The following is a 72,089-nucleotide window of genomic DNA, read 5'->3' on the forward strand; positions in this document are numbered from 1 at the left end:
AACCATGGGGTTTCACGTTATTGTGTGAGAGGTGACCACACGCAATTTCGGGCAATGGCAAGCTATTTCCGGGCAATGGGAAGTCAGTTCGAAAGCAATTCGAATTCACGTAAATTCGCTGAACTAGCAAATTCACATAAATGTGTTTTGGCCCCACTTTCTTTTCATTTGAAATTAAGAGAAATTCCTCCCATGTGATAAACTCCCTAGAGATTCCTAGAGAGAACACTCTGCTAGGCATTTGTAGCTCCTCCAGTGCAACTCTATGGTCAGCTTTGACTAAAAGTCTCACCGAAAGACCTAGAAATTCTTAGAGAGGATACTCCGCTAGGTGTTTTAGTTTAACTTTTAGTTAAAGTTGACCACAGAGTTGCACTGGAGGACCTAGAGATTCCTAGAGAGAACATATTAATCAAATCCGCAAATATCAAAGCCGCAAATATTTATTTACTTATTATATTTATTTTATTTTATTATATTTATCTGTATCCCGCTCTTTTCCCAGGACTGGTACTCAGAGTGGTGGCTTCACAGCATTAAAAACAGTACAATTAAAAACATAAAAATAAAATAAAATAAATAATAATAATAATAAGTACATTAAAAGGAATTAAACTATTACAATATTAAAACAGATGGTTATTAAAAGAATAAAACATTTTTTAAAAAGATAAAACTATAAATAAGAGGTGGGGGGAAACTGTAACAAATTTTACAGCGTATGTGCTTTTTGTGAGGTAAAGCATGGACTGAAACACACTACAGGAATAACCCAGTTCGAGACCGCTTTAAGGGTAGTTAAGACGGATCTCTGCAAAGACACCATTCACTCTTCTATTCAGGATCAGAATATTATATCTTGTAATTGTTTGACCGTACTGTTATTTTAACTGTTTTAATGCTTGAAAATTATATATATTATAACCGTCCAATTAAAAATAATAATTGTAAGCCGCTCTGATGGCTTTTAGAGCTGAAAGCCAGGGCATAAATACCATAAACAAACAAACAAACAAATAAAATATGTTTTATTCTCCTGTCTTATTGTTATCGTTGGGTTGTCATCCCACCTCGAACCACAGAGGTGGGAAAATATCAATACATTTTATTATGATGATTATTATGATGATTATGAACTGCCCTGCCTCAGTGCTAGTGAATCCTGGGAATTGTAGTCCGTGGTGGCCCCAGACAGAGGAGGCTCAGAGACTCACAAAACTATAGTTCCCAGAATCCCCTGGCATTGAGGGGGCTATTTCTGCACTGTGCTTTGGAGCTGATACAGCTGACAGGGGAGGCCTAGTCTGAGGGCACTTAGGGCAGCTAGGCCTGCGGAGCCAAGGAGACGTTCCTCGCCGCCAGGGGGCGCTGTGGGTTGGCGGGAGGCGGACTCTCCTTCGCCGGAAGCGGGCTCCAGGGCGGCTGGGCTCGGAGGGAGGGTGGTCCCTGGCCGGCTTCGTCCCCTGCCGGCAAACATGAGCGAGCCGCGGGTCTCGAAGGCCCTGGAGAGCCCCGGCGAAGGGAGCAATGGTGGGTTGTGGTGGAGGGAAGGGCTGGGCGGCGGAGGCTGCATCCACACTGGGGAAATAACCCGGTATGGCACCGCTTTAACTCTTTTTCTGGCTGAAGGCTATGGAATTCTGGGAGTTGGGCCCCACAGCAAACTCCAACTCCCAGAATTCCATAGCCTTCAGCCAGGGCAGTGAAAACAGTGTCAAAACGGGTTATTTCCCCGATGTGAATGCAGCTTGAGTTTAGTGGGAGGGTTGCCACAATTGTCCAAGGTGGGGAGTCATTGGCACTGGAAGATATGGCTTAGATTCCAGCTCCCGAGAGAGTGGGGGGTAATGGGAGCTGTAGTTCATCTGGTGAGTGCACAAGTCCCTTGCCTCTTCTGTAGTAGTGAGTCTCTTCCGTAGCACTTCGAATCCTATGGCTGTGGAATTCAAAGACATAGCCACATTAGCCTGTGGGTTCAGTACGTAGAGAGAGATCTTGTAGCGCCTTTGAAAAGGTGCTACAAGATCTCTCTGCGTGTCAGTTTTCCACAGTTCCTTCATTTATGAAAAAGGGTGGGGGTTGAGTGACCTTTCCGGTTATCACCTTGTCTTTACTAAACTTTCTTCACTGAGTTCAGGAACTGGGACATCACAGGCTGCAGCCGTAAGATGGTCGATGTGTCTTCAAGTTCTACAAACCCCACAAATTGCATGCAGTTTTCTTTGGCAAGGATTACTAAGGGAAGATTTGCCAATGTGCCTTTCTCTAAAATTCTCCCCACAGCAGCTATTCTCAAGCCTGCCACATGTTTTAGGCTTCAGCTCCCAGAATCCCTGAACATGGAGCAGGCTAGTTTGGGCTCCTAGGAGCTGAAATCAAAAACATCCAGGGGCCAAAGTTTGAGAACCATTGATTGGCATACAGAGAATCATAAAATCATAGAGTTGAAAGAGATCACAACTCTCAGTCAAAGCATACCTGACAGATGGCCATCCAGCCTCTGCTTAAAGACCGCAAAAGAAGGAGTCCCCACCACTGTCTGAGGAAGGAGTGTGTTCCACTGTCAAATAACTTTCATTGTCAGAAAGTTCTTTCTGATATTGAGGTGGAATCTTTCCCCTCTATCTTGCATCCATTGTTCTTGGGCCTATTCTCTGGAATAGCAGAAAACAAGCTTTCTCCATCCTCAATATCACATCCCTTCAAATATTTAAACAAGGTTATCATATCACCTTTTAACCATCTCTTCTCAAGGCTAAACATGCCCAGCTCCCAAAATCTCTCCTCGTAAGGCATGGTTTCTAGACCCTTCACCATTTTAGTCGCCCTCCTTTGGACACATTCCAGCTTCCCAACATCCTTTTTGAATCACGGTGCCCAGAACTGGACACAGTATTCTAGCTGACCAAGGCAGAATAGAGGGGCACTATTACTTCCTGTAATCTAGACACTATACTTCTGTTGATGCAGCCTAGAATAACTGGCCTTTTTGGCTAACACATCACACTGTTGACTCATGTTCAGCTTGTGGTCAGCATTTACGTAACGAGTGCCCAGTGGCGCACGTGTTACACTGCCCTTGCGGCATAAACAGAACCCGCTTATCGCAAGTTCTTTTTCTGCTGGAGGGAAGCCACACAGTATGGCAGCTGCGGCTTCCCTTCAGTGGAAAATCAGGCTGGAAGGCCGCTGTTTTTTGGCGCCTATGATTCATTCTGCTCTCAAGAGGTTCTTCCATGGAGCGACCTTACAAGTCCCTCCAATAGTTCATAAGTTCCCTTGGTGGGATCCAGGTTTGGTGCTCTGTAGATTGACAAATTCCCCATTCAAAACTTTAAAGGAACCTTTATTAAGATGTGATTAAGCTTCTGTTTCTGGTGGCCTTCACATTGGCTCAAAGAGTTTTGGAGTTAACAGCTCTGTCAGTCAAGCAAAATTATTATTGGTTTGAAGCAGACCTTGCTTTGATTATTGATCCAACCTTTGTTCCAAAGTCCATTTCAAAACTTACCCATGTTTTGTCCGAATCCATTATATCTTCTTGAGCAAAGGTGGCACATATTAGATGTAAGAAAGGCAGTAAAGTATATTTTTAAAAGACAGGGATGTTCAGAGACTCTGTTTGTCTCAACCAATCCATGCACTTATGGCACAAAGCCTCAAAAGAAATGTTACTGAGATGGTTAACAGTCTGCATATTTCTTTGTTACAGTTTGGCTAAAGTACCAAGGCCAAGGTTTGTTAGCTCATTCTATGAGAACTACAAGTAGCAGCTTCAATAGATGATGTATGCAGAGCAGTAGGCGGGAAGAGATACGTTTATCTCTTTACAAAATAGATAAATATATGTCTGGTCAAGCGGCATAGGAAGTAAGAGGGACAGTGCTGCAAGCAGTTATTCAAGAATTTGATCTTGGTGGCTTGGGTATATCCCAGTAGATTGCTCTTTCAGCCTATCTGAGAATGAGAGGTTGATACTTATGACAATATTCATTCTGGGGGAGCTCAGGGAGCAATCCACTCTCATCCAGTGGGGTAAAACACATTTTCTGTCTGTCCTGTCATTGTTTGATTGTCAAGGCTGTGTAATTGAGCTGAGGGGAGTTGGTTGAGGGCAACATTTACAGTGGGTTAGAATTCTTAAATCCTGGCTTGAGCAGTTGACATATATATAGAACCCATATAGTTAACTGCTCCTTCAGTCTCCCCAGAATGAATATTCTCAGTAAATATCAACCTCCAACTCTAATCCAACTAAATGTCCCTGAGAAGCCCATAAGACTTGAAATTCCTGAGCTCATCTATTTACTCTCTTTTTCCTTCTCCCTCCCCCACTCTTTTTTTGTAGAGGTTTTTCTTCTTGATTCACAGACTGTATCACCAACAGTTGCTTTTCTGCAAGAGTTACCCAGTTTCCAGTCTATGCTGAGGAGGAAGGCATCAACTGGAGGATCACAAAACTACTACAGTTTAGCACCATCAGCTTCTGGAGAGACTAGAAATCTGTTGGAAGGAGTTGCATCAAGCTCTGCTCAACCACTACGAGAATATGCACTAACTATTACTGAGAAAAGACGCTTAAGGTTTGACCCATAATTTTTCTATAAATTGTAGTAGTACTGGGATCCATTTGTGATTTAAAATGACACTTAGGAATAGATTTTTTTTCTGTTATCTAAATCTGCATCTAAGTTGTTTGTGCATATATTTATCCCCAGCTTATTTATTGCTTTATTTTAAAGAAACTAGGGGGCAAAACAGACCAGCAATAAGAGCAGTCCTGAGGGGGGTGGCATGGGTGCCACACGCTGCCTGCCCTGACTCTGCCTCCAAGCTAGAGTCATGCCACACACCCAACCAGGCGGCAGGCAATGTGGTGTCGCCCCTTTAGGGCCATCTGTTTTTGGCCTAGATTTAGAATTACCATAGGGTATATTGCAGGGTTGTGATGCATTTCCTACCTATCATGCTTAAGGCATCAAATAGTAGTAATCATTTCTTTTAAGCCTGGGAACCTACTAAAAAGGAATGTGGAAAATAGAAGCTCAGATTTGCCTAGATCTCTGCTAAATTCTATACTTCACCTGAAATCAGAAACAGAACAAAATATTATTTCAATGTGAGATGGTGTGGAACAAGCACACCCATGTTCGTAGGCTACTGAAGAAGGTCTTATTGAACCTTCTAAAGATAACTGACCTTTCAGGGACTCTAAAACCTGATGTCCCTCTTATATTTTATTTTCTCTTATCAGAGATATCCAAGAAGCCAACATAAAATATCTTTCAGTTTGGAATCAATGGAGGCAGTCAAGCAGAAAGTCACTGAGAAAATTTGTAAAAGATACCAAAGAAATGTCCTCCTGGTTGGAACTTTGGAGACATGATATCCGCAGCATTGAGGGTATGATCATGCATGTTGTTTTGTACTGCCTTTGGCAGCAGTGGCAACTACAGCTGTTTCTCCTGAGCTCCCTAGCTATTTCTCTCTCCTGCAGGATGGAGCTGTGTGTGCTGCACAACCTGTCCCACACCCTTTAAGCTAGCCTTGCATGTGGTTAGAGTATGCTGGTCTATCAACAGTGCTGAAGGAAAACTCAACTTCTCATTCAGTTAGCTTCTGCATGTGAAAGAGGAGGGAATATCATCTGTTTCTTTATCTCAAAATGTCCTGTGTTATCCCTGCTTATTTGGAATGCTTGTTCATATTTTGCCCATTCTGTATACATATGCACAGAACAGGAGAATATTTTTGGCATCCTAGAAGGTATATGTAGGAGCACTTTGTCATGATTCCACTTATGGACTGAATCAGGAGCAGAAGAAAGAGCAGGAACAATGGACTATATGAAAACTGCAGACTGGCATGGCTCTTGGTGTGGCTTATAGCAGTGGGCCTCTGTCCAGTTGCACAGCAGTTGTGCCCTGGTGTGTCAAGACCTGCTCTTTCCCTTCACAGTTCATTGAATTTGTCTTCTGTGTTTCATACAGTAAAACATTATGGAATAGCAGGGGTTAAACGGTTGGTAACGCCAGTGATTCTGTTGAAGCCTTGGTTGATACCTGGAATAATGATCTCAACAAGGCTATTGACACAATCACTCCCAAGCATCCTTTCCACACCGCTCCTAATCGGATCTCCTGGTACACCAAAGAACTCAGGAATATGAAGCGGGTTGGACAATGACTAGAACGCTACTGGTGGAAAACTCGACTCTTATGTGACAAGACATAAGAAATTTCTTTGTTCCTATAGAGTGGCAATACGTGCAGTGAAGAAATCCCTTTGCTCTGCACGTATTGTGTCTGCAAATTCTTGCCCAGAAGAACTGTTTAGGGTAGTAAGGGATCTGACACAGATTCTAGCTGCACAGAACCCATTACTTGACCTGACAACAGCTTACTGTGACGCATTTAACAACTATTTTGCAGATAAAATCTCTCACATAAGAGCCGACTTGGACATTGGTGTTTTAGCAGAACCAACTGATGAGGTGTCCAGCAACTCTGTGGATGAGATTATACTGGATCAGTTCGAGTCTGTGAGTACCGATGACGTAGACAAGCTCCTTGGTAGTATGAAGAAGACAACATGTCCTCTTGATCCTTGCCCTTCATGGCTGGCCGTCCAGGGTGGAGATGCCTTGAGGATGTTTCTGAGAGATATTGTCATTGCATCCCTTAGGGAAGATCAATTTCCATATTGTTTGAAGGAAGTGGCTGTTAGGCCGCTTCTGGAAAAACCTTCCCTAGACTCTATGGATATGAATAGCTATAGGCCAGTATCCCATCTGCCATTTCTTAGCAAAGTGATCAAGAAGGCTGTTGCCCTTCAGCCCCAGGTTATCTTGGATGAAACCGATTATCTAGATCTATTTCAAACCAGCTTTAGGACAGGATCTGAAGTTGAGACTGCCATGGTTGCTTTACCTGATGACCTTTGTCTAGGCATCAACAGGGGAAGTGTGACCCTGTTGGTGCTATTAGACCTCTCAGTGGCTTTTTTTTTAATAATAATATTTTATTAAGTTTAAAAAATACATCAAGAAAAAAAGGGGGGGAAAACCACTACGAACATACATACAATCACATATAACATGTAACAATCTAACTTTACTATAAACTATATAATAAAACATATGTCATAACCTCCTATAGTATCTCTCCTCCCCAAATATCTAAACCAGATTCTATATCTATCCCTCCTCTTCCCACCTTAGACTCTTTCTATTAAGTTCCATCTTTCCTGTTCTTCCTTATATTTCTTACTTACCTCATCTTCCACTCTCTCTACTTTCTTTCTCTCTCTACTTTCTTTCTCTCTAACCTACCTACTCTTACCTTCGTCACTTACTAAATCCCACCTCTCCTACATACTCCTTCTAACCAACTCAAAAACAAAACAAAACAAAAAAGACTCTCTTTCTGCCTTACCTAACATAGTCAGGAATTCTCACATATCTTCTCACTCATCCCCACACTAAAACCCTTAACTTCCACCACCATTGATTAATAAGATCGTATACTCTCTTACCACATAGTTATCTTCCTTCAAACTAAGTCAGTTCACAAGCTTTTAACTTTGGATGATAACATTTTTTCTTTCTCATATTCAAAGTATGATTAAGAAAAAAGAAAAGAAAATACCACTATTTCATTAAAAATGAAAAAGGTCAGTAAATATGCCTATTATAATTCTAAATCAAGAACGCACCGATTCACTTGTACGTCTAATCCAAGCCTATCTCTTCTAACATTATTATAGTTACAATCCATTCCATAATATATTAATCATAGCTCCCAGATAAAGACAAAGTATATTTATAAAATTATATCACCCCCATTTCTTCTTAATATATGGCCTGTTCCAGACTGCCAAAATAAAGCTGCTTCAGGTCTCTTTGGAGGTATGCTATTTAAATGATGCATGGATCCTAAGAGTCCGGAGGTCGCGCCAAAGCCACACTCCATTCCTAAGCACTGAGTGCAGCTTTGGTGCAGCTTCCGGATTCTTAGGACGCATGCATCATTTAAATAGCATACCTCCAAAGAGACCTGAAGCAGCTTTATTTTGGCAGTCTGTAACAGGCCTATGTTAGTACTTTACACCAGTCTTTCGAGCTTGAATCCCATGAGTCTTCATTTATCTCGCAAGAGAGTTTATCCATTTGCATCATATCATATAAATACACAGACCAGTCTTCTAATTTGGGTAATTCATTCGACCTCCATTTCTTTGCAAGTAAGATCCTAGCGGCAGAAACCATATACATTAGGATTTTCCCATATTTCTTATCTAATTCATCTTCAAACATACCTAATAGCATGGCTTCAGGAGTGATTTTTATATCAATTTCTAAAATCTCATTAATTTCTTTAACTAGAGTTTCCCAAAACTTTTTCACTTTCGGACAGGTCCACCAACAATGGAAATATGAACCAATGGCCTGATCGCATTTCCAGCATTTATAATTTGTATTCTTATATATTTTAGCCAATTTAGCTGGTGTTAAGTGCCATCTAAAGAACATCTTGAACAAATTTTCTCTTAAATTTTGAGCTGCCGTGAATTTAATATTATGTTTCCAGATCTTTTCCCATTGACTTAAATTAATAGTATGGTCACAGTCTATTGCCCATTTTATCATTGATTCTTTAATTACTTCCTGTTCGGAATCCCAACTTATTAACACTTTATATAATTTACCTACCATACCTTTAGAATTATCTTTAGATGATAGAATCTTGTCCATTTCAGAGCTACTACCTATTCTATCCCAACTTTTTAAGTCCTCTTGTGTTTTGGAACAGATTTGTTGATATTCAAACCAATTTAAGTTAAATCCTTGTGTATTCACTTCTTCTAGTGTCTTAATAACTAATTTCTTTCCATCAGATTTTAAAATATCTTCATAGGTAATCCAAACTCTGGAACGACCTGCCGGATGAGATCCGTCAGATAACATCATTAGACAACTTTAAAAAAGCGGTCAAGACGGATCTCTTCCGGCAGGCCTTTCCAGATTAACCATCCCGGCCCAGGTTCCTGATTCCCTCATTCCTCCCGTGGCCCCATCTTAGTGATGGTCGAGGATCAACAGAGGGATATCAGGGTTTTTAGTTTTTAATTGTTGTTTTTTTGCATTGACATTGTGTTTTTAATATGTTATACTGTTTAATATTGTCTTAAGGGGGGGAGGGATAAAGTGTTTTTAATTGTCATATTTTATATTTTACTGTTGTTAACCGCCCGGATTGGTTTGCCAGGGCGGTATACAAATAAATATTATTATTATTATTATTATTATTATTAATTCCCTTCTCTATCCATTTTTGTTCTGTAGATAGCTTCTAAAGGAGAGGCCCACTTAGGGAGCCCTGTTACTATCCTACGTTTATGTTTTTTCCAAATTTTCAGCAATGGCTGTCTGATACAATGATTGTTGATGGACCGATCCGCTTTCTCCTTCTCATATAGCAAAAAAGCATGTATTCCAAATTTAAGTCCTTCCCCTTCCAATTCTAGAAGTCTTCTATCCTGTAAATTTATCTAGTCTCTTAACCAATTTAAGCAATTAGCCTCATAATAACATTTAATATTAGGAACCATTAATCCACCTCTCTCTTTTAGATCCTGTAAGATTTTTAATTTAACCCTTGGTTTTTTCCCGTCCCAAATGAAATTCGTTAAATCTTTTTGCCAGTTTTTAAGAGTTTTTTCTGAAATCCAGATCGGGAGTGCCTGAAAAAGAAATGTGATTTTGGGTAAAATATTCATTTTCACTGCCGCAATTCTGCCTAGAAAAGAGAGATGTAGTTTATTCCATCTATATAATTCATTTTTTAGTCTTTTCCATATGGTACTATAGTTATTTCCAAAAAGTTTGTTTGTTTTGTTTGAGATGACCAGTCCTAAATATCTTACTTTCCTTTTAACTTTCTATTCCCGTACGATCACTTAACATGGTAATTTGGTCTATATTCATATTTTTAGTCAGGATTGCCGATTTATTCAAATTCACTTTACATCCACTGAAGCTCCCAAATTTCTTCAAGGTTTCCATTAAGTTATCTACATTCTCCAGTGGATTTTCCAGATTTATAAATAGATCGTCCGCATATGCTCTAATTTTATACATATGTTTTTTTTATTTTAACTCCTTTCAGTTCTTTATTCAATTTGATTTTTCTAATTAGCGTCTCTATTACCAGTAGGAAAAGAAGAGGGGACAAAGGACATCCTTGTCGTGTACCTTTACTTATTGGAATTGGGGGGGTCTTATCTCCATTTATCAGAATATTGGCTTTTTGGGTTGCATAGAGATTTTTAACGCGTTTACAAAATCTTTCACCTATATTCATATCTTCCATAATTTTAAACATAGCCTTCCAATTAACAGAGTCAAATGCTTTTTGTAAATCCAAAAAGAAAAAACCCGCTTGCTTATCATTATGTCTGTGATAATATTCCATTATATTTAACACATATCTAGTGTTGTCTCTCAATTGTCTACCTGGGAGAAATCCTTTTTGATCAGTATCAATTAATTTACTTAAGATCTTTCTAAGTCTTTTAGCCAAAATTAGGGTGTATATTTTATAATCAGAGTTCAATAATGAAATAGGTCTATAATTAGCTGGGTCATCATCTACCTTATTTTCTTTCAACAGTAAAATAATATTCGCTTCTTTCCACGTGTCCGGGATTTTATTAGTAAGCGCTTCCTTAAATACTAGATATAGAGGGTGGCATAGTTCTTCTTTAAATATTTTATAGAAAAGAAGGGGAAATCCATCAGGACCAGGCGCCTTGTGTGATTTCCCTTCTTCTATAGCTTCTAGGATTTCGTCAATAGTTATGTCCGTTTCCAGAAAATTTCTTTGGTCTTCGTCTAATTTTGGAATAATTCCTTCAGTAATCCAATCAGGTGTGCCTTCAATATTAAAATCTTCTTCTTTATAAATTTCAGTGAAATAATCAAAAAATGTTTGTTTAATTTCCTCTTATTTTTCCATAATTTTCCCTTCCCTTTTAATTTTCAAAATTTGACTTTTGCTTTTCTTTTCCTTTATTTTAAGAGCCAGCCATCTCCCTACTTTATTCGCATGTTCAAAGTAATCAAGCTTACTTTTCTTTATTTTAGCCCCGATTTCATGGGTCAGAAACGAATCTAATTGCTTTTGTAAAAATTTAATTCTGGTTTTAACTTTTTGGTTATTCAAATCTTTCAACAATTTATTTTCTTCTTCCTTTAAAAGGACTTCTATTTTTTTAATACTTTCTGTCTGTTTCTTTCTCCTTATGCTATTTTGCTGGATAAAATAACCTCTAAAAACCGCTTTTGCCGCATCCCAGACTATTTCAGTACTTACTTCATTATTCATATTTTCTTTAAAATAATTCTTAATCATGGTTTTTGCTTCTTTGACTATTTCCTGATCTAATAGTAAATCTTCATGTAATCTCCAATTTGGTTTTATTTTCTTCTCTTTCAAATTTAATAACAACATATTATGATCCGATATAGTTCTAGGAGAAATTTCCATATCAGTCAAATTTCCTATAAGAGTTTTTGAAACCAAAATCATGTCAATTCTCGCCAAGGAATTGTGTCTGGGAGAGGCAAAAGTGTATTCTTTTTTATTTGCATATAATTGTCTCCAGACATCTATCAAATTTAAACTTTCAACTAATTCAAAAAAGGATTTCGGTAGTTTTCCTTGTTTTTCTTTAATTTTCTTTGTCCCAATTCTGTCCAATTTTGGGTCACATACCCCATTATAATCACCCATTAGGATCAAATTTTCATACTGCAGATCCAGAATTTTCAAGAATAAATTTGTATAAAATTTACTTTTATTCTTTAACGGACTGTATATTCCCACAACTAATGTTTTTTTTCCTTCCAATTTGATTTCCGCCCCTATAACATACCCGTCTTTATCCTTAAAAATTTCCTTAGGATCATATTGTTTCTTAATATATAGAATAACTCCTCTTTTCCTTTTAGAGGCAGTAGCAATGAATTCCTTACCCAAATTATCTCTGATAATTAGTCTTCTGTCTTTATCAATGATATGAGATTCTTGAATACACATTATGTCAGCTTTTTGTTTAGTAATTAAATTGAACACTTTACTTCTTTTTGTAGCTGAGTTCAATCCCTTTACGTTCCACGATATAACTTTCATTGTAATATCCTACACACACCCCAAATGGATTTAAGTTTACCAATACAGTCTATAACCTCTCTCACCCCAGGTTTTATTCAACAGTGATTATCACTAATCTTCAACTCTCGCTGAGATGGTTTCTCCTTCCAAACGAAGCAAACTACTGGCCGTTTGATCTGATTTCGCCAACTTTTCTTCTTCTCGTCTTTTTAATTCTCTTCTAGTTAGCATCCTTTCCTTGGAACTCCCTCCCTGACTTTCTTTATCAGAGCCGATCTCATTGTGACTTTCAATTTCCTTTCTATTTTTAGCCCAGAAATCTCTTGATTTTTCAATCGAGTCCAGTTTATGTTTCTGGAGTTTCCAGGTCACCGTGATGCCTTCCACATCTTCCCATCTGAATAGTATTCCATATTTTTTCAATTGATCTGTCAAGAAATGATAATCTCGTCTCGCTCTAAGCACCCTCGGGGAAATGTCCATGAAAATCTGAATCCGTCTTCCATCTATAATCAATTCCTTTTCGTAGCTGTTTTGTATTATCAAATCCCAAGTCTGTTTCCTGACACACTGCACCACCGTATCCCTGGGAAGATGTTTGAATTTAGCATTTTTGGATGAAAGGCGAAAAATCCGGTCAATTTCCCAGGGAAAAAGTTGGGCAGATTCTTGTACAAAATCTGCCAAGAGCGGTGTTAAGGTTTTATATAAATCCTCATTTTCAGTCTCTGGGATCCCTCTCAGTTTCAAAGAGGTCTCTCTGATTTTATTTTCCATTCTTATCATGTAAATTCTGTCTTCCTTTTTCTCTCTAATTAATTTTTCAATTTTTGAATCAGTCTGTCTTTGATCTACCTACAATTTCTCCACTTTCTCTGTCATCTTCCCTAGATCTTTAACAATTGCTCCTAGGCTCTCATTGATGCCTCTTAATTCAGTTCTTATCTCATTCTTTATCTCTTCCTTCATTTCCTCTTTTATTTTTTGGTTATCCAATCTACTGTCCCTGATCTCCTCCCTTATTTTTGCCAGTTGTTCCATTAAAAATACGTTTGGATCCAGGCTTCCAACTGGAATATCTGAGGGACGCCTCTGAGCTTGATTTTGATTTGGTTGTTGATGTTGCTGTTGTGTTGCCTTCTTCCCTGAAGCCATGTTTTTTAGTTAGCAGTCTATTCTGCCTGTATTCCTTAAATTACAGTACTTTATCTTGAGTGACCGCTAGATGGCGGACTTCGCTTATGTATATTGTCAGCAGATTTCACCTTCTTCGTAGACACAACAGTTCTTATCAGCAATTTAGTAACAATAATAGCAATAGCTCTCAGCGTTTTCAAGGTCACACTCAATAAACCACCTGGAGTACGAAAATTTGTATAAGCTCAAAGGAAGGAAGAGAAACGAAAAGAGGATAAGCAAAAATAAAAGTAATTCAGTTCCTTTATATCCAATGGAATCCTGCAAATCTCAGCTATTGGGACAGTCACAGATTCAAAATCATTCAAATAGTTCCACTAAGTATGTAATTACAGAAAGAGTTACATCCGCTTTGGGAGGGTATTCTTGTAAAGAAGAGATTGTAAATAAGACTGGGGCCAGTTTTAATTATAAAAAGAGCTTTGCAGATGTTATAACAGTTGATCTTCTCTTTGGGTGATACTTTCTATTTTTTACTGAATCTTTTTGCTAGAGTGTATCCTTTGTGAGTCTCCCCAGATTTAGGCTTGAGAAAAAGGCTCCGTTCACAAACTTGTTCTTTCGTTGCTGTTTACTCTGGGTTTAATCCTCGTAAACCCTTGCTTTATGAGCCTTTCTTTTGAAATGGGTCTCTTAAAGAGAGGATAATTTGGTGGCTTCCCACGAAACAGAAAGGGGGGTGACCTAGATGTTACCTTGTCACCTGGGAAACAGAGGCTGGAGCTTGCGGCAAAAGTCGCTCCAAAACCACAGCTGAAGAGTTGCCCTCGCAGACCTCTCTCCCATTCCTGGACTTCGTCAAGCTTCAAACTTCATTAGCAGAGAATTCTTTAGCAGAGAATTCTTTCCACATATCTCCGAACGGGGATTTGTCTTGCCAATTAGGGGGCCCTTTGCTTCTCCCTAATTCCAGGAGAAGAATTTGTCTCCCTTCGTTGGTAGATAGGGAGAATCGCCGCGGAAGGTGGCTGGGGTTTGGGAGCTATTCTCAAACCTCAGCCATTGCTTGCCAGCTCTTCCCGGAAGTCAGACCTCTCAGTGGCTTTTGACATGATTGGCCATGACATTCTCCTGGAACGCCTGAGAGAGTTAGAAATTAGAGGCATTGTGTTACAATGTTTCTGTTCCTTCCTCTCGGGCAGATTCCAGAGGGTGATACTTGGGTACAGTCGCTCTGCAAAAAAGGAGCTTAACTGTGGCGATTCTCAAGGCGCCATCCTGTCCCCGATGCTATTCAATATATATATGAAGCCGCTGGGAGAGATCATCTGGAGACATGGGGCGCGGTGTTATCAGTATGCTGATGACACTCAGATATATTTCTCCATGTCTCGGTCTAAAGCTCTGACTGCAGATGGCATCTCTCCTCTTAGTGAATGTCTTAAAGCAGTGATGGACTGAATGAGGAAAAACAGACTAAAACTGAATCCAGACAAAACAGAGTTACTCACAGTTGGGGCCCCTAACCCAGGTATTGAGATTCACCAACCAGTCCTAGACGGAGTCACACTCCCCTTAAAGCTCTGTGTTCACAGTCTGGGGGTGCTCCTAGATCCGTTGCTCCAGATGTCAAATCTGGTAAATGCAATGGCCAGGAGTGCCTGTTATCAGCTTTGGCTGATAAGCCAGCTGCGTCCTTTCCTGGAACTGGGGGATGTAGAAACTGGTACATGCGCTGGTAACCTCACGACTCGATTTCTGCAATGTGCTCTACATGGGGATACCTATTAGTTTCCAGACACAGTACAAGGTGTTGGTTATTACCTTTAAAGCCCTACATGGCTTGGGTCCAACCTGCTTCCATATAATCCACCCCGTGCATTCAGGTCCTCTGGGAAGAATTTATTGCAACCTATAAAGACCAGGTTAACTGCAACTTCCCAGAGGACCTTTTCTTCAACCGCTCACAGATTATGGAATGGCCTGTTGGAGGCAATCCATCATATTACCAGCTTGGACAGCTTAAAAAAGGCTGTCAAGATGGATCTCTTCCGGCAGGCTTCCCTGAATAGCAAACCCAGCCACCAACCAAATCCACTTTCCCACTGAGTACTGTGCCTGATCTGCCTGTCCCTGATTATTATAATTGTATTACTTTTAACATTTAATCCTGTTTAATTAATGTTTTAGGGGAGGGAGGGAATGTTTGGGATATGGGGCGTTTTAATTGTAAGCTGCCCCATTGTCTTTGACAGAGAGGTGGGGTAAAAATAAAGTTTTTATTTATTATTTATTAAGATGTCTTTAGACAGAATTGCTATCATTTCCATATACCAGCCCAATATTCTCTTTACCCAGCCCTACAGTTTTGCAGGCTTTTTTACAGTTTGTCTATAAATCAGTACAACTTTGTGTACCATCCTTAATTAAATCACCCCAACCCCCTTTTAGTACTTTTGATTTATGCTCTCTCCCATGGAAAACAGCATCCTTCACACATCTGTGCATTCCCCAACCAGGCAATTATCTTTAACATAAGTACAATCCATTGTCTGGGGTCTTCCATCACTACACCTCCTATCATTCAAATACAGTGGTACCTCGGGATACGAAATACCCAGGTTACGAATTTTTCGGGATACGAAAAAATCCCATAGGGAATTATTGTTTCGGGTTACGAAAAAACTCCGGCGCTATTTTAAATGGAGCCGCGGCAGAGCCGCGGCTTTTTCCCCATTAGCGCCTATGGCATTTCGGCTTACGAAGGCTTTTTGGGTTACGAAAGCGGCCGCGGAACGAATTAAATTCGTAACCTGAGGCACCACTGTACATATATATATTCTACAACATTATATTAATAATGGTTAAATATTAACCATAACTGTTAAACATAAACATTCAACATAAAACAAAATCAACCAATTCATGACAGAGTTGATGAGATTCTGAGGTGCTACCATGCAGCATTTTCTCTCTAGCACTGATGCTTTTGGAGGTTGTGATTGCTCTGTATCTAAGCAGCAAGTCTGAAACCTGGGTGTTTGGAGCAATTTCTCAATGCATCCTCCCTCCATTTGACTTCCAGGAGTGCAACTACAGAAGGGCAGTGGCCTGATCCATGATCATCTGGGTTAAGTGCCATTCAGAAGCCTTTCACTTTCTGCATTCTTAAAATCTGTCTTGCTCAAAACTTGGAAAGGGTACTATTTTGAGTTACAACTCACAGAATTCCCCAGCCAGCATGGCCATACCAAGGAATTTTGGGAGTAATACTTTACAAAAGTAAATGTTTCAAGCCTTAACCATGATTGGAAGGAAAGAGGAGAAAAAGGTGAAGGAGATCATGCAATCCACTTCTGTGAAACTAGGATAGGTTTGTTCCCTTTTTAGCTCATTCTTCTTACTTTTTAAATTATGTTCTGCCTTTATATCTTTATTGTTAGTCCTCAAGGCATCTCAATGAAAAATGTTTATCTAATTCCTTGAAGAATCCAGCAGGTAGTAAAAACACAACCTAAACCTGCCATAGGTAGTTTAAATGCATCATTTACAGCAGTGGTCACCAAACATTTTTGGGCTACCATCTCCCTTTCCACTTAGGCAAAAACCCTAGTGCCCATCTGCATATATTTTGACATTAGGCCTACTGTTCTACTGCAGATTCAAAACAAACCATCTAGGTTGCTGCTCCCCTTGCACCCAGCTAGCTGAGAAGCTTCTTGCTTGTGCCAGTCTTGCAGCAAAGGCTGGCACAGGTGAGAGTCTTCTTGGTTGCTGTTTGACTGGCTGCTCAGTCACTGCTCCCTTTGCACCCTGTCATACTTAGCGCAGCAACTGAGCAGCTGGCTAAGCAACAACTGGGAAACCTCTCACCCATGCCAGCCTTGCAGCAAAGACCACTGTGGACAAGAGGCCTCTTGGCTGCTGCTCAGCCAGCTGCTCAGCTTCTGCTCCCAGAGTGATCTATTGAGGAGGGAGCACGTTTGTTTTCTGCTGCTCCAGAGAACATGACCCAGAACAGTGGATGCAAACTACAGGAAAAGAGAATCCACCTCAACATTAGGAGGAATTTCTTAACAGTAAGGGCTATTCAGCAGTGGAACACACTCCCTTGGAGTGTGGTGGAGTCTCCTTCCTTGGAGGTCTTTAAACAGGCTGGATGGCCATCTGTCGAGGATGCTTTGATGGAGAGTTCCTGCATGGCAGGCGGTTGGACTGGATAGCCCTTGAGGTCTTTTCCAACTCTACAATTCTATGAAGGGAGAGGATTTTCCTCAGAGAGGAGGGATTCTCAGCCGGTGCATATGTAGAGGGTTTACAGAGGCCACATGCTCTAGACTGGAGACTGGTGTCAGCCAGAAAGGGAGAGATTTTAACTACAGGAGCCACTCCAAGACAAAGGACTCTTTCCAATAATCGACCACAGATGGTCATTCTCCAGAGACATTATTATTATTATCATTGTTTATTGTATTTATACCAGGTTCATTAGAATCATGGAATCATAGAATCGTAGAGTTGGAAGAGACCACAAGGGCCATCCAGTCCAACCCCTAGAAATGCTCTCAGAGTGGAAGACATGTCTTCCCCACACAGCTTCAAGTGTTCACTTTCCCACAAAAATGGTTTCTTCTGTTACCTCTTTTCTTCTGTCTGATGAAAGAAAGCAGGAGTAGCAGCAGAACCTCAACCTGTTACCCAAATCCCAGCCAAGCTCGCAAAGCTTAAGCAAGGTCCCAAATGTCAAAGCTCCTTTTTGCCACCACTTCTCCTCTGCCAACATGTGCTCTAACTCTTTGCTCCAGTCTGTCCCAAAATGGTACCGCTCTGAGTCACAGAAGCGATGCCCTGTGCCTAAGCCTCACAAGAGTTTCCCAATTGCCACTACTAGTGAAAGATGCCGGTAAGAGAATGAGCTCACATGGACAGGCAAAGAGTGGGAGATAGCACCACACAAAATGATGAGCAAGGCTGTGTGGTTGATTTTTCCAAAGTGGCTTGCTTTAGGAAACACTAGCAGTTAATGTATTCTTTTATAAATGATAAATCCTCTCTTTTTTCACCTTTTGGTAGGAAAATTTGGCACTGGAATCCAGTCTTATTTCTCCTTCCTTCGGTTCCTTGTGGTGCTAAATTTGGTGATTTTCCTCCTTGTGTTCAGCTTTATCACGCTTCCTAGTATTATTTTCCAACATGGAGTTGTAAATGGCAGCCACGTTAAAGTTTCTCTGAGGCAAACAGGTAATTACCTATTTCTTGTAGCAAGATCAGAATTCTTCTTGCAGAAGTACAGACATGTTTGGCTCTTCAAAGGTACTAATGATTTTTTTTAAAAAATTAATCTTGTTATCTACAGAGGCACACTGCACAGTTTATGAAACCACTGGTACCAAGGGACTCATTTACTTCTACAATTATATTATAGATCTGCTATCTGGAACAGTAAGTAATACTTTTTAAAATCCAATAAATACATACAGACTAACAGAAGAAGTGGGTTTCATTGGGTGAAGAACAGTTTTCTTTCTACCATACGTACTGGACCACGGAAACATTCTAAATACACTTAATTTTACCACATTAGTACTGGATAAGAGGCCACCAGAGAACGACAGTGATCTGCAGTTAGGGCCAGGAATGACTACCAGTCAAAGTTGACATTAGTAGGCTATATGGACCAGTGATTTGTGCACTGATGGTGCAGTGGTTAAATGTCAGTACTGTAGCCAGTGTTGCAGCCACAAGGTTGTGAGTTTGATCTCAGGGCTCCAGGGATGACTCAGCCTTGCATCCTTCAGTAGGTTGCTAAAATGAGTACCCAGCTTGTTGGGGGCAATTAGCTTATATGTTATAAACTGCTTAGAGACTACATAGTTTGGTATGAAGCAGTATAGAAATGTAAATGCTATTCTGTTTCAATGATTTGATTCAGTATGAAGCAGCTTCCTATTTCCTATCCTTGGGTAAAGTGGTGAAGCCATTTTGAACAGGTTGATTTCTCTAAAGTTTCCTTGACTGTAACCTGTTGTGTACAAAAGCAGCTGAGACTGCAAACCTGGTCCCATACACCACTTTCCAAAACTTTAAATAGTTGATTGCCTCTTCTATTTCAAATCACTTATCATAGATATAACAGAAGGACTTTATGGAGCAGATGGAGGACCACCAGAGGTTCCCCATGCTTATTTTAAGTTAAGTCCTTCATATTAGAGATCCTTAAAGCTACCACTGGAACTCTGTGTATTTCACAGTCCTATATAAATCACTGTATGGGTAAAGAGTTTGTCAATGTGGACAACATATAGGCGCGTTACAGACGGGCCCAAGAGGAGGCATTGTCGCGCCGTGATTACATGTGAGGGGCGGCGCTTCCTGACACGCCTTGCCCCTCGCGCGTAATGAGTGCGTCAAAATGGCGGCGCCCTATACAGATGGGCGCAGCCTCCTGACGTCGCACCCTGGAAGAGACGCCGTGAGTGTGTGCGTTGGCACTTGCGGTGTCTCTTCCAGGTTGCCGGAAGGAGCACGATTTTCGCACTCCTTTTTTGCAGCGTGGAGGAGTCGCACGGTTTGGCTGCTGCGACTCCTCCGCGCTGTAACCGGCAGCGGCCCGAGACCGCCCCTCTTGGGCGGTCTGTAACGGGTCTTAGTTTCTCAAGAGTTTCTCTTTCTACCTTTCAAGAAAAGTTACCACCTTGCTAGTAGAATTTTGTGCCATTTATGTTGAAGCAGCAGTTATGGCAGCCTCCTCCCTGGTGTTCTGCACTATGTACAGTAGAAGAGAAAGGACAGCTGCACTATGTACAGTAGAGGAGAAATCCTAACTATGGCTTCATTTGTAAGGAAAAGAAATAAGATCTCTCTTTTTTTACAAGAATGCCACAGCCATCACTGGAGCCTATATTGTCTTATCTTCAGACTATTTGGTTTTTTTTTGCAGGGGAGGAAAGCTTTCCAATTTATTTCTGTTTACATCAGAGGTGGTCAGCCTATAGTCTTCCAGATATTGATAGCTGCAATTCCCATTTACTTTAATCATTTGCTGTGCTACCTGGGGCAGGTGGGAGTTGGAGTCCAGCATCATGAGGGCTGTACTTTACCCATCCATCTTATATAGATTTTCTTAAAAGGACAAGGTTAAAGAGGGAGTATATTGCTTTGTTTAGTGTTCAACATTGTTGGATGTCTTTAGCTGGCTGTGTTTGGCACCAGGCAAAGTCTCCACAACATGATTGTTCCTCATTGTATATGTCTGCATGTAATAATTCAACCTTCCTTTGTGCTAACCTCTTGCAGGGTTTTCTTGAGATGACAAGTCTTTTCTATGGTTATTACACAGTAGATACTATACATTTTGGTCACCTGAAATACCAAGTGCCACTTGCATATTTGCTGACTACACTGGCTTACCTTTCATTAAGCTTTCTGTGGATCGTCAAGAGGTAAAGCATTGTATGGCATACTTAAAATGTCAGCTGTAATGGTACATCTTTGGCTTCCATGCTGTTTTTATCACACATACATACACACACACACACACACACACCTGCCAAAATCGTACATTTTGAAAAAAGTAATCAAAGTGCTTTCAATGATGTCTGAAATAAAAACTGTAAAAGGCTTTAGATTTTTTTAAGATAGGTAGAAATGAATAAAAGAACTAATGAATAAAATGACTAATACTAATAAAACTAAAAAAATGATATATTTACTACCAGTATTTAAAAAGCCACTGCATAGATTACAAAAAGCTATGGAAGGTTCTTAAATTCATGGGAGTGCCACCAACTCTGATAGTCCCAGTAACAAATCTGTACTCAGGGCAAGAGACTACTGTTAGAACAAAATTTGGAGAAACAGAATGGTTCCCAGTTGGCAAGGGGGACAGGCAAGACTGCATGCTATCACTTTATTATTTGTTCTGCTGGTATGCAGAAAATATGATGATAAAAGCAGGTTTAGACTCAGAAGTCTCCCTTTTCCGGAATTCCGAAGTCTAAAATATTCCAGAATTGTCCACATGAGTGGCGGAGATAATGACACCTATGCTTTCTGATGGTTCAATGTACACAAACTTTGTTTCATGCACAAAATTAATCAAAAACATTGTGTATAAAATTACCATCAGGCTGTATATAAGGTATATATGAAACATTAATGAATTTCAAGTTTAGACTTTTGTCCCTACTCCAAGATATTTCATTATGCATGTGTAAATATTCCAAAATCCAAAAAAGTCAAAAATCCAAAAGACCTGTCTGAAGCATTTCAGACACAGGAAACTCAGTCATTGCTCTTACACTGCTGCTTGTGTGTCTTGGCTGTAAGGTTGTAACAAAGCTACTTTGGAGAAAGTCTCAACAAATTTAACTGGATTTATTTCTGAACACACACACAGAAAAATATGTCCTCTTCCAATATGCGTACAAAAATGAAAAACAAATCATTACATTTCTAATCAACCAGTTGATTTCTTTAAAATGTGTGGCTTTCTTTATTAGAGCTGTCGAAGGATTTAAACAAAGCTTAGTGTGCAGTGAAGATCAGTTTCAGAGCTACTGCAACAAAATATTCGCTGGCTGGGATTTCTGTATTACGGATGTAAATGCTGCACGACTGAAACATTGCAGCTTACATTATGAACTTAAAGTGAGTACGTGCATTTTCTCCCTACCTCATGATGTGAAATAAATATAAAAGTACGAACAGTAAGGGCTGTTCAACAGTGGAACACACTCCCTCAGATGTAGTGGAGTCTCCTTCCCTGGAGGTCTTTAAACAGAGGCTGGATGGCCATCTGTTGGGGATGCTTTGATTGAGAGTTCCTTCATGGCAGAATGGGGTTGGACTGGATGGCCCTTGTGGTCTCTTCCAACTCTACAATTCTATGATTCTACTGTAATAATCACAAATATTAATCAATGAGAGAAAAATGGAAAGAAATAGTGACTGGGGCCAACCACACAAAAATATACAAGCTGAAATACTAGTCTTACTGTAGACAACTATCCATATTAATCAGAAGTGAGTTTTTCTGTGTAATTCACTGTGGATATGTTGCACATCCAAATACCAGCATCATAGATAGAAATAAAGCAAAGAAGCTTTATCACTGTTTCCATCAGCCTGGTGCCCTGCAATTCACAATATGCCAACAATATGTTGGATGGCAACTCACATCTTGCCCTGGCTATTGGGTGTCCACACTGATCATGACACCTGAAACATGCTGAGCTACTTTAACATAAAATCCCCTAACGTTTGTCTTCACTGCCCCATCGCCAATAGGTAACTTAATTGGCTTTGTATGATTATAATCCCTTAGAAATATTTTTATGGACGTGATTGCTTGTCTAAAAGACGGAGATGATGTTAATTTTTCAAACTGACAACTTTGTGTTTATATACAAAGGTTTCTTTTAGCATCTCTGAGACTAACTGGGATGTAGACTGAGTCCATGGCCCAAAGCAGATGAGTCAAATAAAATGTCTTCCAGCAGCTTCGAGGCATTGCATTTATACAGTGCACACGTCCAAAGCGGCTGGAAGTTCCTCTGAAGCTGGCTAATGTGGCCCAAAGCTGCCGGAAAAAGAAGCTGTAAAAAGCGCTCCTGCTGGCAGCCTGTTTGGGACTAGGACAGTGGCCAGCATCGGGACTGTGGCATTCAGTCGCTGCAGTTCCAGAATGATTAGGGCAGGAATGGCCTCTGGTTGCTTCTCTTACCTCGTCTGCTTGACCCCTATGAAAGATTATGCTCCAAACTTCTTTTTCCAAGTTAGTCTAAAAATACCACAAGATTCCCTTGTATGCTGTTATTGACTAACACAGTTATGTCTCTGAATATTTCTGCTTACAGACTGACTTAGAGGAAGAGAGATTGAGGCAGAGAGTAGCAGAGAGGACTGCCAGAGAGAAAATACACATCTATTGCTTGAGAATATTCTTAAATACTGTAGTCCTTGCTGTCTTGTCAGCTTGTTTTTATTCCATCTATAGAGCAACTGTCTACTCACAAGAAAATATTTCCAATGTAAGTGATAGGTGAACAATTCTTCCTAAATTTAGATCCTACTCTGAGGCCAAGGAGCTCAAACCAGTGTATGTACTTCTTTTCCACCTGTCTCAACATCGCCAATTTTAATCTTATAACAAGCCTGGGAAGTTGGTTAGTCCAAGAGGTAGGGTCTGATCCAGAGTCACTCAGTGAGCTTCCCAAGTGAGAATTTGAACCTCAGTTTTCCTAGCATTAGTTTAACATAGTAAATTCTCCCATCAAGTGCCGGTTTGAGCTGATGGGCATAGTAGTCCAAAACCTCTAGAGTTTACCTGTTTGAGCCAATGTACACTATATCAATTGATTACAAAGCTTAGTAATTTTTGATGCTTTCAGTTTATGATAAGTGGATTTTCACAATTACTCTGTTCATGCATCTTGCTTTTTGCAAACTTGATTTGCGTTACTTTTGGGGAGGCAGCATGAAAACAAGATATAAATTGTTTAAATATTTGACTGTTCAAGGTATTTCACTACAGATATGTTTCATCTTTGTAGCATTTAATGCTGGCAAGTTGTTTGGCATAAAAATGAAGTCCATAAAGGAGACTGGGAAACTTTAGGAGTTGAGGACCTTCTCACTCATGCAAAGGATGGACAGTATGGGAACTTAAAATAAATGCATGTGGCTCATGGCTATAGCAAGAGATGTGCATTGCTTTTCTGTTAGAGAAGGGGTGGGCAACTTTGGTGAGTCAAATGTCCAGTTTTGCAACCCCTTCCTAACACTGATATTTAGTAGGAAAACTAAAACAAATCCTTTCAGGTGCTACATCTAAAGTACCCCCCCCCCCCGGTAATGCACTACTGAAATTTGTTGTCAGGTTGTGAAAATCCCTTTAAAACAAGAATTTTCTGCTAGTTTTAAAGGGCTTCTATACAAACTGACTGTGTGTCTGTCTCTCATATATGCAGGAAAGCAAAACTAAAGTTGAAGATAATCTCTTAGTACAGTACCTACCTTCTATGGTGATCACAGTGGCCAACTTTGTTGCCCCCCTGATTTTTTCAGTGATCATCAGATCTGAAGACTATTCACCAGGCTTTGAAATTCGGTTAACGTTGATAAGGTAGGAATGTAAACTATGACCATTCTCAGTAGATACGACGACTCCTAATACAGTATCAGAGCAACGCTGTCCCCACCACTGTGTACCTGTTCCCTTTCTTTTTTGGCGTCTGTGCATCCAGTAGCCACTTGTGGATTAATAGGCCATTATTTCTTCCTCCGACTTTGAGTATCTTTTTAAAAAAATATTTGCTATTTTGATTAATTTTTATATATACACATCTAGCAATGCACAATACATTGACATATATTGTCAGGATTGGAATAAATCAGTCAATGAATAAATGGTTATTCATTCCTGTCAGAACTGGTTGGTAATGGAAATGAAGTTATAAATGGGCTAATGGTAGTTAAGGTTGTTTTATAAAGAGATTTATGTGTTAAGGTTGTTATTAGGTTAAGGTTGTTATTGATATTATTGTTGCTGTTAAATCTGTGGCAGTGGTTTAGGGTACTTTCTTAGTATGAGCTGAGAAGGTTAACTCTCAGGCAGAGGAAAGGAATGTAGAGCTTGGTTCCAAGAGAGAAGGAGGGGTAAAGTGGGAAAGGAATGGTTGCAATGGCAATCAAGGCAAGCTCTACAGTTTAAACTTGGAAAAGCTAGAGACCGCCATTTTCTTTCTGTTAATAAAGTATTTTTTTAGTTTAGACACACTGTCTGAATCTAGGCTTTATTTTAGAAGAATTTGGTGGGAGATAATACACATAACTTCGCCTCCCCTCCCATCCCCTCATTTATATTCCACATAAAGAGATGGCAACACCTTTACATATAAGAAAATGAAAGAAAGAAAGAATAAACATTAGACAAACTAACAAATGTTTTCCAAATGTCGAGAGATCAGCATAAGTTATTATTTCATAGCAATACACCTTTCTTTTAAAAAAAAGAGAAAACCTTATTATTAACCTTACTTATATTCCCCTCACATCATTTTAGTAATTTCATTTGCCATAATCTCTTTTCAACCATGAATTGATAAGAAGATAGTAATTTAATCAATGAATCCCAAAATCACTTAATTGTTAAATCTAAATTGCAGATCTGGAATCTTTTGCAATCATTAATAAATTTACTGTTGGTTTTCCCATCTAATATATATTACAGTTTGTCCATTTCCTCAATATCTTCCATTTTTTCTATGCTTTCCTTCTCTCTGGGTGTAGTAAATGTTATTTTGCTAGGAATACTCTAGTTGCAGTTACCATATGTCAGCAGAGTCTGCCAGTTTCTTTCTCAGAGCTTCCTTTGATATTAAATAGGCCTAACAAGAAAAATTCTGGATTTATGTTGAATTTCTTCTGTAATATTATTTGCATTTTAGATCTTATCATGAGCCAGAACTTCTTCACTTTCCCACATTTTCATCATACATGGTTAAAAAGTTCCAATTTCTTTAGTGCAATTCCAACATAGATTATTAGATTATTCGTAAATCTTTGCTAATCTGTTTGGGGAGAAATACTATCTGAACACAATTTTCCAGACGTTTTCATTTAAATTGTAACATCTCATATTGGTATAGTTGCTTTTTCCATAATTTTTCCCAGTTATCTAATTCTATATTATAGCCAATATCTTTGGCCCATTTTACCATAGAGTCTTTCAATTCATCTTCCGAATTAAAATTCAATAACATTGTTGTTGTTGTTCCTGCTATTTCAGAACTCCCAGAATGTTCAAATCAGATATTCAGGGTTTTTTTGTACTCTCTCATTTCCTTTTTGAAGGTGTGTCTTTGTACGGTTGGCCAATATTGGGGTTCTCTTGGTCTCGCTATGGATCCGGATCACATCCTGTGCTGATGAAAAGTGTGTAGCCTGTGGATACAACTACCAGCTCTATCCTGTAAGTAGTATAAACTGAAATAATTTCTGGACTGTGGCTCTTTACAGACCGCCGAAATACGGCGGTCTGCTGGCGCTGCTCTTTGCTGTGTGAGGGAGCCGCTGCGTGCAAACCGCGCGACTCTCTCGTGCAGCAAAAAAGGAGCTCCAAAATGGAGCTCCTTCTCGCTGCGCGGCTATGATGCTGCGAAGCGCCGCTGGTGCACTCACGGCGTCATAGCCGCTGCAACACGTGCGGAAGCACAGCGTCCGCTACATAAAAATGGCGGCGGCCGTCTGGAGCGGCCGCCGTCATTTTTTACACGCAGAGCGCGTACTTTAATGGCAGTGTGTAACCTGCCTATGACTTCTGGAAGAATTGGTCTTGGAAACAAATGTTTTGTAGCTGAACAGGAACACTTGGAAAGTTACTTTTAAAAAGCAATTCATTCCATTCCTACTTACAGTGTAATTTATGTCTGTTATTCATTGCTCATTTTTTAAAAAAGTAATTGGTTGTGTTTCCCATTACTTTTTTCATTATTCATACATTAGAAGAGAATGACATGAAAGTGGAAAAATACAGTAAAAATGCCTCTTAACAAGTAACCTAAAAATAACTAGGAAGTCTGACTTGTTTCACTAATAATGTAATTTCCAGCTGTTATGTCAGTTTTGATGTGTAACTGTTATACCAAGAAAGATGACTTGTTACAAGATGATTTGTGACAGCTGTGTTATGCCAATGTTATATGTCACTCTGGATGTCTCAAGTTCTGGGCTGGATGCTCCCCTGTTGTGGCTAGGGAGCCCAGCTTTTTGATCTGAACTCCACAGCTTCCTCTGTTTTGCTACATAACATTTGGCCTGACTAAACTAGTCTGATGCCTCCAATGTATTGAAGGAATCTTCCATCATTGCATGTGCCAAAGTAAGGTTGAACTATCAGTCCTGTCAGCATTTGTACATAGAATGTAGAGGAGGCACTGCTTTTCTCCTTTGCCTCAGGCATCAAAATATCAGTGGCTAGATCTTCTTGCATATAATTAACTGTAATTGTTGTAAACTGGGTTTGGGGGAATGAAGTGGGAAGCAGTATTAGCCAACTGTCATCATCTGGCCTGGGAGGAAGTGAAAAGGCCGGCCCAACTCCATCGGGCCTGGCCTCGATTAAGAAGAAGAGCCCTCCCTCCAGTTCATCTGCCTTGGTCCAGGCCTCAGAGGGAGAGAAGAAATGCTGGACGTGATCCCCTTCCCCACCACCTTTCCCTTCTCCTTTTGTGTCATGTCTTTTTAGATTGTAAGCCTGAGGGCAGGGAACCGTCTAATTAAAAAGATTGTATGTACAGCACTGTGTAAATTTACAACTCTATATAAATAAAGCTTAATAATAATAATAATAATAGCTCTTTGATCAGCTAAATCCTCTTTCCAGATTTATTCTCATAATTCTCTTGTCTCTTTCAGTGTTGGGAATCTCGAGTTGGCCAGGAAATGTATAAGCTTATGATCTTTGACTTCATCATCATTTTTGCTGTTACAGTCTTCATTGACTTTCCTAGAAAGTGAGTATACAATTCAGTGGAGAGGCATCCCCTTTCTTTAGAGTTTAATATTGAGACATAAAAATAATTTGCTTTCAATTTTAAACAAAATATATATTGTCCATGACATCCTATCTTGAGGAATTGTAGCCTATGTAAAAAATATAGTTAGTAAAGATAAGCCAGTATTCAGGCATGTTTTCAGATCCTTGCTTGTTCTGAAACTGTAGATACAACATAACATTTCAGCTTTTCAAATGGGAAGCCAAACCTTGCAAATTTGTCCTGCTATGACTAGAACATGTGACTTAAATAAGCCCTGAATAACATCTAGCATAGCTCCTCTGTTGTAGTCTGTAGTAGGAAAGGAAAGGACTAAGGACGGGAAGAGAAGAGGTACAATGTGACAGTTATAAACTAAACATGGAAGAGAACCTACAAATCAGTATGTAAAGAAATCTTGTGGCACCTTTGAAACTAACTGAAACAAAGAAGTTGGCATCATGAGCTTTCGTAGACTTAAGTCTACTTATTCAGATTCATTGGGTAGAGTGGAAAGTTAGGGACAGACTTATATAACACTTTTATATCTTTAAATTTTTCCTCACAAATGTCCACTCATGCTTGAAGAAGCCTGTTTCTCCCTTCTGGCCTCATGGTACTCTGAAAATTGTATTAGTCTAGCTATAAATCAGTTTTACCCAATCCACTGACCTCCAGATGCTGTTGGACTGGAGTTCCTGCCATTAGCTGGAGATTATGGTCCTATAGCCCATTACATTGTACAGTGGTACCCCGGGTTACGAATGTAATCCGTTCCGCGGCTCCATTCGTAACCCGAAATCTTTCGCTAGCCGAAAAAGCCATAGGCGCTAGCGCTAAAAGCCGCGATTTCGTGTGAAAAAGCGCCGAAAAGCACCAAAATTTTTTTCGTAAGCCGAAAAAAAAAACGTAACCCGAAACAGTTTTTTCCTATGGGATTTTTTCGTATCCCAGAAATTTCGTAACGCGGTGATTTCGTATCCCGGGGTACCACTGTACATTGATCTACTGTATTACATCACATTGAAAAAACTGCTATAAATGCACTTTGGATGTTGTTTTGTTACTAAGGTTTTGTTTCTGACAATGAAAATGTTGTTGGTGCACTTTAAAGTAAGTTGGTTGTTGTTGTTGTTGTTGTTAGGTTAATGGTTACCCATTGTTTAGTTAAAGCCTTTCGGTGGTGTGGGATGCAGGAGTTTGCCATCCCTGACAATGTTTTGGAAATAGTTTATGGGCAAACCATCTGCTGGATTGGGACTTTCTATTGCCCACTTCTCCCTGCAATTGCAACAATAAAGTATTTCATTGTATTTTACATTAAAAAGGTAAGTGATCTTTTTCTCCTTACATTGTAGGTGTCATCTGTAACAAAGGTTTTAATAATAGCCCATTCTGACTGTGGATTGTCATATTGTAGTCTCAACACATCTGGAGGATGAAGATGGTTTTGTTATGGACCATCTTGTCCGGTCTGGATAACAGGTTAAAAATATATAGCTGTTCATGCAACTCTTTCTTTGGTGGAAACTGCATGCTTCATGGAATAATGAGCCAAATTGCAATGAAACAAAGGAAGGCTGGTGGAGTTCTAGCATTAGGTGAGGTGGAAAAGGGGTTCAAGTAGGAATAGATAGTTAGTTCCTGATGAGCATAATTCTTAAGGTAGAACGGGGGAACCTGTGAACTTCCAAATGTTGCTGAGCTCCAGATTCCATTACCTAGTACCAGCCTGGCTCTACGTTAAAGTTTAGGTTAGGGTTGTAGTTGCCAACACATGGGGCTCATTCCCACTGGAGAAATAACCCGCATCCTGATTCAGCTCTGACCCACTAAACAAATCAATACCAAAAGGCCCCCGTTCCCACTATGAAAAGGGGGCCCATTTGGAATCGATTTTTCCCGTTGGCACACTTGTCGTTCCCATTGGGGAAGACAGAGCAGCCCTTCAGCCAGTACCTCCCCCCCAACCCCAAAGATGTCACACACACACACACACCTAGTGCTGCTGCTTTGGGTCCTTTTTTTAAAATTAAAACTAATAACAAAATTGATAGATTGGCAAAGCCACTACTTACAAAGGCAAGTAGCTGCTTAGCCATTCTACTGATTTTGTGATTAGTTTTGCTTTTAAAAAAAGAGAGAAAGAATCCCCCATCCTCCTTCTCCTCCTCCCGGCGGCACTGGGTGTGTGTGTGACATCTCTGGGGATGGATGACACACATCCCTCTGCCATTTGCCCCTCCCCTCTGAAAGAATCGATACCGATCTGGTGTTTTACTTGTTTTAGTGTTATTTTGTGTTATTTTGAAATGGCCTAAGGGCTAATCAATAAACATTTCCTTCTGTTAGTTGGTAGTGGGAATGAGCCCATGGATAAAAGTAGTTGTTAACAGACACGTGTGTATAAGGCAGTGATGGCGAACCTTTTTAAGGTTGCGTGCCGGGGGGGGAGCTTCCACCCCCTTTTCAGAGGGAGGGAGCCTGAGGGTCCCTCCTGGGGCCATCAGAGGCCAGCAAAAGGGCCCTCGCCCTTCCTTTGCTTGCCGGGAAAGGGCTCCGCAGAGCCCTTTCCCGGCGAGTGAAGGCAAGCCGGGAGGAGGAGGAGGCCGCTTGGCACCGTGGCGATGGCCGCGATGACAGGCGGCCCCCCGTGCTCCTTCCCAGCGGCCGAGGCTTCCTCCCAAGCCGGGGAGGAGGAGGAGGCCACTTGGCACCGCAGTGATCGCTGTGATACCAAGCGGCCCCCGCGCCCCTTCCTGGCCTGGGAGCCCAAACATTAACCTTACAGCACCTGAACTGAGATACTCTGTTCTCTTTAGGTGAGTCTGATGCATACATGTAAGCCTTCAACACGTCCTTTCAGGGCATCTAGCTCCAACTTTTTCTTCTTGGTGGTGCTTTTGATTGGCCTTATCTTAGCTTTCATTCCTTTGGGACTTAGCATGACACGGTAAGTCATTTTTCATTTTTTCCCTGCCATTTTGAAATGGTAATTCAAGGAATGGGATATAAGGCTCTAAGTTAACTTGCCATTACTGTGAAAGCATGCTTGAAACAAAATGGACTTTTTGTTTTAAAAAAAGTTTGAAATATCTGAAATGTTTTTCAAAATATTTGAAAAATCTGAAACATCCATTATCATAAGTTATGACAATGAATCAAATATGGGATGGAGGGGCCATGACTTTCCAGATGTTAGATCACAGCTCTTGTTCATTTCTAGTAAGCATGGGGCCAGTAGCCATTCTAGCAAGAGGATTATGGGAGCTGATATCTAAGAGCACTTAGCTTAGTGTATGGGTGGATAGTTGCAGAAGATGATGGTATATAATATGATAACTTCCACTTTGTGTTCTCTCCGCCCCCCCCCCCCCCCCGCATTAAAAAGCATTCCCTCTTCAAAAGCATGTGGAGCTTTTGTAAATTTTGTGCATTCGTGGGATATTCTTTATCATACAATCAATCAACTCCCAGATGTATTGAAGACAGTTCTGGATGGCCTAGCATCAGAAGCCTTCGCAGTACCTTTCTTTATGGTTATCTGGTGAGTGTTGCCAGGGCTGACCTTAGCATCCTTTGAATTTTGGTCATATTGACCAATTGTAGAAGACAGGACAAATGTTTCATACAGGCAGTTATTGTACCATGGTCAAAAACTGTCAACTCCATCCTGCAAAAGGCTGCTACATAAACTGCAAACACACTTAGCTTTTAGCTTGCAGGAATGGGATACAAGGCTCTAATTAATTAGGAAAAAATCTGGCATAATAAATGCCCATGCATTATTATGATATAAGGAACAGTGTGATATTTAGATCACATATTCAGAGGCCTAAATTCTATGGATAGTTTCTCTAAAGTAGATCCATTTAATTAGTTGTTGAATAGTGAAACAACATATATGTAAATCTGATTGATTCAATGGTTCTATTCTATTGGGGCTACCAGAAGGAAATGATCAGGACGAAAAACCCCAGCACAGCCTGGGCCAAGAACATAGGCTACTGTTTGGAGACAAAATACTGAGTGAATTCTTGGTCAGTCTGCAAAAGATGTTCCTGCGTTCAGGATCTTTGCTTTTTTGTTTAATTTGTTGTGCCCATATTATGATGCATCTCAGTTTTCTGGATAGTGCTTTACACACCTAAAGTATCCAACCACATTAAAGTATCCTGATGTATCTCTCACTCTCCAATTTGTTTTACAGCCTTATTATGTTCTATCTCATTGCCTTAGCTGGTGCACATAAGCGAGTTGTTGATCAGCTCAGGGAACAATTAGTGATGGTAAGTTCTAATCCATTGACATAATTTCTTTATTCCAGTGGGGTGCCACAGGGTTCTGTCCTGGGCCCAGTGCTATTCAACATCTTTATCAATGACTTGGATAAAAGAATAGAGGGGACCCTATTGATTGATTGATTGAAATTTTATTTATATACCGCCGTTCCTATGATCACGGCGGTTTACAAAACAAAATGAAAATACGATACATTACAGATTACAGATATAATACAATACAGATCACAGATTAAAAATCAAAATTAACAGCAAAAATCCCTCATATAAAAACATACACTACTATACATCATTAAAATCCGTCATTAAGAACAGTCGAGATAATAAAACAGTCTAAAAAATACAATACATAGTATACAGGAGCAAACCAGTCAGGACATGTGAGGGAAGGCTTGATGAAATAAATGAGTCTTAAGGTTTTTCTTAAATGACTCCAGGGAGGGGGCTAAGCGGAGCTCCTCAGGGAGAGCGTTCCAAAACTGCGGGGCCACAGCAGAAAAAGCCCTTTGCGCAGTCATTGCGTATCTTGTATTGAGAACACTCAGAAGTTTTTTTCCACCTGACCTGAGAGTGCGGGGCGGATTGTATGGGGAGAGGCGGTCCTCCAAGTACTCTGGGCCCAAGCCATTTAAGGCTTTATAGGTAACAACCAACACCTTGTATTGTGCCCGGAAGCGAATTGGCAGCCAGTGCAGATCTTCCAATATAGGTGTTATGTGGCTGGCCCTGGAGCTACCAGTGACCAGCCTGGCGGCCATATTTTGAACCAACTGCAGCTTCCTGTAGAGCGCATTACAGAAATTGAGTCGAGAGGTTACCAGTGCGTGTACCACTGTTTCAAGGTCCCCCCGGTCCAGGTAGGGACGCAGTTGGCGTATCAGCCGAAGCTGATAACAGGTGCTTCTAACTGTCGCATCCACCTGAGGAGTCAGGTGAAGTGAGGAGTCAAGAAGCACCCCCCCAAACTGCGAACTGAGTCCTTCACGGGGAGCGTGACCCCGTTCAGGACAGGTGGACAAACCTCCTTCCCAGGACCAGGAGAACCTATCACAAGTACTTCCGTTTTCTCTGGATTCAGGCTGAGTCTATTTTCCCTCATCCAGCCCATTACCGACTCCAGACAGGCATTGAGCGGAGAGATGCCATCCCTAGTCACTGCATCAGTTGGAGACACAGAGAAAACTATTTGGGTGTCATCCGTGTACTGATAACACCGCGCCCCGTGTCACCGGATGATCTCTCCCACTGGCTTCATGAAAATGTTAAATAGCATAGGGGACAGAATCGCTCCCTGAGGGACCCCAGATGTAAGGGCCCTCTTATCGGAGCGACAGTCCCCCAGCTCCACCATCTGGAATCTACCCGAGAGGTAGGACTGGAACCACTGCAAAGCAGTGCCCCCAATACCCAACTCTCCCAGGCGATCCAGAAGGATACCATGGTCGATGGTATCGAAGGCTGCAGAGATGTCCAAGAGCACTAACAGGGGCACGCTAACCCGTCCATGCCCAGACGGAGATCATCGACTAAGGCGACCATGGCAGTCTCAACCCCATAGCCCACCCGGAAGCCGGTTTGAAATGGGTCCAGATAATCCGTATCTTCCAAGACCCTCTGTAGCTGGGAGGCAACCGCTCTCTCGATCACCTTCCCTAAAAATGGCAGCAGTGATACAGGCTGATATTGTTTCGAATTAGGGGGTCAAGGGAGGGCTTCTTTAGTAAAGGTTTTACGATGGCCGTTTTGAGATTAGATGGGAAAAGGCCCTCCCTGAAGGATGAATTGACAATACGACGCAACATTTCTGTTGTTGCCGTTCCCCCTTGAACTGCCAGCCATGAAGGACAGGGATCGAGAGAGCAGGTCGTCTTCCTAATGTTACTGAGGATCCTGTCCACATCCTCGGTACTAACAGACTCAAACTGATCCACTACAACTGAGTCCATGGAAGCTCTGGACGCCTCTACTCTCGATTCTGAACCGATAACAGCGTCAAAATCGGCTCTTAGCCGAGAGAGTTTATCTGCAAAGAAGTTGTTAAACTCGTCACAGCAGGCTTTAGATGGTTCCAGTAGTGGGTTCAGGGGGAGGGGGGGAGCCAGTTGAGTGAGCTCTCTCACAACCCTGAACAGCTCTGCCGGACGCGACTCCGCGGACGCAATTCGTGCAGCATAGAACGAATTCTTAGCTGCACCAATTGCCACTCCGTAGGCCTTCAGAAGAGACTCTAGGAGTGTCTTGTCGGATAAGTGCCGATGTCTCTGCCATTTTCGCTCTAGTCGTTGCACAGCCCGCTTCCTTGCCCTGAGATCTTCCGTATACCAGGGCTTTTTATTGGAAGCAGGCCGGAAAGGACACTTGGGAGCAATACTGTGTATAGCCCTGGAGAGATCAATATCCCAGGTGTTAGGGCATCAACAGAATCGCCGTCAGCTCCAACCAGATAGCCCTCTAAGGCTTCCTGGAACCTATTGGTTTCCATCAACCTTCGAGAGTGGACCATTCTAATAGGTCCGCCACCCCCGGGGGGGATCTGGACAGTAGCCTTGATACTAGCCTCAACCAGGAAATGATCCATCCATGACAGGGCAGAGATGTTGGTTACCTCTGCCCACTGAGAATCCATGTCTGTACAGAAGACAACATCGAGTGTATTACCAGCGGAATGCGTGGGCCCTGTGACCAATTGGGACAGGCCTATGGCAGTCATGGTAGCCATGAACTCCCGAGCTGCACCAGTTGGAACGATACCGGCCTCGAAGGGGATGTTGAGGTCCCCCAGGACAAGAAGCCTAGGGGACTCCAACACCAGCTCCGAGACCAGCTGTGTCAGCTCGGCCAGGGAGTCTGTTAGCGCACGGGGTGGTCTGTAGACCAACAGAATCCCTAAACTGTCCCTGGCCTTTAGGGTCAGGTATAAACACTTGATATGGTCTATCTGGCAGACATGGTTCCTGGTCAAGGAAAGGGTGTTCTTATAGATCAAGGCAACTCCCCCCCCCCTGCCCACTTGCCCTGATCTGGTCCTTCACTGAGTACCCGGCAGGGAGGGCCTGTGCCCACACCGCTTCACTCTCAGGCCCAAGCCAGGTCTCAGTAATGCAAGCCAGGTCGCAGTTTTTATCCTCCACAAGATCATATATTATGTGGGACTTGTTCTTAACCAACCTGGCATTGCACAGGAGCAGAGACAGGGTTTGTGGTACAGTTGGACTGACCCTCAGACCTCTTTGGCTAGGAGAGTGGATGGAAGGTGGGATAGATATTACACATCGATCCCGCCTTCCCTTATGATACAACTCCACTCTCCTACCGCTATATCTCCCCATGCCCCACACTACTCCAATGGGAGCCCCTCTTAACACAGCCGCACCTCCCTCTCCCTCACCAAGCCAATTACAAACCATGTCCAACAAACTCCTGACAATACTAGCTACACCCCTCCCTCAATCTCCCTCCCTCCAGAAAGTCCACAACGGCGGCCCCAGGCAACTGTCCTTGGCACTCCTCCCTGATGGTATAGGGGCGTGAGCGGAGAGCTCTGCAGGGGAGCCGGCGAGCCAGCTTAAAGAGGCCGCTTCCACCGGCCCCTCCCCCTTGAGCAACACCGCTCCAGCGGCAAAACAGAGTCCTCTGGGCCGCTCCTGCCCAGGTGGAAAACGGGCGGGCGGCGTGGCGTCCTCTTCGGGGGAGCCGGTGAGCCGGCTTTAAGGAGGCCGCTCTCACTGGCTCCTCCCCCTGGAGAAATGCCGCTCTGGCGGCGAGGAAGAGTCTCTCTGGGCCGCTCCTGCCCAGGTGGAAAGCGGGCGGGCGGGCAGTTAGGGAGGGAGGAGCCTCTTTCTTCAGGCTAGCCCCTGATGGTACTGGGCCAGCCTACTCTCTCCCTCAGAGGCCCAGAGGAGGGCTGGTCTTCCTTGAGGAAGGCAGTTGGAGCTCGCCTGCCTCTTTCTTCCCTTCCAGATGGTGGCTGAAGGGAGGGCTGGTCTTCCTTGAGGAAGGCAGTTGGAGCTCGCCTGCCTCTCTCTTCCTTTCCAGATGGTGGCTGAAGGGAGGGCTGGTTCCACACAATTTCTCCCAAAAGACTCTCTGGAGCTGGGGAGGTTTAACCCAACCACCCCAAGCTCAATTTATGCTGTTTCATCCACTATACCCACATAAAACAACAATATTGGTCTCACCTGTTAATTGAGCTTAACAAGCCAATATGACTCAAGGCTGCATCAATAGGAATGTAATGTTTAGATCAAGTAATCGTGCCACTCTATAGTGCTTTGATCAGACCTCACCAGGAATACTGTGTCCAGTTCTGGTATTTTTAGATTGTAAGACTGAGGGCAGGGAAATGTCTAATTTTAAAAAAGTAAGCTGGTGTTATAGTTCTGCACCACAGGTCAAGAAGGATATTGACAAACTGGAATGTGCCCAGAAGAGGGCAACCAAAATGGTGAAAGGTCTGGAATCTATGCCCTATGAGGAATAGTTTAGGGTCCTGAGTATGAGAAGGTTGAGGTGGCATGATAAGCATGTTTAAATATTTGAAGGAATGTCATATCAAAGATGGAGCAAACCTGTTTTCTGATACCCCAGAGACTAGTACACAGAGGAGTGGATTCAAACTAAAAGAAAAGGGATTCCACTTAAACATTAGGAAGAACCTCCTGGCACTAAGAGTGTTCGACAGTGGAAGACAATGCTGCCTTGGAGAGTAGTGGAGTCTCCTCCTCTGGAGGTTTTTACACAGAGGCTGGATGGGCATCTGTTGTGAGTGCTTTGATAGTGTCTTCCTGCATGACTGAAGGGATTGGATTGGATGGCCCTTGTGGTCTCTTCTAGCTCTATCAATCTGAAAATGTAGGCATGTGTATTTATTTTTCTTGATCTTGAAGTAACCTTTCTTTAATCATCTTCCCTTTGCCAGAGTGAGGGACTTGCACACTGTGTTGAAGAACTGAATATGCTCACTCTATTCTTATTCTTTGTAAATGCTGTAGGAGAGCCGGGACAAACTCTTCTTGATCAGGAAGTTGACTGACGCCCAGAGACTTCGCTGAGAAAGTTTTCATTGCTTTCTATTTTCCTAGTAATTTTTGAAACTACTTCTTAAAAAGACACCAGAATAGAAAGCTGCAGTGCCTTGAACCTTGGGAAAATATTTTTGGGACCTCATTGTTACAATCTGGGATGGACAGGTTGAGTTGTGTGCCTTCTGCAACAGTCTTCATTCTTTTACCAGTGTCTTGAGAACATTTTAGAACATCTTTATAGCCTTTTATGTCCTATTTGCTTTTTCCATTGGCATGTATAAATGAGTTGTAGATCAATTCAGGGAACCCTTATATTAAGCTGTTATACTTGTCATCAAGTGTGTGTCTCATTTTTAAGGATTTCTGTATTTTTCCCCCTTTGTACAGGATTAATTCTGAATAAATTTACACAAAAAAAACTGTACTGTAGTAGGGATCTATGTGATGGTATATTTTATTAGTTACATTTTAAGCCTCTATTTTTGAGGGGTCTTACTGGGAAGATTATGTATATTTTCCATGGGTTGGAAAGCTGCTCATAGACCTTCCCCAGTGTTATAACTATACTAATCTGAATGGCAGTAAAGTTGGACTGGTCATATGATAGCATGTGTCCATTTCTGTGTTTCTCAATCTGTGAAGCAGATCAGTCACTTCTAGCACATGGATGCAACTCCAAATGTACAGTGGAAGGTTGTGGATGGTGACATATTGCCTGTCAGTAGCTCAGAGTCTGTGGATTATTGTCTCTGAAGATTGTTTAGGATTCAGTCTTCGCATAGATGTCTCTATCTGGCCTGGGAGGGAGTGAAAAGACAGGCCCAGTGCCATCCTTAAGAAGCAAAGCCCTCCCTGCAGTCCATCTGCCTTGGTCCAGGCCTCAGAGGGAGAGAAGAACCGCTGGACCTGATCCTCTTCCCCACCACCTTTCCCTTCTCCTTTTGTGTCGTGTCTTTTTAGATTATAAGTCTGAGGGCAGGGAACCGTCTAATCTCTCTATATAAATAAACATGTAAATGTTCATTTGTTCAAAGTCTTAAATCTCCGAAAGTTCTTCACCGATTGCTTTGGAATTTTGACACAACGTTCCATTCCAATACACACATGTTTTATATACCTACTATGCTTTTACATACCTACTATTATATAGATGTCACACCTGTGACAGGTAAAAATATGGGTTTTTTGGGGGGACAGCACCATCTGTTGGAGATAACAGCAACACATGCTATACTAAATATTTTACCATTCCATTTCGATGTTTCTGATGTACAGTGCGTCCTCGCCTTACGCGGGGGATCCGTTCCGGATCCCTCCGCGTAAGGCGAATTCCGCCTATGCTCGAGCCCCATTGGAAACAATGGGGCTCGTGTGTGGTGGCGCGGCAGTGCGGGGGCGCAACGGGCGCGCATGCCCATTCAATTGAGTTATAAGAATCATAGAATCGTAGAGTTGGAAGAGACCACAAGGACCATCCAGTCTAACCTCCGAATCACAGTTGGCTGAATGAACAAACTATTCTTGCGGCCAAGAACAAAGATGTCTACGAACTTAACAATATTCAGTCTAACAGTCAAAGAGAGGCAGTCACATACAAGTCTGTCGACACTGTTGTGGAAGCAGATGAAGCGCTTAATTATCCAACACAATTTTTGAATTCACTCAGTGTGCCAGGGATGCCATTGCATGTACTGCCATTGAAAATTGGTGTTCCGGTTACGCTGCACAATATCAACCAGCCAAAGCTTTGCAACGGCACGCAACTTGCAGTAAAAAAATTAATGAGCGACGTTGAAGCAACCATCTTGACAGTACCTTTCAAAGGTGAAGATGTCCTCATTCCTCGCATTCCTGTGATTCCAACGGATATGCCATTTCAATTTAAGAGATTGCAGTTCCCAATTCGATGGGTGTTTGCACTCACCATCAACAAAGCTTAGGGCCAATCTAAGTGGCTTCCAGGTGATGCATGCCCCGTAATTTGGCTGAAAGCTGCACAGAGAGCGCTCCAACCTGGAAGAACTGGTACAAAAAGCAGCAGTGAAGTCACTCCTGCCGGCTGCCAGTTTGGGGACCAACTAGGACTGGAGTGGCCAGAGGCTGCCCCAAGCTGCTGGTTTGCATGGCCTCTGTGCCTGGATCTATCCCTGGACCTTTTAAACATGGTTTTAGAAGAGCTGCAATAAGCTATTCCTGACCAGAAGGCTGACAGAAACTCAGAGGTTATAGCTAGAGGTCAGTGGGCATTTATATAGATAGCATCAGAAGCCTCTCCACAGAAACCACTTTTATCTGTCTATTGACTGGCATACATTCAAGCTGCAGGATCCTAATAACCACTTGTTAGATTGAGGCAAAGGGTTTTGTCAATAGGAGCAGGAAGGGAAGATGGGCTTCCTGCATAATTTGAAAACACATACTTTTTATTGTACAAGATATGTTACATTGTTGTTACAATTGTGCATTATAGCAATTATATACATATATATTGACGAAAGTGGCAGGATCCCTTTTATATGTAGAGTTCAGTCCCTTGACATTCCATGATAACATATTAATAGCCCATTTTTATTTCACTGTTAATTAATTGTCAATTGGTCTATTTAATAATGAAGGGTCTTCCTCCTCTAGGTCTTCTTTGCATTAGGGTTCCATGATTTGGAAATGATTTGAAGGTGCACACAACACACACACACACACGTTTTTAAGCTCCCTGTATGCTTCATATTGTGGAAGCTGAACTAGAATGACTTGGGGAAGTGCGAGAAATAAACTGTTTGATCCTCAGTTCCATGGTCCATGCTTGTTCCTTCTTCAGCAGTAATCCTGCAAAGGATTAAAATGTTGCATTTGACCATGTCCAGCTTTCTACACATGTGCTATATTTGGGGGTACAGGGAAAGAAAAATGGGTTGTGTGTACTCGCTTAAGACACAATGTTTAGGATAAATTGCATCTGAACAGAATCAAGTGACAATCCACAGAATCTAGGGAGAAGCTTGTTCACGCAGCCTCATAAATAGGCCAATATGAACATGGAGCATTAGTGGACTCCCAGTTCTTCTCAGCTCTGACTAGAGCGGGCAAACATGATGTGAGATGGCATCCAAGAACACATCTAGTGAGCGACAGGGTCTCTACTTTTATTTATAGGGACTACAATGTGGAGAGAGCTAGGGAGAACAGGGATGAGATGGAGTCAACCACAAGCTTTTTGGCTGAACTTGGGCCCGTTGGGTTCGGCCTGGCCTAGTCTATTTTACACACTGGCAAATTAAAGGGGAAGGGTTCCGGGGGCGGGGGGGGGGGGCAAGCAACAAATGCAATACAGAAGAGTAAGTGAGGGGTCTGAAGGCTATGGTACTTTGGACATGAGGCCACATGACCCCTTAGAAGACATGGCCATCCTCTGAGGCTATATATATATATATATATATATATATACACACACACACACACACACACACACACACACACACACACACACACACATATGGGGTTGCCAAGACCCTCCTCTGAGGCTGAGAGAGTGACTTGTGAGTGTGCGTAATTATATATAGCCATGTAGATATAATTATGTATATGTGTTTATGTGTGTATATATGTTTCTTCTTCGTGGTCTCTGCGAATCACACAAATGGGTTATTCTGCGCCTGCGCAGCAATGCTTGGAAACTTCTAGAATCTCTGGGCAGAATGCAAAGTAATTTTCTGCAACTTTTTGGCGGTATCCCCGCCCACCCCTATATAAAGCCACTAGCGGCCCGCTCTCCTTCAGTTCCTTCATTCCGCCGTGCAAAGCAGCTCGAGAAACTTTGCTAGCATCGGCCATCATTTGGACTGAATCTCTGGCATATACTGACCACCGGCTTGACCTACTGACCACTCCAAATGGACTTCCCTTGGATTTAGACGCACTGTGTTCTTCTCGGCTCGACCTGGACTGGTAAACGACCTCGGCCCCCACGATACCGCTCTCACCAGCCGTTATGGCCTCCTTTAAGCGGTGCTCCAAGTGTGGGGTGAAAATCCCCATATCGGATGGCCATGATAAGTGCGTCCTTTGCCTGGGGGAGACCCATATCCCAGGCTCCTGTATCCTTTGTAAGGCCATGACGTCCCAGGCCCTGAAAAACCGGGACCAGAAATTGAAGGCCTCCCTTTACGAGAAGGTCTTCCAACCATCAACCTCCTCGAGAGAACCAGCTCCCCAAGCAGCAGCATCTGGGTCCCATGCCGAGAAGGCAAAGGCTCCGAAAAGGAGACATGAGGACGAGCAAAAATCCTCCAAGGAAGACAAGGATAAAAGGCACAAATCCTCTAAGGAGGATGAAGGGGCCAGGCGGGCTAGGTCAGCATCTCCAGTCCCGAAGACCAGGCGGAAGGGCCCGCCGAGTACAGTCTCGGTTCCGCCTCCGGACCGTAGGACTGTGGCTACTCTGATCCCGGCGCCGACTTCAAGCTCCGTCCTGCCACCTCTGGAACCGAGGATCTTGATTGCGCCTCATCTATCCATCCATGATGAGGACCTCCAAATAGTCTCCTTGGACCATAGCTCCAAATCGGAGGGGGAGATCCCGGATTCCGACCCGCCTGCTTCGCCCCGCAGATTGAGGTCCCCTTCCAAAGGTTCCCGTCGGGCCACGTCTCCCTTACGCAGAGACAGAGCTGCCCTTGGTGCCGAGGAGGATGAGGCCTGGGACCAGGGCCTTGACGACTGCAACTTACCGGATAGAGACCATAATGTAATCTCTATGATTTTTAAAACCTCAGAAAAAGAGTGGTCATGGAAGTTAAAAGATTATCTGTTGTTAGATGAAGAGTTTGTTAAAAGAATAAAACAAGAACTAAATTTTTACTTCCAAAATAATAACATCAGTGGGATGTCAGCCCATACTATTTGGGATGCAAGCAAAGCTGTTATAAGAGGGCTTTTCATACAGCAGGAAGCTAGAAGAAAAAGGAGTGAGAAACTAAAAGAAAAAGAACTAATGGACCTATTGAAAGAAAAAGAACAAAGGTTAAGAGAACATCCATAGGATAATAAGGCCAAACAAGAACTCTATATTGTGAAGAATCAATTGAATGAAAAAATTAATTATCAAATAGCCAATAAACTAAAATATTTGAACCAATACCATTTTGAACATGCCAATAAAACAGGGAAATGGCTGGCGTATAAAATAAAAAAACAAAGAGAAACCAAAATGATAACAAAATTAAAGGACAAAGGATCTGAATTCACTCAGCAAGATAAGATTTAAAAAATTATTATAGACTACTTTTCAACATTATACTCTACTAGAAATTTACCCAAAAGTATAGAAATGAGGATTCAAGAATTTATTAGAAAAGAAAATATCCCATGCTTTACAGCTGAACAGAAAAAAGAACTAAATATTCCAATAATAGGAGAAGAAATACATAGGGCAATAAGAAGATTAAAATACAACAAAGCCCCAGGGCCGGATGGCCTCACAGCTAAATATTACAAGACCTTTGCACAGGAACTATTAGTCCCTTTATACAATACAATAAAAGAAATTAGTAGTGGGAAATTTCCAGAAACATGGGGCAAGGCATTAATTGTTCTAATCCCTAAGGAAGGGAAAGATCCTGAGCTAATTGAAAACTACAGGCCTATCTCACTTTTAAACCTCGACTACAAAATCTATGCTTCCATCTTGGCTGAGAGGTTAAAAAAAGCATTAATACAATGGATACATGAGGATCAAGCGGGGTTCCTACCGGGTCGTCAAATTAAAAAAAATATAAGAACTGTGGTGGATATAATAGAATTCTATGAACTTCAAAAAAAGAAAAAATTGGGAATGTTATTCTTAGATTTGGAAAAGGCATTTGACAATGCCAGCTGGTTTTTTCTTAAAGAGGTATTAAAACAGAGTGATATAGGGCACAATTTTGAGAATTGGGTTAATGTTATATATACCAAGCAAGCCGCTCAAATTATCGTTAATGGGGAAAGATCTCAAGAATGTAAAATAAGCAAAGGAACCCGGCAGGGTTGCCCCCTCTCCCCTCTTCTGTTTATTCTGATGATAGAAATCCTGCTAAGAAAATTAGAGATGATAGACAAATTTGCGGCATACAAATTAAGAAGTTTCACTTCTAATTAAGGGCCTTTGCAGATGATATTGTATTTTCCTAGAAAATCCTTTAAGCAGCATTAAAAAGCTCCAGCAAACACTAGAGGAAGTAGGTGAGTTGGCAGGATTTAAAATCAATAAACAGGAAAGCGGTATCATGACAAAAAACCTCTCAAAATTGGAAGAGAAATCCCTGGTAGAGAAGACTGACCTAAAGTTATTGCAACAAACAAAATACTTGGGGATTACTATCACAAAGCACAACTCTGACCTTTTAGAAAACAACTATACTAAAATATGGAATAGAATCCAGGATGATCTGAAAAAATGGAAGACATTACAACTCTCATTATTGGGCAGAATTGCATTGATTCAAATGTATGTACTCCCTAAGATGATATTTCTTTTTCAAGCTATCCCTATTATTACGTCTGATAAACTATTTAATAAGTGGAATAAAGATATTAGAGAATTTATTTGGGGAGAGAAGAAGCCTAGAATTAGAACCTCTGTATTGCAAGACAATAAAAAGAGAGGAGGATTAGGGCTACCAAACTTGCAAATTTACCATAACGCATGTGCCTTTATGTGGCTAAAGGATTGGATCACTCTAGACGATGATAAGTTGCTTGCCTTAGAAGGTGCGGATCTTGAAAAGGGATGGCACTTATATTTATGTTATGAAGAGGAGGCTAATCTAAAGAATTTCAATAAACATGTGATTAGGAAACCTTTATTCAAGATATGGCGCAAATACAAGGGTTCATTTTATTTGAAAATTCCAAGCTGGGCCTCCCCTCAAGAGGCTTTTTATAAATCCCAAGGGAAAAAAGGACAATGGCTTACATATAAAATTTTGCTGTTTAAGACGAAAGGAAGATTTGAATTCAAACTTTTAGATACTCTTAAAGAGGAAGAACTTGAAATACCTTGGTTAATGTTTTTCAATTAAAAGAGAGATTCAAAAGAGATAGCAGACAAATGGGGTTTGATTTTGAATTAAGGGACATTGAAAAAATTATGTTTTCAGATGTAAAACATACAGTATCAAGAATTTATAAAATCTTGTTAAACATTGAGTTAAATGAAGAAACTGTAAAAAACTGTATGAGAGACATTGGGGAACAAATACACCTTAACACCTGGGAGAAAGCATGGGGCAAAACTCAGAAGTTTACCAAAAGTGCCCACTTGATAGAAAATTATTATAAACTACTTTACAGGTGGCACTTGACACCAGTCAAACTGTCAAAGATGAAGAACAGTAATAAGCCCAATAAATGTTGGAGATGTGGGGAAGAAAATGCTAACTATTTTCATATGTGGTGGTTATGTAGGGAGATAAAGGAGTTCTGAGAAGCATTACATACTAAAATCCAGAATACACTGCATACAAAATTTGAGGTCAGCCCTAAATTGTTCTTACTGAACATTACAGATGATCTGGAAGGTAAATCGAGATCAAATTGGCACTCTGCTTTACATGGTCACGGCTGCTCGCTTAATTATTGCAAGGCATTGGAAAGGGGGGAACCCCCATATGCTGGAGGATTGGTCTTTAAAACTACATGATCTGATGATAATGGATAAACTGACAATGCTGATTAATGGGAAATCAGAGCAACACTTTCAAAAGAAATGGGAGAAAGTTAAGGAAATGTGGATTCACTGATAATTTGTAATGAGGAATAGCAGACTATTTATGGTGCTGTTGGTTGGCGTTTTTGAACACACCAGCATATATTTATGTTTATATGACTAACGATTAAGGAAAAATTCTGGTGCCCTGACTTTGTCCCTTTGTTTGGTTGAATGTTTGTTTTTCCAATTTTTTTCTTTAATTGTTCTTTCTACGCCAAAGTCTCAATATGTAACAGAGGGATCTGCGGGACCGATTCGGGGAAAATGGAATTTGTATATGGATAAGCGATATAAATAAAATAAATTCAAAAAGAAAAAAAGAAAAAAGACTTACCGGATAGAGACCTCTTTGATACCTACCCGGACTTGGTCTATGATCATCACTCCGGACAGTATTTCCTGCCTGTGGACACTTCCCACCTCCGGAAACGCTGTCCGGGCCCGACCAGGGTGAGGCCTCGCTCTCCGCGGCAAGAAACAACCACTCGCAAGTCGGATGACTTGTTTACGAGGAGGCCATCTCCTGAGAGGGCCCTCTCTCCACCTAGCCGGCAACCGAGCAGGTCCGTCTCGAGATCTCCATCCAGATCCCATTCTCCGTCTCCATTCCCCAAGGAGGACCAACCTTATGCCTTTGGGGTTCCGGACACCCCGTCCCCATCTGACGATGTGAGATCCTTCACCGATAGAGTCGTCCGTATGGCCGATGCACTGAAATTGGCGGTGTCCCACCCGGAGAATGATGCCCTCGACCCCATGGAGAGACGGATCCATGGCTGTGCTCCTGCTCCTCCTTCTCTGGCTTTTCTCCTATCACTAGAAAAGATTGCCAAGAGGTCCTGAGACACTCCGGCCACTATCTCCTCCACATCGAGGAAGATAGAAAACCTTTATAGGGTCACTCCATTGGGCCCGTCATGGCTTTTCAATCATCCCAAGCCCAACTCTGTCATAGTGGAGGGGTCGCAGACGTCCTTTACTCCCCGTCAAGCTTCCTCTCCCGTGGACGAGGGGAAAAAGATCGATGGACTGGCTAAAAAATTTTACGCGTCCGCCGCGCTGGACATCAAAATCGCTAATTATGCGGCGTGCATGGGAGCGTATGTACAGCTCCTCATGGAGAAGATGGACCCGACCATCGCGGAATTCCCAGATGACAAAAAGTGGATTATGACAGCTCTCCGCAATGAGGTTCATCTAATTGGAGAACAGCAGATCATTTCGGCCAGACATTCCACTGACTGTGCCTCCAAGATCTTGTCGGGCTCGATAGCCCTGAGACGCCACGCATGGCTGCGCTCCTCGGACCTTACTCCACAGGCCAGGTCTGCAATAGAGGATATGCCCTTTGATAATTCCGGTCTGTTCAACAGAGAGACCAATGAGAAATTAAGCTTCCGTTACCAGATGAAGACGGCTGCACAGAAGCACGGGATGTCCTCATCCTCCAAATCTCCTCGCATGAGATACGGGAGCCAGCGCCCGTGGTACCCGCACTCACAGCACCAGTCCCAGCAGCAGGACCGCCAATACCATCCTCAAGACAGGCCGCCTCAGAGCCGTCCATCCCAGTCTCCATCGGCCCAGCCAGATCAGCGCCAGACATCCCAGCCCAGATACCAGCAGGGCTATAAGAGGAAAGATGGCAAAGGCAAGCACAGGTTTTGAAGTCTCCCAGCGCACTTCGCTTCTTCTTTTTCCGACAGATTGAAGCCTTTCTTTAACACCTGGGCTTCGATCACAATGGACTCTTGGGTTCTGGACATCGTCCGACGGGGTTATGCCCTTGAGTTTCTGCAGCTTCCGCCCACCGGAGCTATTAATTCCACCTTACCCTCAGACACCCTTCTCAACGAAGTGCGCTCCCTTTTAGAGAAAGGCGCTATCGAGTCCGTGGATCCCGCTCGGGCCTGATACTGCTTCTTCTCAAGATACTTTACGGTCCCGAAGAGGGACTCTGGACTTAGACCTATCCTGGACTTACGCCATTTGAATTCTTTTATTGTTTACAAACATTTCAGAATGGTAACTCTTGCCTCTATTTTGCCGTTGTTACAGAAGGACTCCTGGTTCGTCACTTTAGATTTGAAGGACTCTTATTTTCATATCTCCATCAGAGAAGGTCACCGTCGGTTCCTCACCTTCACCATCGGGACCTTCCAGTACAGGTTCTGCCATTCCAGTACAAGGTTCTGCCATTCGGCCTTTCCACAGCACCGAGGGTTTTCACAAAATGTATGGCCCCCGTGGTGGCATACCTTCGGCAGAAAGGGATAACCGTCTTCCCCTACTTGGACGGCTGGCTATTCACTGCTCCATCCCGAGAGACGCTACTGCGGGATGTCCAGTTTTCACTATCGCTGTTAGAGGCGTTGGGACTCCAGGTCAATTTGCAGAAATCACATCTCTCCCCAACGAAGAGACTGGACTTCATTGGGACGACTCTAGACTCCGAAGAGATGAAGGCTTTCCTTCCGAGCCCAAGATTTCACGCCTTGACCTCCTCTCTAAAGGACTGTCTCTCCCGAAGAAAAGTCCGAGCACATACAGTCCAAGTCACCATGGGCCACTTAGCTTCCACGACCTTCGTTACCCCCTGGGCCAGGTTGCGCTTCAGGCCTCTTCAGTCGTGGTTCCTGTCCGTCTTCAATCCCGTACAAGACTCCCCAAGGAAGGTGCTCACCATCCCGAGGAAGGTCCAGAGATCCTTGCATTGGCGGCTTGAACCGACAACATCTGCGTGGGCATGCCCTTCATACCCTTACAATAAAAGAATTACCCTTACAACAAACGCCTCCTTACTAGGATGGGGTGCCCATGTCCTAGATTTTACCTAGATTTTACCAAGAGACCAGAACGACCGAGCAGACCAACTGAGCAGATCCCCAAAGACCTGCCACGAATGGAGACTCCATCCGGAGGTGGTTGCCAACCTTTTCCTCCGATGGGGGTTCCCAGTGTTGGACCTCTTTGCTTCTTCAGACAACACCCACATTTTGGAGTTTTGCTCTCGGACTCGGGGACCAAGCTCCAGGGGAGGCGCCTTCCAACTCAACTGGAGCCAGGGACTGCTGTATGCCTTTCCCCGCTTTCCCTTATTAACGAGGGTGCTATCAAAAATCATGACAGACCAAGCCGACGTCATTCTAATTTCCCCGTGGTGGCCGAGACAGCCGTGGTTCGCCCCACTCCTCCATCTGTCCAAAGGACTTTATCTCCGGCTCGACTACCGTCCTGACCTCCTCTCTCTCCACAACGGGATGGTCCTGCACCCCGACATGGAGTCTCTCCCATTGGCAGCATGGAGGATCCGCTGTTAGTTTCCCTCCTGGCTGACATACGGGACGTGATAATGGCGGCTCAGAAGCCCTCTACACGCAAGGCCTATGATTATAAGTAGGACAAATTTCTCGCCTTTCTCAACGAGAAGGACATTGTACCATCGCAGGTTTCTATTTCCACGATTTTGGGCTTCCTTGAGCTGACGCAGACTATCTGTGAATTCTATTAAGTGTTATTAATTTGTCTGCTTATCTCCTCCCATTATACGTTTGGAGATAAACCGGCTTTATTTAGAAACCACTGGTGAAGGAGATTTCTGCGAGGGTTCCAAACCTTCACCCAACCTCGTTCTTCTCCTATCCCTGCTTGGAGCTGGATTGGTTCTCTCCAACTGACCTTGAGCCAATGGCTACGACGACCGGATCTGGGTGACATGGGAAGAACAGCCTCCTGGTACAACACTCTGATCGTCGGGCCGGGGAACTGTGTGCGCTACGGGCTTGAAAAAAAACAACCGCCCTATTTCCGCTCCACAGGTACAAGTTGTCTTCGGACCTGACATCACTTTCCTCCTAAGTGGTGTCAGCCTTTCAATCGCAATCAGGACATTATTCTTCCCACTCTGGCCCCGAACCCATCCACGATGAGGAGCGGCGGAGGCACTCACAGATGTCAAAGGACGGCTTCTATTTGGACAGGACCTTGGGTTAAAGCCTCCCAATAGACTTTTTGTTTGATACCTTGGAAAGCAAAGAAGGGAGCTTGTTTCATTCTCAACGCTCTTAAAGTGGGTTTCACACCACATTTTTATTGTGTTATGAATGTGGCGGCGTCCTGTCCAATACTGGTTCGGGCCACTTGCCTAACTAGGGGTGCTGGTGCGGCAAGATCACTTTTTCATGGCCATTTTTGATGTGGGCAATTCCCCCTTGGGCTGTCTGACGGGCTGTACCTGAGTCCCATCCACTGGGACATTCTTAGGCATACAGGCGAGACTCAAGGGATGGCAGGGGAGCGCAGCCTTTGGGAGGGCCGTGTTACTCTAGGTTGCATTGAGTGCACATAAAAGAACTCCAGTTGGTCAATTGTTTTATTTGTTGTAAATACAATTTGATTGGTTACATGATGGGTACACTCCCCTTCCTTTGACTTTAGTAGCCAGTCTAACCCATTTGTGTGCTTCGCAGAGCCCGAAGAAGCCCGGACCGGTCGCTCACCTGTAACTGTGCTTTCTTCACGTGGTTCATCTTGCGAATTAACCACAATCCCGCCCATCCCATCCCTCATGTGTCCCGCTCAGATTATGCTGACTTTTACCGTCGTGCGTGTGGGGCTCATTCGGAATGAGGAGAGAGGGGCTGCTGGCTTGCTAGGGGCTTTAATAGGGGTGGGGGGGGACTGGATACCGCCAACGTGCATAAAAATTACTTTGCATTCTGCCAGAGATTCTAGAGTTTTGCAGCATGTGGCGCAGGGAGAATAACCATTTGTGTGATTCGCGATGGACTTACGCGACGAGAAACAAGTGACAGTGTAGCAACTTGTTCCGTGTGTGTGTTATATGCTGTCTTATTGGCATTTGCCGCTAAGTTGTTGCGGAATTGGCGAAATAGTCACTCTATATATATATAGATATATATATGGGGTGGCCCACTCGGAACTTCTGGAGGCTGAGGAGGAGTGGACTTATGATGGTATATAACCATAATAACTGTCATAGAATGTGTGTTTATCATAATATATATACAATTTTATACATACAGTATATATCTATATATATACGCAATATAATATATATTAGTTTTATAGATTAATATATACCCAATATATACATAATTCTAATACAGTTGTGGCTGGGGGGGGGGGGGGGTGTGTGGGGTGGGGGGATCTAAATGAGAAAAAAGGGGTGCCCCACAAAAGTGTTATACGGAGATATATAAGATACTAGAGAATGTAGAGATTGTGAAAGGCCTCCCCACCAGTGCGTGGAAGACAGACAGCCAGAGGAGTGTATATGGCGGTATAATTTAGGTAATTTTGCTGGTGCCTTGATGTCATGTTGTTAGAGGTCTTGGAGGACAGTTTCTCCCTCATAAGGCCTTGCTCTGGATGTGTTCCGAATAATAACTAATTAATAATCAACCATTCACCTTTAATGATTTTGACGATGCTCCACTGCAAAGCGGGATCCACGCCCCTCAGAAACGAATAGGCAGCCAATGGGAGCGGAAGGGGAGGAAGGCAGGTGACGGGAAGGAGGGACCGCCCCAGGGGACCCAGTAAGCCACCATGGTAAACTCACAGGAATGGTGATAAAGAACATCCTAAACACTCAGGGCACGCCGACCCTTTGGCAGCGATGACCAAGCTCAGAGCTCGCTCCCTTCTCAGGGGCCACCTGGAAAGGCTATGCGCCGCAAAACCCTCATGATAAAGAAAACTACACAAGGCTAGCGATATTCTTTCCCTCTGCTTCTGCGCAGAGGGACCAGGGCTGGCTCCAGACCCCAGAGGAGAAGAAAAGAAGGAAATGGGTTGTGGGTGGTGGAGCCCTTTGGACTACAATTCCTAATCACCCTGGAGGGTTGCGAGGATTCTCGGGACTTTCTCCAGGAAAAGGAGCTGGTAGAGGAGGAAAAGGAAGGCAAGGAAGGAAGGCGGACAAAGGAAAGGACGGACGGCAAGGAAGGAATAGGGGGCCAGGGGAGACCTCCCCAAACCTCTGCATGGACTCTGGGGAGGGGAGTGATGGGAAACCTCTGACGCCAACTAGTCATACTTGCGGGCTATAAGACCATGTAACCTGACCACGGTTTTATTCTTCTGTAAAGCCTGCTGAGAGAGAGTGGAATATGACGGGAAAGAACTCCAAGTGCTCTCAGTTCCCTACATTTGGGCAGATCATTCATATGGTGTAAGCTCGGAGGGGGATTGCTCACATAAGAGGGAATTGACATTTTCGGTGTAATTCAGGGAGATCTTTTTCACCCACTTCTTGTTTAACATTTACATGAAAAAAGGGCGAGAGATCAGCCGGAGAACGGGGGAGCGGTGGTTTAGCAATATGGTGATGACACACAATAGTTTCGTCTTTAGTCTCCAACTGATTGCAGTGACTAAGGATTGCATCTCTCCTCTGAAAAGGCCTGCCTGGAGCGGTTTTAAGGGAGGCTGGATGAGGGAAAACAAACTCAGTCTGAATCCAGAGAAAGCGAAGTACTGGGTGATAGATCCCCAAGGTCTAAGGAAGAATATTTGTCCGGCCTGTCCTTGACGGGGTCACAACACTTCCCTGAATGACGAAGTTCGCAATCATAGGATACTTCTGGACTCGTTCCGGTAAGTGACATCTCAAGTGGATGCAACAGCCAAATCTTGCTGTCAACTTCGTTGATACGCCAAATGTGACCCGTCCTGGGATGGAAGGACCTTGAAACTGTGGGTACACTCTCTGGTACCTCTCGTCTAGACGTTCTGTAATGCGCTCTACTTGGGCTAAAAAAACCCTTGTACGAGTTCGTAAGCTTCAGCTATAAAAGAAGATGGCAGCCAGCTGGGTCACCACCGGTAACACATCTGGTGTTGCGATAGAACACCTTTTAAAAGATCTTTCACTTGCTGCCTATTCGACGTTTTCCAGCACATACAAGGTGTGTGGGTAATGACCGATAAAGCCCTATAGGGCTCGGGTCCAAGTTACTTGTGGGACCGCCTCTCCCCATACATCCCGGCCCATTAGAACATTGGCAAAGAATCTATTGAACTATTAAATCCCAAATACACTTCCACTTCACAAAGACAGCCTTCTCAATAGGGCTCCTAGATTTGGAACAGCCGTCCGAGGACATCCGGTGGCACCGTCATTAGATTATTCAGGAAAGCAGGTGGAAAACTGAACTATTTCGACAAGCATGTCCAGTTTGTTATAAATAAGACTGACATGCCCAGGAATTGAGATGCTGTTAATTACCGAGGGACGTATGATGTATTGTAATGGTTATTCTTAACCATTGAGTTATAGTTGTTTTAATCTTCATAATGGGTAGAGAATATAGATATTATATAATAGACATATAAGTTATATAATAATATAGAGTAAAAAAAATATCGTCTCTTCCTTCGTGGTCCCTGCGAATACAGAAAAGGGTTTCACTGCGCCTGCCAGTGCTGCTCGGTAACCTACGGGAATAATGGGCAAAGGTTACTTTGCAACATATAGAAACTTTTTGGCAGTAATCTCCGCCTACCCATTATAAGGCCCCTCCCTTTCCCGCTCTGTTTCCCCAGTTTCCTTTTTTTCCGCCCGCTAGCTGGGCTTTTCAGGGAACCATGCTCGCTTGAGCTTGGCCATTTGGAAGCACTATCAGCTTGACGCGGACTGTTGTGACCACTCTTTGTCGCCCGCCCCTGTAACTTCGGACTTTCGGACTGTTTGACCTCGCTTCGAATTCTCCTCTGGCTCTGAACGACTTCAGAAATGCCAGGCTCCGTCAAGAAGTAGTGCGCATTGTGGGGGCAAAGGTGCCTCCAGGACCGCACGAGACCTCCGCTGCCTGCCTTGGCCAGAGCCATGATCCAAGGCCTGCCCGCTCTGCGGGCCCTCTCTCTTCTTAGGCCCGGAAAAACGTGAGTCCCGGCTCAACCGCGGCAATCGCCCAGGGCAAGGTGGCAAGAGGGAGGTTTCGCTCTTCACCCTTCCCGCCTTCCGCCCCCGCCGCATCGGCTGGGCCAGGTGGTCCCAGCGTGACATTCTTTTCGCGAGGGTCACGGTTTACCCCACGTGGTTGTGGTCCCGGCCGGGACAATTCCTTCCACCACCTCCGAGTTGGCCCGTGGCTCGAAACCGCCCAGCGCCACATAGACGAACCCTCCAAGCGACCCCTACAAGTCTTTCGGGACTGAGGGTACCACGAGCCCAGCCTCTAATCGACAAAGAAGACCGAGGGCTCGCACGAGCGAAGAAAGGTACCGAGGCGGGCCCAACTTGCTTCGCCCGCGTCCTCCAGGCATCCATGCGGTCTCCAATGCTCCCAGCCGAGAGAGCCGGCTGCATCAGGAGCGGCGGCTGTCCTCCTGGATCTGTCCGGACAACCCATTCTTCCCATCGGAAGAGACCCGAGGCCGTGGGGAAAAGAAAAAGGAAAAGAGGCATCACACAACAAGACGAGTAGTGAACCCTAAGAAGGCTAAGCCGTCCAAGATCACCCGGTAGCCCCGAAACCACCGAAGTCTAAGGACAAGAGGCGTTTCCCCCGTCCAAGATAGCCCCTCTCCTCCACTCCGCAGCTCCCCCGTGAGCCAAGCCTGTCCCCGAGGGTCGGCTGACCACCGGTACCGAAACGCCAACCACCTCAGCCCACCATGGACTTTCGTCCACGGTACGGAAACACGAGCGCCTCATCTCTCTCCGGAACAATGGCGCCTCCCCAATTCCGGGAACGACGACTACGGGACCCCCCCGTAACAGCAGATACTGGACCTTTCCCGACACTCTCATTCGGGCCCGGTACTACATGTCGTATCGGAGGACAGAGCAATCAAGGATTTCACCAGACTGAACCCCCATCCAGCAGACTCTCAGCCTGGCCCCTCGTACAGATCGGTCCCGACCAGGGTCCGTGTACGAAAGGCCGCCATCCCACCATCGCAGCGGCTCACAGCTCCTGCGACTGACTCACCCGGTCGACCGAGATCCCAAGTCAGAGTGCAGATGTCCTTCCTTGACTTGATTCCTGATGACACCTTTGCCTCCTTCGAGGCACGCATCCGGATGAGGATGTCCTCGGTCGGTGTTGGCCTCCCGCAGAGATGCACAAATCTGAGCCTGCTTCCGCCATCGGACGACGTCCGTTCCTTCAGTGAGCCGTACGGGAAGATGCGAGGGCGCTCGGCTCGACATCGAGCTTTGCTTTTTTCCGGACGAGCTACGCTCAGATCCGGTGGAACGTCGGTTGCAACGGACGGGGTGGCCTACTCCACCCTGCCCCCGCCTTCTTCCCTCCCTTCAGGACCATCGTTAAGAGGTCCTGGGACTCACCGGCCCACTGTCTGGCATCCCCCTAGGTGTAGATAGTGCGCTCTAACAGAGTCAGCTCCGGCAGTTGTCCTTGCTGGCCGACCACCCCAGGCCGAACTCCTCTGGCTATTGTGAGGGAGCCCAGAACAGCTTCGTCCCGAATCAGGCGACCTCCCCTTTTTGACCGGTGCGAAGAAAAGTTTGAGGCCGGTCCAAAGAAGTCCTACTCGGCAGCGTCCCTTTGGGGGTCAAGGCCGTAAACTACAACACCGCCTGCATGGGGGCCTACATCCATACCCTCATGAACGGTTTCCTCCCTCATCCCGACATCCCGGATGAGAACGTTCCAGAGGCAGTGGTCGAGGTCAGGGACGAGACACACACTCCCATCGGAAGTTGGCTCATCACCACTTTCCTCCAGGAACATGACGGACTGTGAAGGAGGCCATGTCTGCAGCATGGGTCACTAAGGGCGTCACGCCTGGTTGAGGCCTCGACCTCAACCCTACTGTCAAGGCGGCCTCGAGGACATGCCGCTTCGACGGACCGAGCTCGTCCATGCCGAGACCGACGACCGCAACTGAACAGGAGTTCATGATGAAAAGGACGGCGGCGAAGAACTATGCAGTCGCGCGACACCCACCGGCTTCTCTCCATGTCAGGAAGCATCAGTGCGCCGTGGCAGCCCAAGTCAGTCACAGGGGACCTTCTCACGACTCTTTTCCCGGGATCGGCAGTCCCAGCAACAGGGCTCCCCAGAGACAACAAAGCAACCGCTGCCCTCACGCAGTCGTCCTCCTCGCTGGCCTGTCTCAACTTCCCGCCTCGGTACCGCAAGTCCCGCAGGCAGGACAACACCGACCAGGGGAGAGAGAATCCTGAAGGACGCACAAAGCCGCTTCGTCCCTCCCTTCACCCCGCTTCTTCCTTGGAACATTTTGAGGCCCTTTGTTAACATCTGGCTCCATAAATCGGACTCGTGGGTTTCTCAACATCGTCCGTAGGGGTTATGCACTCGAGTTCCAAGCTCCCTCCAACTGGAACCTATCATGTCCACTCCCTTTTCGCACTCCCCCTCGGACACCCGTCTCGACGAAGTGCCGCCTTGCGCGATAAAGGGCAGTCTCGCCCCCCCTACTTGCCCGACCAATTTACCTGGTCCGTTTGCTCCAGTACTTCACGGGTACCGTAAAGCGGATGGGGCATTAGGCCCATCCTGGACTGAGAAATGAATTTGTTCCTTGACTACCGTCGCTTTCGAATGGTAACCTTGGGCTTCATGCTGCATCTGCTTCACCAGGGCTGTTGGTGTGTGACCGTCGAGCCTGAGGACGCCTAAACTTCCACACGTGATTTCCGAGAGCCCACCTGAGATTTCCCTCGCCTTCACTGTCGGCATCCACCCTCGGACCTTTACAACTTTCTGTCTGCTGCCTTCGGCTTGGCCATGCTCCAAGTGTGCTTCACAAAGTGCAGGCACCGTGGTGGCATAACCTTCAAGCAGAATGGCGACATGGTCTTCCCTACCGGAGTACGACTGCCTGTTGCTCCGAATCCGCAACACGACTGCGGAGGAGTCTCATTCGCCTTGCCGCCTCTGGACTCCCTCGTGCTGGTCGTCAACATGGAAAAGTCCCACTTCCAACACACCGACCATAGCAGTCAGTTCATCGGGGGCCAGCCTCGACTCTGAAAGTTTCTCATGCCTTCCTCCCCTCCGAACCGTTTTCAGCCCTGGCAACATCCGCAGGCTGTGCATCTCCCCACAGAAGGTGAGAGCAGACGTTCAATTGCCCCTAGGCCAAATGTCATCGTGAGACATTCGTGTCACCCCTGGGCAAGACTTCGTCTTCGGCCTCTACAATCCGGTTCCTTTCGTCTTCTCCTCCGGGAGAAGACCCCCCGTCCAGTGCTCACGTACGAGAACCGATAGCCGGCTCCTCTCAGATGGTTGGTTGGACCGCCGAAACGTCGGCAACCGGATGCCTTCCTCAGCGCCCCAAAGGCACAACTGACTGGACAACGATACATCCCTGGAAGATGGGCGCTCACCTCTTATCGACTTGTCTTCAAAGACAGGGTGTCCCAGGACAAGACCTCCACTCAACGCTTTGGAAATGCTGGCAGTGGAAAAGGCATTGAGGGCTTCGAGGAGTTTCGCCGTCACAGGAAAGGTGGTCCTCCTGAGGACGGACAATCCACAGTGATTGTATTACATCAACAAACAAGGTGTTAACCATGTCCAGGACACTTCCGAGGCCTACACTCCGCATCCGGAACGGGTGCATCCAGAAACCCCTCCTCCAGGCATTCACCTTCCCGGGGAGGACAACGAGCTGGAAGATCGCCCTCAGCAGAGTCCTCCCGTCGTTGCCGCGAGTGGAGGCTCAATCCCGAGACGGTCAGGGGGGGGGGGGCGACCCTCTTCGATCGACCGTTGGGGAACCCCCCGATCGACCTAATTTCGCAGACCAGGGGGAACAGCCACTGTCCCCATTCTTCTGCTCCAGAAGCGAAGTTGCCGATCCCTCAGAACCCCCCGACGCGTTCGCCTCCTCTGGGACGGGGGAGCTTCTGCTATCGCAATGTGTCCCGCCTGTGTGGGTCCCTCTCATCATCAGGGTGGTGTCCGCGAGAGTGTACAGTGGTGTACCACTCTCAGTGGGAACACCTGATCAACCAGGGTGGCCGAGACAGCCCTGCTTGCAAATCCCTTCTTCACCTCTCCGATAGGTGGCTTGGTCGGTCGGGGTGCGAGGGCGCGTCGATCCGCGCGCGCGGGACCTGCTGTCGATCAATACGACGGGATTCTCCACCCGGGGGGGGGGATGGGACAGTATTGAGGGTGGGGGGGTCGAGAGCCTGCGCTTGGTAGCCGGAGATACAGATACAGCGCGCTGACGGCTTGCGGGAGTCGGGTGAGGACGGTGAGCCTGGGCCGGAAGGAAACCTTTTCCACCAGCGGTCCATCCCTGAAATGGGGAGATTTGGCCTCATTCCTGTGACCGGTTGGGCGGGGGAGGAGGTCTTTTGCTCCGTCGTCGAGGGGGGTGGTGGGGTGTGTGTGTGTCCAACGGTCCAGTGGGGCTGGGGGTGGTGGGGTGGAGGTGTTTGATGGCGCTTTGGATAGGGGCTGTCCCTCACATCATCAAATGCGACCCTGTGTGGCGTGCCGCATTTGTCCAAGAAATACCAGTTTCGGGGGGAGGGTTTTGCCGTGGTCCTGGTTTTCAGATGGACGGCGGCCGTGGTGAAGGGTTTCCCTTAAGGAGGTGCCAACCTGTATTCTGTGGGCCGTGGGTCGTGTACCGGGTGTGGGGGGGGGGGGGGGGGGACCAGCCTGGCGTTGAAGCTTGGAGACGGTACTGACGCCCCTCCAGATCCAGCCATTTGAACCGGAGTTGGAGGCGCTACAGCATGACTTGAGACTATGGGTCGCTTGTGTGGAAGCGCGCTTGTGCTTGTTCTGGTGTGGCATGTCTGCGACGGTGGGGGGCGAGTGCCGCGGAGCCGTGCGGGTGTCTAACACTGTGCCGTAATAAGAGGGACAAGCCATGCCTTAGTTGGTGTTGGCCATCATGTCCGTAGGGGTCCTCCGGTACAGACATTAATTTCTTGCCGAAGTGCTGTGCGCTGCCACATGTTTGGCCCCCTCGCAATCCAGCCCGACTTCGATGCGGACGACTCCTACACTCTCTTGATGCAGGAGAGCACTGGCGTTTGTTATGACAGCGGTGTGTGCTGCCTGCCAGTCTGGTCCTGTCTGTCGCTGATGCTAGCTCGTACCGAAGAGGGGTTGCCTGTGCTGCGCAGAGGTGTTCCAAATGTGCTGGTACATCCCCCTCATTCCTATTAACTGTTTTGGGCAAACCCCTCCCGCTGGCAGGGTTCGGGATCTCATTCCACAAGGGGCGCGAGGGGTGGGGTCAGTGTCATGTGCCGGCGCTGCGTTGGTGTCCGGTCGGGGATTCCTTGGGAGGATGTCCGCAAGGCTGCTGTCTGGTTCCCAACATTTAACTGTATTAAACAGTAGAGGGGACAGGGGTCTCGAGGGGTGGTGCGGTGGGGCGCGCGAGGACGCAGCTTTCGGAAGGTCTTTGTTTGGTTGCAGGTGTGTGCATTGTGTTGGATTGGTGCACTACTTTGGGTGGGTGTGGTGTGTTTGTGGTTTCAAGGCTGCATGGTACGTGACTCGGGGACATGGGCGGTGTCAATGGGTGTTGGCGGGCAAAAGTTTGGCTATGGGGACCGGCGTCCGTTGCAGGAACCTCGTTTCCCGACTCAGGTTGTAGGTCCAAGGTGATGGCTCACGTGGGGCTTGTTTTTGTCATGAACAAAAAAAAAGAACTGACCTGGGTTATAGGGTTTCAAGGGGGTGGTGGTAGTTAATAAAGATACGGGGTGGTAGTGGCCATGGGGGCGTTTGGGGTCGGACCACGCCCGGGGTGGGCGGGCGCCGCAGACCGTTGAGCTTGCAGTCCTAAAAACCAATTTGTATGATTCGCAGAGACGCGAAAGAGAAGGAGACAGTTGCGTAACCTGTAAACGGTTATGTCTGGTCGAGGGTCAATCTGCGAATACATACAAGGCTGGGCCAACCGCGGGTCGCATGACCCCCTCAGTGTCCGGACCGCAGGGGCTCTCTCCATGTGTTTGTCGATCGCATCTTGGGCGGAAAATGTGGGCGGAAATTGGGTGAGAGCGGGAAGGCAGTGGTTCCGGGGGTGTAATACGGTGTGTCGGAGTTCGGTGTGGGACGGTGGTGTCCAAAAAGGGTTTATATTGTTGCATGTGAGTGTAAACGTTTGGCCCAGGGGATTCGGAGTGTGGGGGGTGTGGGCCGGGGGTGTGGGGTGGGGTGCACGAGCTGCGGCGGAGCGGCGGAGTGGAGGCGGGCCCGGGATTTTGTGAAGTGGTATTGCGCATATGTGCCAGCGTGGCGAAGAAGAAGCCGGTGTACAGTAAGCAAGGTGGGCGCGTTTGGGCGGGGCAGGGGTAAATAGGTATACTTGTATCAAAGGCGCGGCCCCACCGGGGGGATGAGTGGGGGGTTGTGGGGCATTGCCTTGAATGATAGGGTGCATAGTTGTGTGTAGACGTGGGGTGTGCCGCCCACCGGCGAGTTCCTTATAGAGTGTGAGGTATAGTGGGTGGTAGGTGTCTGGGTAAAGGGGTGTGGTGGGGGGTGGTGGCGGGCGCTGTTAAGATGTGGGAGCGATATATAGGGTGCAGGAGAGGGGAAGGTTGGGGGGTTGAGTGGGGGGGGGGTGTGTGCGTGCGCTGGTGTATGCGCGGGCGGGTTGCGGAGTGGGGGTTCGGTAGATAGGGGTGCGTCGGTAAGGTAGTGAGGAACTGGGGGGTGTGTGTGTTGGGGGTGGGGTGGTTGGCGGTGGGGGGCCGGGTGGGTGAATCGTGGTGTGGGTGAGCGTAGAGTGGGGTGAAGAATGAACGTGTGGTGGGGTAGACTGGCGGGAGCGGTGGTAGTAGGGGTGAGTAGGGGGGGGAAAAAGGGTGGAGAGGACGGGGGTAGAGATGTGTTAAGAGGGTGGGGAACGTTGGAGGGGGGGGGGAACAAGTGGAGATGGAGGGGGGGGGGTGGCCGTGTAAAAATAAGGTGGTAGGGTAGAGGTATAGGGGGAGGAGTAGGATAGGGGTAGAGGGGTGAGTGGAGTACGAGAGAGAGAGAAAAAGAAGGGTAGAAAGAAAAAAAGGGGGGGTGGGTGGAGGTTTAAGAATAAGTGAAAGGGAGAATAGTGAATAAAGATAGATGGGGCGGGAAAGGAGGGGAGGCGGGGATAGGGGAGGAAAAAAGAATGAAAATAAACAAAAAAAGTATGAGAAAAGAGGAACCGGTATAATTATGATGAGAATAGGGATATTAGTAGGTGCGGAAGTGCGGATTTTGGTGGAAAGGATAGTAGGGTTGTACCCTATGGGGTAGGAACGCGTGGGCGGTGGGGCCGCCGGTGAAATATGGATAGAGATATAAGAAAGAACGGGGGGGCCCTTGTGTCGGAGAGATGAAGAGAAAGAGGAAAAGAACTGGATGGGGAACGGTAAAAAGAAAGAAAAGAAGAAGAAGAAGAAGAAGAAGAGAGAATAGAAGAAGAAAGAATAGGGTGGGCATGGAGAAACCGCGAGGCCAAAATAATCAGACGGGGACAAGAAAAGAGAGAACAAGACAAGAAAAAGCGACATGAAGATACTCCGTGGGTTCGTCAGGCCCACCCTGAGGACCGGGGGCGGCTGCCGCGCTCCTTCAAGAACGGGGCCGAAAGAATGACAGAGTTCGAAAATAGGAGGGAGGGAAAGTGAGCAGCATCAGTCATTTACAGCCCGCCAATACTGACCCTGAGGATACAGGCCTGACGCCTCACCGCAGTGCTGGCAGTGCTCTGTAGTGCCATTGATGGAGGGAGGGTGGGGCTACATCTTCAGCCACCTGGTTTGATGACCGGGGGGCGTCCATGCGTCTCAGGGCGGGGGGGGGGGGGCCCCAACGCCGCAATGATGAGACAGTTATGGAGGGAGGGCGACCAGTCTTTCAGGCCAGCCCGTTGATGACGCTGGGGCGGCCTGCTCTCTCCCTCAACGGCCGACAAGATGACAGTTTAGGGAGGGAGGGGCGCGCAGTCTTCGATGCCAGCCCTTGAGACGCTGGGGCGCCGGCTCTCTCCCCTCAACGGCCCGAAAGATACAGTTTGGAGGGATGAGCGCTCAGTCTTCCGGCCAGCCGTTGATGAACGCTGGGGCGGCCTGCTCCTCCGCTCAATGGCAGAAAGATGACAGTTATGGAGGGAGGGCCATTATTAAAAGAACTGTTGGGGGGCACCTTGAATAGAGGTATTAAAGAACTTGGGTGGGGGAGCCTTTAAAATAATATATATGTGGTGTGTTTGTGTGTGTTGTGGTGTTGAGTGTATATATAGAATATATATTATTAAAGAAACGGGGAGGAGGCACCTATTAAAGAACTGGGTGGGGGCACCTTTAAAATATATAGATTAGTAAAAGAACTCGGTGGGGGTGCCTTTAAAAGAATATAGTTAAAAGAACTGGGTGGGGGCACCTTTAATATAATATATATATATATATATATATATATTAAAAAAACTGGGTGGGGCCCCTTTAAAATATATATATAATAGATTAAAAGAACTGGTGGGGGTGCCTTTTTAAAATATATAGTAAAAGAACTGGGTGGGGCACCTTTAATATATAGAGATATATATATATATATATACATACATACATACATGGTACCTCGGATACGAAATACCCAGGGTACGAAATTTTCTGGATACGAAAAAATCCCATAATAATAATTGGGCCGGGGTTTACGAATGTTTTTTTTCCGGGTTACGAATGTTTTTTCGGGTTACGAAAAAACTTTTTGGTGCTTTTCGGCGCTATTTTACACGGAATCCGGCTTTTTCCCCATTAGCGCCTATGGCATTTCGGCTTACGAAGGCTTTTCGGGTTACGAAAGCGGCCGCGGAACGAATTAAATTGTAACCCGAGGCACCACTGCATAATAAAAGAACTGGGGTGGGGGCGCCATATATATATATATATATAAATATATATATATATATTGTATATAGAACTGCACCTTTAAATATGTAACACCATACTCGGCCTTGTCATGGACGGATCATTTCCTGGTTGAGGCTAGTATCAAGGCTACTGTCCAGATCCCCCCCCGGGGGGTGGCGGACCTATTAGAAATGTCCACTCTCGAAGGTTGATGGAACCCAATAGGTTCCAGGAAGCCTTAGAGGGCTATCTGGTTGGAGCTGACGGCGATTCTGTTGATGCCCTAACACCTGGGATATTGATCTCTCCAGGGATAACACGTATTGCTCCCAAGTGTCCTTTCCGGCCTGCTTCCAATAAAAGCCCCTGGTATAACGGAAGATCTCAGGCAAGGAAGCGGGCTGGGCAACGACTAGAGCGAAAATGGCAGAGACAGGATCGACTATATCCGACAGACACTCCTAGATCTCTTTTGAAGGCCTACGGAGTGGCAATTGGTGCAGCTAAGAATTCGTTCTATGCTGCACGAATTGCGTCCGCGGAGTCGCGTCCGGCAGAGCTGTTCAGGGTTGTGAGAGAGCTCACTCAACTGGCTCCCCCCCCCCTGAACCCACACTACGGAACCATCTAAAGCCTGCTGTGACGAGTGTAAACACTTCTTCGCGATAAAATCTCTCGGCTAAGGGCTGATCTTGACGCTGTTATCGGTTCAGAATCAAGAGTAGAGGCGTCCAGAGCTTCCGTGGACTCAGTTGTACTGGATCAGTTTGAGTCTGTTAGTACCGAGATGTGGACAGGATCCGTCAAACGTAGAAGACGACCTGCTCTCTCGATCCCGTCCTTCATGGCTGGCAGTTCAGGGGGAACGGCAACAACAGAAATGTTGCGTCGTATTGTCAATTCATCCTCAGGGAGGGCCTTTTCCCATCTAATCTCAAAACGGCCATCGTAAAACTTTACTAAAGAAGCCCTCCCTTGACCCCTAACGAAACAATATCAGCCTGTATCACTGCTGCCATTTTTAGGGAAGGTGATCGAGAGAGCGGTTGCCTCCCAGCTACAGAGGGTTTTGGAAGATCGGATTATCTGGACCCATTTCAAACCGGCTTCCGGGTGGGCTATGGGGTTGAGAGACTGCCATGGTCGCCTTAGTCGATGATCTCCGTCTGGGCATGGACGGGTGAGCGTGCCCCTGTAGTGCTCTTGGACATCTCTGCAGCCTTCATACCATCGACCATTTTATCCTGCTGATCGCCTGGGAAGTTGGGTATTGGGGGCACTGCGTTTGCAGTGGTTCCCAGTCCTACCTCTCGGGTAGATTCCAGATGGTGGAGCTGGGGGACTGTCGCCGATAAGAGGGCCCTTACATCTGGGTCCCTCAGGGAGCGATTCTGTCCCCTATGCTATTTAACATTTCATGAAGCCAGTGGGAGAGATCATCCGGGTGACACGGGGCGCGGTGTTATCAGTACACGGATGACACCCAAATAGTTTTCTCTTGTGCTCCAACTGATGCAGTGACTAGGGATGGCATCTCTCCGCTCAATGCCTGTCTGAGTCGGTAATGGGCTGGATGAGGGAAAACAGACCAGCCTTATCCAGAGAAAACAGAAGTACACTGCTACCTCGGGTTACGAAATTAATTCGTTCCGCAATTCCTTTCGTAACCCGAAAATTTCGTATCCCGAAACACTTTTCCCATTGAAAATAACTAATGCGTTCTATGACCTCAGACTGGAACCTGCAAGTCAAAACAAAGGTACAATAGAGGCCTATTAAGCTAAGTACCCTACAATACAAGTTGCCTGAGGCACTAAGAGCTTAACAATGACTTGCAGGTCCATTCTAAAGTTTCTAAAGGATAAAGAAAAAAGTGTTTTTCTTATCTTTGATGGTTCTGGCATCTCAGTTGAGGCAGGAGGAGGAGGAGGCTGCTCAAATCATCACAGCCATGACCAAAGCAACCCATGGTCACACTCTCTGGCCCGCATCAATTCAAGGCCAGACTTGCAAAACTCACACCCACCCACAACCACACCCTCAAATCATCACACCCATACCAAGGAACCCAAATCTAAAAAAGCAACCCCATGGTCACTCTATGGCCCACATCAAATCAAGGCCAAGACTTTCAAAACTCACACCCACACCCCACACTCTCAAATCAATCACACCCATGACCAACGAACCCCAATCTAAAAAAGCAACCCCATGGTCCACTCTATGGCCCCATCAAATCAAGGCCAAACTTGCAAAACTCACACCCCACACCCCACACTCTCAAATCATCACACCCATGACCAAAGAACCCCAAATCTAAAAAAGCAACCCATGGTCACACTCTATGGCCCGCATCAAATCAAGGCCAAACTTGCAAAACTCACACCCCACACCTCACACTCTCAAATCACACACCCATGACCATACCACCCCAGAACCCAAACCCAAAGGCCAGACAACCCCAAATCTGAACATGCAACCCCATGGTCAGGCCCATTCTAAAGGATAAAGAAAAAAAGTTTTTTTCTTATCTTTGCTGGTCCTGGCATCTCGGAGTGAGGCAGGAGGAGGAGGAGGAGGAGGGGCAGCCCAAAAAGCCAAATTTAAACCAATCAAACAATTTAACCACTATCAGCCAATTCAAGCAATTAATAACCACTTCAGCCAATTTATCCAATCAAGCAATTTAACCAATCCGACATGTGCCAATGCCACCAATTTAACAAAGTTAACCATTTTTAAAAAAAAATTTGGTGTTTTTTTTAAGGGTCACCTTTTTTTTAAGGGTCACCTTTTGCCTTCTTGGATGACGGTTCTCCCTCTCTAGTGAAGAACTGGTCCAAGGATGTCTGCTTTGGCCGGCCCTTAAGCAGGTTCTTAAAATGGCTAAGGCAGACAAATATCAAAAGTTCAATGGCATGGCTGGTGACACCTCTCAGGTGGTGCTTCTCCACATATGAAGACACATTGTGGAATTGCCGCAAAATGTTTAATTTCTGCCGTTGGCAAAAATGCCCCCGCAGCCTCCTCCTGCTGGCCCCTGTCGAAATGGAGCACGTCCTCATCCACGGCCGAGTGTTGCATCGCCGCCAAGGCCTTCAGGTCCTCTGTTGTCAGGTCCTCGCTGTGCTCCTCGATGATTTCCTCCACGTCCTCGTTGCCACGTCGAGTCCCAGGGACCTTGCGATGGAGACGATCTCGTGCACCTCTTCTTCTTCACTGGCTCAGCACCCTCGGTCTGTGACCCTTCCAAGGAAGAAGCATCAGGCCACAGCTTCCTCCATGCAGCAATCAGGTTGCGCTGGTGATCTCCTGCCAGGCCAAGTCCACCCTTCAAGCACACACGATATCAAATGCTGCTTCCAGAACTCTCGAAGGGTCAGCTGTGTGCTCTCCGTCACATCAAAACAACGCTTGAACAGGTGCTTGGTGTAGATCTTCTTGAAGTTGGCAATCACCTGCTGGTCCATGGGTTGCAAGAGGAGGTCGTTTTGGGTGGCAGAAACTGACCTGATGAAGGAGAACTCTGCGAGGATGTCCTTCTCCAGGCCATCGGGTCGCAGGAGCATTGTCCAAGAGGAGGAGGCACTTCAAGGGCAATCCTTTCCTCCAGGTACTGCTTCACTGTCGGTGGCGAAGACACTGTTGATCCACTCCACGAAAAGGAGGCGTGACCCATGCGGGCCATTGGAACGCCCACATCACTGGCAACCTGTCCTTCTGAATGTTTTGTGCCTTGAGAGCCCTTGGATTTTCAGAGGGTACACAACAGGGGCTTGACCTTACAGTCCCGCGCTGGCATTCGCACACAACGCAAGTGTGAAGCGGTCCTTCATGGCTTGTGGCCTGGCAGTCTCCCTCCTCCTGGGTGAGTAGGTGCGGCGAGCATCTTCTTCCAGAAGAGGCCCGTCTCGTCGCAATTGAACACTGGCTGCGGGAGTAGCCTTCCTCCTCCACATGGCCTTGAACTCGACGACGAATGCTTCGGCGGCCTGGTGGTCTGCGCTGGACGCCTCGCCGACGGACGACAGAGTGGATCCCGGTCCTCCTCAACCTCGAACCAGCCAGTGATGCTTTTGAATTCCGGGGTGGCTGGCTCTCCTCCTGCAAAGAAGTTCCTTCGCCTGCCTCCTTGCTGGCCAGGTCTTCGAAAATGGTGGTGGCCTTCTCACAGATGACCGAGGTGGTCACAGTGTCCCCGACTCGCTCCTTTCCTTAATCCAGAGGAGAAGCAGGCGCTCCATCTCCTCGTGCTTCGGTGTCCTCTGCTTGGCAATCTTCGTCACGCCTTTCGCTGGAGCCACAACAGCTTTGATGGCCTCCTCTGCTTGAGGACAGTGCAATTGTCGAAGGGTTTCGTCCATACTCCTTGGCAATGTCCACCAAAGCGCACGCCCCTCCGTGTTGGCGATGATTCCTTCTTGTCCTCCAAGGACAAGGGAGCCCCTTTCTTTCCACCGCTTGGCTTGGAGCCTAGCTCAAGCCTAAAAAGGACAAAAGGCACAGCACTGAAAAAAGCCACAATTGGAAACCACCCCCACCCCCATGGCACACTCTCTGGGCCCAAACTTGCAAAACTCACATCCCACACTCTCTCATCACAGCCCATGGCCAAAGGCACCCCAGAACACAAACCCATAGGCAAAAAACCCCCAAATCATAAAATGCACCCTATGGTGAGAGTCTCTGGCCACATGGGACCATGTCCAAACTTTTAAAACTCAAACCCACACTTTGATAACAGCAGAGCCATGAAAATCAAAGCAGCAAATGAAGGCCAGCATCCCCAAATCATAAAGCCACCCTATGGTGAGAGTCTCTGCCACATGGGACCATGGTCCAAACTTTTAAAACCAAACCCACACTTTGATAACAGCAGAGCCATGAAGAAATCAAAGCACAAATGAAGGCCAAGCATCCCAAATCATAAAATGCCACCCTATGGTGGAGAGTCTCTCTGGCCACAAGTTTTAAAAGTCACACAACCACCACAACCCCACAGCAAACCACCACCCCACAGCAAAGCATGCTCACACCCCACAAGAAGAAGGTAAAAATCCACACCTACCTGTAGAGAAGTTCCTGATGGCCGGTCTTGATCCGAAGAATAAGCCAGAAAAAGTCCAAAGGCAGAAAAGCCAGGAAAAAGTCAAAGCCAAACAGTGGATTCACGAGTTCGAGCTCAAAAGAGACCTTCCTCACACAACTCCACCAGGCCAGACAAAGGGGCAGATCAAAAACAAACGGTTTTGTTTCTGAAGCAAGGCCACCCCCCCAATTTCGTTAGCCAATCCAGGTGATCAGCTTGATTTCTCAAGCCAATCACTGCTGCTAACGAAATTCAAAATTTCGCCCAAAGGTAACCCCTAACTCAGCCCCCTAGCTTTCCGTTAGCCCTGGAAAGCCCTGGAGCTATAGCGCGCACTTTGCATCGTTTGAATTTCGCGCCGAAATGAATTTCGTAACCCGAAAAATATTTCGTAACCCGAAACAGTTTTTTCCAATCCAACTTTTTCGTATCCCGAAAATTTTCGTAACCCGATCATTTCGTACCGAGGCACCATGTTACTTGTGATAGGTTCTCCTGGTCCTGGGAAGGAAGTTGTCCACCTGTCCTGAAGGGGTCACGCTCCCCGTGAAGGACTCAGTTCGCAGTTTGGGGGTTCTTGATCCTCACTTCACCTGACTCCTCAGGTGGATGCGACATTTAGAAGCACCTGTTATCAGCTTCGGCTGATACGCCAACTGCGTCCCTACCTGGACCGGGGGGACCTTGAAACTGGTACACGCACTGGTAACCTCTGCGACTCAATTCTGTAAGCGCTCTACAGGAAGCTTCAGTGGTTCAAAATAGGCCGCCAGGCTGGCACTGGTAGCTCCAGGGCCACCACATACACCTATATTGGAAGATCTGCACTGGCTGCCAACGCTCCGGGCCCAAATACAAGGTGTTGGGTTTACCTATAAAGCCTTAAAATGGCTTGGGCCAAGAGTACTTGGAGGGCCGCCTCCCCAACAATCCGCCCCGCACTCTCAGGTCAGGTGGAAAAAAACTTCGGAGTTTCAATACAAGAACGCAATGACTGCGCAAAGGGCTTTTCTCTGCTGTGGCCCCGCAGTTGGACGCTCTCCCTGAGGAGCTCCGCTTAGCCCCTCCTGGAGTCATTTAAGAAAAACCTTAAGACTCATTTATTTCATCAAGCCGTCCCTCCACGTGTCTGCTGTTTTGGCTTCGGTATAACTATGTATTGTATTTTTTTAGACTGTTTTATTATCTCGACTGTTCTTAATGACGGATTTTAATGATGTATAGTAGTGTATGTTTTTATATGAGGGATTTTTGCTGTTAATTTTGATTTTTAATCTGTGATCTGTATTGTATTATATCTGTAACCTGTATCGTATTGTATCTTATTCTGTTTGTAAACCGCCGTGATAATAGGAACGGCGGTATATAAATAAAATTTCAATCAATCAATCAATCAATGTATATATATTAAAGGAACTGGTTGGGGGGGGGGTTTGCCAAGTATATATACAATATATATATATATTGTAATTTAATAGGTTTTGCTGCAGAATGGGCCTTTCAGGTCTAGCAGGAGAGGCAGGGATGGGTTTCTCTCTCTCTCTCCGTCGACCTCTGCGTCTCTCTCTCTCTCTCTCTCTGGGTCGATCCACAGGAGTTGGTAGGAAGCTCAAAGAGGCTGCAGTACCCTGAGTATCCACAAGAGGGAGCCATTGTATTCGGAATGTTCTTTATGAGCCAGAACTTGATCAAACCGAAGTCTATGGAGACTCCTGTTGTTGTTGTTGCTGCTGCTGCTGCTGATGATGATTATTGCATCTAAATGCACCTGGATGCCTTCCTCCTCTCTTCTTTTCCCAGCCTCCCTTCTCCAACTCAAAAACTTGAGTCCAGCAATGTTTGGTATTTCCAAAGATTAAGACCCCCCCTCCAAATTCTCTCTCACTTTTTATCATTTAAAAGGTGTACGCTTTATTATTATTATTATTATTATTATTACAGTATTATTCTGAAAACATGCAAGGGTAGCTGCAGAAATAACCCAGTTTGAGACCACTTTAACTACCCTGCCTGGGATTTGTAGTTTATTATGGCTCAATGTCTTCTCACAAAGACTACAGATCCCAGGATTCCCTAGCATTGAGCCAGGGCAGTTAATGCGGTCTGAAACTGGGTTATATTTCTGTGGTTTGGACCTCTGTAGAAAGGACTTTTTCCCCCAAGGCAGGGAAGCCTAAAAATAATAAGATATGAATAATAATTATAATGATGATGATGATAATAATAATAATAATAATACCTGAAGGGGCTGCAGAGAAAGAATAAAACGTTGGAGGAGGAAAAGGAGCAGGTTTTGAACCACAAATTTGCCTCAGAAACTGAGGAGAAATAGAGAATTTTAAGCACTTTAAGGCTCGGGGGGGGGGGGGGGAAAGGCAGCAGGAATGAATGAATGAATAATAATAATAATAATAATAATAATAATAGCTGAGGAGGGGGTGCCTGAGAAAAAGAATAATAGGTTCGAAAAGAGAGAGGAGGGAAGTAGAGCAGAAGCTGAGAGAGAAAAAAGCACAAGGAAGGTGGAAAAGTGTCTCTTTCTGAGGCAACATAGCCAACCTTTTACCTCAGGAGAGGGGCTTTCCTCTCTTCCCTCCATTTTTAATTGACATTTTGCTCTTTTTTCCAACATAGGATTCAAGAGAAAAACAGAGAGAAAGAGAAAAGGGGAAAGAAAGCCTGAAGAGGAAACAAGAGGCAAGAAGAAGAAGAAGAAGAAGACTGAAGAAGCACGGAGGAACAACAAAGGCTTTTCTTCACCAATGGAGATTCAGGAAAGACTCATCCCACACTTTATACAAGCGCGTCGATGATGGCTTTTTCTGGCATGGCGTCTAGTGTATGCTGGAAGCCGCGTAAGGCATGCCCGGGTATAATGCGGGCGCACCGTATAATTAAACAAACCTGCTTTTCTTCCAGTGTGTCCTTTCTGATATTAGAGCATAATGGTTGCATCCACACTACAGAAACAATCCAGTTTGACACTGCTTTAAATATCTTGCAAACTCAGGGCCACCGTTTCCTTAAGTCTATCCATCTGGACCTGTGCACATAATTTCTGTTTCTAAATGCCCCAGGCAACCTCTATCTGGATAATATTCTTAAAACATGCAGCCCAGTCCTAATAAAATTGCAGCTACTACAGAAGCAGATCCGAAAATGCATTTATTGTCACAGTATCAATTAACACTTATTTGGAGAGGGCCAATAGTTCAGCAGAGTTGTAAGAGATGAGTAGCAAACACTCAGTACTCCAGACACTGCCAGGGATAACAGACCCACTCCCCCAGTGTTTACATTGATTCATGTATTTTGCCCATGGATTTGGCCCATTCCCCCTGGCATTTAACTGGTCCAGCCTGCCACCATGCTGTGGAAACTGGCCCATTGCCACTCCATTCTCCTTGCATGTGCCCAGAAACGGGGCACCTGGCTTCACCCACTTCGCCCATCGCAAGCCACAACTGGGACCTGCAAACATGCAGATGAACTGCACAGTCATCCCAAATTTGAAAACAGAAGCATTTCATTTAAAGCAGTTTATTCCTGTTATACAGGACAATGACTCCATTCCTTGGGTTAAGACTGAAATGCCGAAAGACTTTTAATATTCCTAACCAACTACTCTGTGATGTGTTTTATCACTTTAAGCCAAATGTACAACCCTTTTTAAAAGGTCACACAATCAGTCTGGAAATGATGGTCAAAACAACATCTGCTCTAGCTTCACCAGTAGTTTTATCCATTCATAGTGGATAATGAGTTTTATCCACTCATATTTCAAGTGCAAACTCACTCATATCAAAATCCAGAAATTGAAAGATCAGGTACCTTTAGAATCAAAAATCTCATTATAAGGGGGAAACCATATATAGAGGGGAAAAGCACCGCTCAAGAATTACATTGATCTCTGCAAAACAAGATGTTTACTTTTGCTCAAACCCATGATCTTCCCCAGTCTATCACAAAAACTGAATTGTTTTTGTGTGCTGTCAAGTGATTTCCAACTTATGGGGACCCTAAGGTGACCCTATTTTTTTTTTGAGAGGGGGTTTGCTATTGCCATCTTCTGAGGCTGAGAGTGTGTGACTTGCCCAAGGTGACCCAATGGGTTTACATGGCCAAGCCAGGATTCAAACTCTGGTCTCTTTATCAATCCTTAGATTCAAATATCAAAGGGGTGGCATCACAAATCTATAACTGATTAATAGGACTGACCTTTCTTCCATGCATATCTTTAAAAACCCCATGTGAAAATAATTTAAACCTAATAATAATAATAATAATAATAATAATAATAATAATTAATGGTTTATTTATATTTTATTTAGATTACAACCAGTTAAAACAAATACATCAGAATAAAAAACATTTAAAGATACATCAATAAAATGGTACAATTAATATAAAACTGAGTCCATCGAGTGATAATGCAACAATTTGCCCAGTGATATAATGGTGATGTTTCAACAGGTCAGGTGGATAAGCTTGCCGGAAGAGATCCGTCTTAAGTGCCCTCTCGAAAGAGTCCAAGGAGGTAATAAGATAGATCTCTTCTGGGAGGTCATTCCATAGTTTTGGAGCAGCCGCTGTAAAAGCTCTTTGAGAAGTCGAAGTGAGCTTAGTTGGAACATGTTCTAATGCGTTCTTCTCAGTTGTTCTGAGAGTGCGGGGCAGATTGTGTGGGGAGAGGCATTCCCGCAAGTAACCTGGGCCCAAGCCATGTAGGTTTTTAAAGGTAATGACCAACACCTTGTATTGTGCCTGGAAGCTGATTGGGAGCCAGTGAAGAGATTTTAGGACAGGCGTTGTGATGTCCTGCCAGGACTATTTGAATCTCCCCCTGCATTTTCTTTTGTGTTGGTTCAGGCCATGTTATATTTTAGTGTAGGAAAGTTAATTGTATTAGTTGTGGGAGGAGCTGTAGGACCCCCTGCATTTTTCCAGGTTTGGTTTGCCCTTTCCCAGCATGCTCTGCTTTAGTTTGAGGCTTTTAGTTGGAGCAGTCTTTGCTGTGAGCAGGTAGAGAGCTGTCTTTTGGTGGCAAACAGGCCCAGGCAGCCGGAAAGGGCATTTCTTACATGTTAGCCAAATTAGTTACCAGAAATTAGTTACCAGCATCAAAGAAGACAAAGAGATCAGGAGCTGAAAGACCCTGCACCAACTCCATTGAGAGAGGAGATCAAACCAAGATCAGACCCAGAAAGATGACACCCTGAAGATTGCTGAAAGTCTGTAAAGTATCTT

At 44.9% G+C, this 72,089-nt stretch overlaps 1 protein-coding gene across 4 annotated transcripts; it reads left to right on the forward strand.

The window, feature by feature from the left end:
* Positions 1-1,401: 1,401 nt before the first annotated feature.
* TMC7 (transmembrane channel like 7) lies at positions 1,402-38,086 on the forward strand. Of its 4 annotated transcripts, XM_042438130.1 has the most exons (16): positions 1,402-1,530; positions 4,349-4,583; positions 5,255-5,403; positions 18,384-18,551; positions 18,667-18,752; positions 20,607-20,752; positions 21,812-21,959; positions 23,168-23,341; positions 24,281-24,435; positions 26,166-26,283; positions 27,729-27,826; positions 28,992-29,175; positions 30,670-30,800; positions 31,239-31,394; positions 32,058-32,136; positions 37,140-38,086. In XM_042438130.1, the coding sequence occupies exons 1-16, from the start codon at positions 1,476-1,478 to the stop codon at positions 37,197-37,199; spliced, it is 2,142 nt and encodes a 713-aa protein (XP_042294064.1). In that variant the 5' UTR covers positions 1,402-1,475; the 3' UTR covers positions 37,200-38,086. The 4 variants fall into 4 exon arrangements, with proteins under 4 accessions (XP_042294064.1, XP_042294065.1, XP_042294067.1 ...); XM_042438131.1 differs by lacking the exon at positions 23,168-23,341; XM_042438133.1 differs by lacking the exons at positions 1,402-1,530; positions 5,255-5,403 and adding an exon at positions 6,432-6,541 and having other exon boundaries at positions 4,445-4,583.
* Positions 38,087-72,089: the final 34,003 nt, after the last annotated feature.

The sequence above is a fragment of the Sceloporus undulatus genome, chromosome 8, assembly GCF_019175285.1.
Source record: "Sceloporus undulatus isolate JIND9_A2432 ecotype Alabama chromosome 8, SceUnd_v1.1, whole genome shotgun sequence".
NCBI lineage: Eukaryota > Metazoa > Chordata > Lepidosauria > Squamata > Phrynosomatidae > Sceloporus > Sceloporus undulatus.

What these genes read in the sequence shown, in the direction of transcription:
- TMC7 (XM_042438130.1), top strand. Translation starts at nt 1,476, where the DNA reads ATGAGCGAGCCGCGGGTCTCGAAGGCCCTGGAGAGCCCCGGCGAAGGG. An exon ending in ATTCGGTTAACGTTGATAAG is followed by an intron (nt 24,436 to 26,165) that starts GTAGGAATGTAA and finishes TCCTTTTTGAAG; the next exon opens with GTGTGTCTTTGTACGGTTGG. An exon ending in TTGTATTTTACATTAAAAAG is followed by an intron (nt 29,176 to 30,669) that starts GTAAGTGATCTT and finishes TGTTCTCTTTAG; the next exon opens with GTGAGTCTGATGCATACATG.